We start from the raw sequence: 72,089 nt of genomic DNA, 5'->3' as shown, positions 1-72,089 counted from the left end.
GCTCGCAGTGCCTCAGCCACACTGGGTCTGCCCCCGCTCACGGCGCGTGTAGCCTCCCTGCCCACACTGCTCGGACTCTAGGTTGTTCCTCCGGGAACAATCCGAGGCTGGCCCTGGGTTGCATGTACCTCCCTGGTCCAAGCCGCTCAGGTTCAGGCACTCGGGTAGTCCTCAGAGGCGCAGACTCAGTTGGGCCTGAGTTTTGTGCTCTTCCCAGGTTCAAGCAGCTCAAGTGATGAGGTGTTTGGCGAGCGCCAATGCTGCGACTTATCGCCTCCCGCCACTCGGTTATCTGGGCGTAAAACCAGCGCACCTTCTCAGGCAGATGTTAACCGTCCAGACCCCCAAGAAGTTTTAGTTAGCAAAGAAGCCTGCTTACAGTTTTATAGATAATGTCTCTCTGGGGCTGCGATTGCCCCCTTCCGGCTCTGGCTGCCTGTCACTGGAGGGGGAAGGTCTGCAGCCAGCTATCTCTGTTCAGTTCTTTGTTCCCTGCGCGGGCCTGGCGGTGTCTTAGGTTGGGGCTGGCTTTTCGCGTGGTAGATATCCCACAGTCTGGTTTGCTAGCCCAGATTATTTCGCTCAGATAGTGCTCAGGGTATTCAGGCCAGATTCTTACTCTAAGCGATGCAGCCCGCGCTGCGCCTCCCTGCCCAGCCCCCACTTGCTAATGGCGCGTGCAGGCGTCTGCGCTGCTTCTCTGCTGGGGGAGTTACCGTAGGACTCGCAATCTTCGAGTTTTAATTGTTTATTTGTTTTTTCTTCCTGTTATGTTGCCCTCTGTGCTTCCAAAGCTCGGCACAGATTCGGCAGTGAGAAGGTTTCCTGGTGTTTGGAAACTTCTCTCTTTTTAAGACTCCCTTCCCGGGACGGAACTCCATCCCTCCCTCTTTTGTCTCTTTTTTTGTCTTTTATATTTTTTCCTACCTCCTTTCGAAGAGTTGGGTTGCTTTTCTGGGTGCCTGATGTCCTCTGCCGGCATTCAGAAGTTGTTTTGTGGAATTTACTCGACGTTTAAATGCTCTTTTGATGAATTTGTGGGGGAGAAAGTGTTCTCCCTGTCCTACTCCTCTGCCATCTTGGCTCCTCCTCCCTATCTCAATTTCAAATTCGTTTTAGCTACATATGTGAACATGCTTTCTAGGTCACATGATTTAATCTTATGTATTGCGAATAAGTGAAATTTTTGGAATACCTTGCTCAAAAGAGAGATGTTTTCTTCCAGAAAGTCCGCTTGTGAAGCAGATCTTTGAAAAGTTTGTTGCTTTTTATTAAACCCATAAAGGTTAAGCTGTCAAACTAAACTTTTCATACTGTTGGTTTCAAATATTCTGAAAGGCTCCTTTCTTTTCAAGACCTTTTTAAAAAGTTCTTCACTGATCACTATACATACACCACTCTCATCCTACTTAATAGATTCCAGCTGATAATTTGCAACTATACTCCAAAGTTTTGTGGAAATGTGAAAGAAAATCATTCAGCTCATCTGTTTCAGAGACAGAATTTGTGTAGCATAGCCTTTTTATCACAAGATCCTCAGACAAAGCCTGAAAAGCATATTCTTCAGTCATAGATCTCAAAACTGAGTCCCTAGTAAGTGTATAATCATACAAAGAAGATCTAACGGAGGTTTCTGAACCCGTTGATTCATCCTTAGGAGTCCCATCTTGAATTTCTGAAGAAATATGTGCCATCTCAAAGAAAGTCTTTCTTCAGATATTTTTCTCATTTGTCTGATTTTACACACTGCAACTTCAAATGCTGCTTGGCTGGCCTACAGACCTCTCTAGACCATCACAGAGGTCCTCAAAGTCACCTAGCAATTGAAGGGTAACTGTGACATCACAAAGTCACTGGTCTTCGAGCAATTGAAGGATAATGTTCAACCAGTGCTTACTTCAGCATCAACTTAAAATACACACTGCTTACAGAAATACTAACCAAAGCCATGAAGGCTGCAAAACCTCATTCCTAAAGAATTTTTACACAGAAAAATCATATCAATAAATCTACTTGAAATCTGAACTAAAAGCGATTTATCATCCTTCTAGACACACATTCTTAATATTCATTACTGTTACCCATGCAAACTTGGATCTACTCGCTACTGTGAAGTAAAATCAATCAACTGACTGAGTTACAGTGAAAGCATGTGTTTATTGTAGGACTGAGCAAGGTTTCCTAGCAGTCTTTGGTGCTTCAAAGACCCAAATTCACAAATACTTTCAGGGGAAGGATTTTAATGACTGATCACACACCTGTGATCAGTTTTGGGGCATTGTACTAATGGCCTGTTACTGAGAATATTGGGAGTCAACATCATCGACCGTCTGCTTCCAACTACTCTGTGGTCTATGTACGTACATTTCAGCCTGGTTGGAGCTTTAACATCTCTAAAACTGTTCACAGTGTATTGCTCAGAATGTTATCTATGGCCTTTGAGGAGGAACTAAAGACCTTTCTGCTACGTCTGCTACATCACCTCAGTCGTGTCCGACTCTGTGTGACCCCATAGACGGCAGCCCACCAGGCTCCCCTGTCTCTGGGATTCTCCAGGGAAGAACACTGGAATGGGTTGCCATTTCCTTCTCCAATGCATGAAAGTTAAAAGTGAAAGTATCATTACTATCTTCTGTTGCTTGATTATTTTCCTTAATTTCTGGCTTTTCTAGCTTCTCTGATTAAAATTACTCTTGGAAAATGAGGAGGTCTACAGGCTTCCCAGCTCTTGAACTGTTTGAGTCAGCAACAACTTTGGCTATTTCCTGTTGACCTGGAGCATGGAGTTGGAAATAATTCGGAGATCTAAGGTTGGTATCAACATTTTCTGCAATGGAAACATATCTATTTTATATAGATATTTGTATATCTATATACATAAATATGCATATAAATAGGTATATCTGCTGTCATTTCAGACGCGTCCAACTCTGTGTGACCCCACAGACGGCAGCCCACCAGGCTCCTTTGTCCCAGGATTCTCCAGGCAAGAACATTCGAGTGGGTTGCTATGTCCTTCTCCAATGCATGAAAGTGAAAAGTGAAAGGGAAGTCACTCAGTTGTACTGATCTATTTGTGACACCATGGACTGCAGCCTACCAGGCTCCTCTATCCATGGGATTGGCCAGGCAAGAGTAATGGAGTGGGGTGCCGTCACCTTCTCATATATAAATATATATATATTTTCTATATGAGTATTTTTTCATTAAACCTGGGCAAACTTTTGAAAATTGGTAGGTATTTATTAAAAGGAGAGAGGGGAGTGGTATAAAAGAGTCCTTATATGTTAGATGTAGCCAATAAAACATATTTTGAAGTATTTCCACTTACATATATTCAATAACTGAGTAGAGTCTTGAGTCATTCTGCATTTGGGTTTTAATTTTTCCATGTTGTTATACCTAATGGGAATTAAAAGTCAATGTGATTTTTTTATACCCAAACTCATACACACATGGGTATGTATGTGGATATGTCAAAATAAAATTTTAGGCAACATTATTCAGGTGGCCAAACACTTTGCTTGCTCCCAAGATCTTAAATGAACTGTTTGGGAAGCCCAACATTGCTTAATAAATTACTGGCTGAATGCTTTAGATACTGTTGCTGAAAGGCTCTCCTTTAATCTAGTTCGTCTTCCACTATTGTTTCTGTAATAAGAGATGGCGTTCTTACATATGAGGAAACCTTGAGGCCATACAATTGTTACTCTCATTTGCTTAGAGATATTGTTTGAAGAAAGCTGTTGTTCTCCCCACATTGGATACAATTTTAAACATTCAAGTCTGTAATAACATAGGAACATGTTGGAACCACATGCACAATGGTCAACTAGCTGGATTTAGGATAACAGCTACCCACTTAATGGCTAAAAGAGATGCCAAGGGCATTGTGCATAGATCATAGACAGGCTCTTCTGACTAGCTGAACACTGAAATTATATGAGGTGTACATCAAAATTACTTCTCCATAATTCAGTATGTAAAGTTTTCTTTCATCACTTTCAACTTCTGGTAACAAATATTTCAATAGAAATCACTGATGATCAAAATTTATCTTGCTTCATGCCACAGGGGTTCAGCTTCCTGCCCCCATCCACATCATTTATCTTGTTCCTTGTCCTGCTTTGTATTTTTGAGGTAGCCACATTAGAGAAAATCTAACTAAATAACAAAAATAGTCTCAATATATTATGTTAATGGAAAAATATATTATAGGCTGTGTATTTTGCAATATTTTACCCAGTTGTCACAGAAGTATGGCACAAATGCTCTAACAGGCAACTTAAAACCAGCAGTATAATATATAATAGGTAACTATCATAGAATATTCTCAGAAAACAATTTCTTATTCAAAACATTGAGGGAAAACAAAGGTACGAGAATACAGTAATTCTCAGTGTTCATAGGAAAACATAGAGTAAACAGTACATTTGAATTCTCTGCTGCTGCTGCTAAGTTGCTTCACTTGTGTCTGACTCTGTGTGACCCCAGAGATGGCAACCCACCAGGCTCACCAATCCCTGGGATTATCCAGGCAAGAACACTGGAGTGGGTTGCCATTTCCTTCTCAGTATTACACAAAGTAAGATCATGACATCCGGTCCCACACTTTCATGGGAAATGGAAGTGGAAAAGACAGAAGCAGTGACAGATTAGCTCTTTTGGCTCTAAATTCACTGCAGATGGTGATGGAAGCTATAAAATTAGAAGACAATTTCTTCCTGGAAGAAAAGCTGTCACAAATTTAGAAAGCATGTTAAAAAGTGAAGACATGACTTGATCAATGCAGGCACTTTGAGTCACATCTATGGTCTTTCCAGTAGACATGTACAGATGTGAGAACACCAAACTGCTCTGCTAGGAATGACTTGTGTGTATCCATTGAATTGCAAGGACATAAATCCAGTCAAACATAAAGGAAATCAACTCTGAAGAAGAATTAGAATCACTGATGCTGAAGATGAGTCTTCAAAGCTTTGGCCACCTGAGCAAAGAAATGACTCAGTGGAAAAAAAAACAAAAAACAAAAACCCACTGATTCTTAGGAAACAATGAAATCAGGAGAAGACATGGGTGAGAACGAAGGAGAAGGTTGTATACCTTCACCCATTCAATGGATATGATTTCAGGCAGACCCTGGGTGATGCAGAGGGCAGAAAGCCCTTGTGTGCAGTCCAAGGGTTCACAGAGAGTAAGACATGGCTTTGTGACTGAATAACAACAAGATTTCAGTTAATAAAATGGATCTTCCAGGGTCATGGTGGAGGTCTCATAATGTTAGAGGAATAGGAGGCACAGTCCACTTTCTCCCCCACAAATCCATCAAAGGATCGACTGCACATGGACCACCTTCCAGAAATCAACTTGAACGATGTTGATGGTCCCTAGAAACCAAGAAATGAAAACCCATCTCTTAAAAAGGAGGTAGGACAAAATAAGCGATGGACATGAAGAAAAGGTTTTAGGGAACGAGACTCCCCTTGGAGAGGGAGTCGTAAAGGAGGAAAATTAAAACAAGATAGGAAACCCTCTCTCAAAAGTGTCAGTGGGAGGAAAAAGAAAAAAAAGAAAAAAACAGAACCAGGGGAAAAAGAACAAAAACACAGATTATGCCAATAAATGCAATTACTAGCCAAAAAGTCACTCAGATTCTTCAGTCCACAGTCATACATGAGGTCTGGGAGGAGACCTGTGGTGTATCAAACACAGTATTGTTAGAACCAGCATTTAGTGCCCTGAGGACAATCTGATGGATCTAATGTGACAAAGAACATAAACCATGGGAAAACTAGAGACAGCCATTTTAGAAAGGACTTTTCCTACAAGAAGGCTCTAAGTCCACATAGTGAACCATGGAACACTCACAGACCAGAAAACTAGAAAATACCAAAGAAGACCAAGCCAGCTTCCATTGAAGACCCTTTCTTCCATGGAGGTAGAGAGGAATGTATATGACTGCCAGAGGCAGAAGCAAATAGGTTACTAGTAACTTGGTCCTACAGACATCCCCTACCAAGCTCTAAGCTGGTTGAAATTTGCTAATGATGAATTCCTGAGTTCATGGACAGTTCACATAGGCCGGGATCATGACAGCCTGGGGTCAGCTACCCTGAAGAGACACATGGAACACCTGAGGCTGTGGGCTCTGGCACAGGTAGCAAACTGTGTGGTTGAGACCAGAGAGCTGCATAAGGAATGGGCCACCTAGGACTGTGTCTTGTCCTCCAACCAGCCACCTGAGATTTTTGACTTGTGAAGAGCAAAAAGCACCAAGCCAATCATGGTCATTGCCCTTGCTGAGCACCTAAGTGCCTGACTGGCTGGGAAGTGCATGAAACACACGACCCACTTGGGACCATGCCCTCACGTATCAACAGGGAGGCTGAGCAATGTGGACCCAGGAAGAACATGTCACATTTGTCAGTGGCAAGCCCAATGTGGTCAATCCACCTCAAGCACCCACATATCCCAGAGGTATTTGTTTTCAGTGTCCCACCTCACCACCAAAACACCGAGCAAGTGAGATCAAATAAGAGGCTACCACACCCTCGTTTCATGTTGAAAGCCAGATATGGAGAGGCTTTCAAATAAAAGAAGGAAATATAAACAAAGGAGCATAAACCAACCCAGAAGTGATAGGTTCAACAGCATAAATCTTCAATTAATTCCAATTAATTCAATTAATGTTCAACTGAGGTACAATAGTAGAATTTGACAACAAGTACAAGCTTCAACTAGGGACCATCTGACACTGTACTGACACCAAAAAGCAAATTTTTTTTTTTAATTCTGAGATCTATTTCTATATGATTTCTTTAACTTTTAACAATGCTAGGCCTTTTTAATACCCTAAAATTTTATTTCTGTTAACTATTATTACCTTTCAAATAAAAACAACACGTCTGTGTTTTAAACACTTGTTATATATATAAGAATGAATTCGACCTCCGTTTTCTTTTCTTGTACTATTTAAATGAGTTTAATTTTTATTATTGGTTCTTAACTTTTGCTTTCCAAAAATGGTTATCAATGTTGTAACTTTAGGAATACAATTTTTGGGATCAGATTTCACTTATGAGGGCACCAGATTTCAGACACGCTGAAACCATAATCTCAAAAACCTAGCCAATCTTGTCACATGGACTGCAGCCTTGTCTAACTCAATGAAAGTAAGCCATGCCCTGTGGTGCCACCCAGGATGGGCGAATAATGGTGGAGAGTTCTGACAGAATGTGGTCTATGGAGAAGGGAATGGCAAACTACATCAGTATTCTTGTCTTGAGAACACCATGAACAGTATGAAACACATGATAGGATACTGAAAGAGGAAATCCCCGGGTCGGTTGGTAGGTATCCAATATGCTACTGGAGATCAGTGGAGACATAACTGCAGAAAGAAAGAAGGGATGAAGACAAAGCAAAACTAATATCCAGATATGGGTGTGACTGGTAATAGAGGCAAGGTCTGATGCTGTAAAGAGCAATATTACATAGGAAATTGGAATGTCAGTTCCATGAATCAAGGCAAACTGGAAGTGATCAAACCGGAGATGATAAAAGTGAACGTCAACATTCTAGGTATCAGCGAACTAAAAGGGACTGGAATGGGTGAATTTAACTCAGATGACCATTATATCTACTACTGTGAACGGGAATACCTTAGAAGAAATGGAGGAGCCAGCATGGTCAACAAAAGAGTCTTACATGCAGTACTTAGATGCAATCTCAAAGATGAAAGAATGATCCCTGTTCATTTCCAAGGCAAACCATTCAATATCACGGTAATCCAAGCCTTTGCCCCAATGAGAAATGCTGAAGAAGCTGAAGTTGAATGGTACTGTGAAGACCTGCAAGACCTTTTAGAACTAATATCCAAAAAAGATGTCCTTTTCATTAAAGGGGACTGGAATGTAAAGGTAGGAAGTCAAGAAATACTTGGAGTAACAGGCAAATTTGGCCTTGGAATACTGAATGAAGCAGGGCAAAGGCTAATAGAGTTTTTCCAAGAGAACACACTGGTCATAGCAAACACCCTCTTCCAACAACACAAGAGAAGATGGTCAACACCAAAATCACCAAAATCAGATTAATTCTACCTTTGCAGCCAAAGATGGAGAAACTCTATAAAGTCAGCAAAAACAAGACCGGGAGCTGACTGTAGCTCAGATCATGAACTCCTTTTTTGCCAAATTCAGACTTGAATTAAAGAAAGTAGGGAAAACCACTAGACCATTCAGGTATGACCTAAGTCAAATCCCTTATCATTATACAGTGAAATATAGATTTAAGGGACTAGATCTAATAGACAAAGTTCCTGATGACCAATGGATGGGTATTTATGACACTGTACAGGAGACAGGGACTAAGACCATCCGTGTAGACACGAAATGCAAAAATGCAAAATGGCTGCCTGAGGAGGCCTTAAAAATAGCTGTGAAAAAAAGAGAAGCAAAAAGCAAAGCAAAGAAAAGATATATGTATCTGAAAGCAGAGATCCAAAAGAATAGCAAACAGAGATAAGAAAGCCTTCCTCAGAGATCAATTCAAAGAAATAGAAGAAAACAACATAATGGGAAAGACTAGAGTTCTCTTCAAGAAAATTAGATACAAAGGGAATATTTCATGCAAAGATGGGTTCAATAAAGGGAAGAAATGGTAAGGATCAAACAGAAGCAGAAGATATTATGGAGAGGTGGCAAGAATACACAGGGAAATTGTACAAAAATGACTTTCAAGACCCAGATAATCACAATGGTGTTATCACTCACCTAGAGCCAAACATCCTGGAATGTGAAATCGAGAGGGCCTTAGAAAGCCTCACTATGAACAAAGCTAGTGGAGGTGATAGAATTCCAGTTGAACTATCTCAAATGTTGAAAGATAATGCTGTGAAAGTGCTGCACTCAATATGCCAGCAAATGTGGAAAACTCAGCAGTGGCCACAGGACTGGAAAAGGTCAGTTTTCACTCCAATTCCAAAGAAAGGCAATGACAAAGAATCCTCGAACTTCTTCACAGTTGCACTTATTTCACACGCTAGTAAAGCAATGCTCAAAATTCTCCAAGCCAGGCTTCAGCAATACGTGAACTGTGAACTTCCAGATGTTCAAGCTGGTTTTAGGAAAGGCAGAGGAACCAGAGATCGCATTGCCAATATCCGATGGATCATCAAAAAAGCAAGCGAGTTCCAGATAAACACCTATTTCTGCTTTATTGACTATGCCAAATCCTTTGACTGTGTGAATCACAATAAACCGGGGAAGATTCTGAAAGAGACAGGTATACCAGACCACCTGACCTGCCTTGGAGGAACCTATATACAGGTCAGGAAGCAACAGTTAGACCTAGGCATGGAACAACAGACTGGTTTTGTATATGAAAAGGAGGACATCAGGCTTTGTATTATCACCTGCTTATTTAACTTGTAGGCAGAGTACATCACGAGAAACGCTGGGCTGAAAGAAGCACAAGCTGGAATTCAGATTACCGGGAGAAATATCAATAACCTCAGATTTGCAGATGACACCAACCTTATTGCAGAAAGTGAAGAGGAACTAAAACGTCTCTTGATGAAAGTCAAAGAGAAGACTGGAAAATTTGGCTTAAAGCTCAACATTCTGAAAACGAAGACCATGGCATCTGGTCCCATCACTTCATGGGAAATAGATGGGGAAACAGTGGAAAGATTGTCAGACTTTACTTTTTTGCGGCTCCAAAACCACTGCAGACGGTGATTGCAGCCTTGAAATTTAAACACGCTTACCCCTTGGAAGGAAAGTTATGCCCAACCTAGATAGCATATTAAAAATCAGTGGCATTACATTGCCAACAAAGTTTGTCTAGTCAAGGATCCGGTTTTTCTAGTGATCATGTATGAATGTGAGAGTTGGACTGTGAAGAAAGCTGAGTGCTGAAGAATTGATGCTTTTGAACTGCGGTGATGGATAAAATTTTTGAGAGTCCCTTGTACTGCAAGGAAATCCAGCCTGTCCATCCTAAAGGAGATCAGTCCTGGGTGTTCATTGGAAGGACTGATGCTAAAGCTGAAATTCCAATACTTTGCTCACTCACGCAAAGTGTTGACTCATTGAGAAAGACCCACAGGCTCGGAGGGAATGGGGTCAAGACGAGAATGGGACTACAGAGGATGGAAGGCTGGATGGCATCACCGAATCAATAGACATGAGCGTGAGTGAACTCAGTGAACAGGTAGCCCTGGTGTGCTGCGATTCATGGGGTTGCAAAGAGTCGGTGATGAAGGACCAACTGAACTTAACTGAGAAAGGAGGATATAAATGAAACAGAGTGTGGTGCGGGGAAAAAAAATGAAAGAAAGAAGGAAACCAGGAAAAGGTCTGATGTAGCAATGATAGATGCCCCACAATGAGAAATGTAGGTGTCTAGATGGAGAACACCAAAACTAAAAGGGTTGGGGTACATGGGAAATCTTGAGGAAATAAAAGTTGGAATCACCCTTAAATGAGTCAAGACGCAAGAATTGGATCGGGCATGGACAAATTGACCACTTCAAAAGTGAAAGAAGAGTGACAAATCTCTTTACTGTCACTTGCTTACGTGAATCATATGCAGAATATACTATTTAAATACCAGTTGAGTGAATCAAAAGCTGGCATCAAAGTGGCTGGGAGAAACAGCAAAACACTCACATATATAGATGTTAACGCAAAAACAAAGAGAAAGTGAAGAGGAAATAAAGAGCCTTTTCATGAGGGTGAATGATTAGAGTGAAAAACCGTGCTGAAAACTCTACATTCATAAAAACAAAGATAAGGGCATCTGGTCCAATCACTACTTGCAAAATAGAAGGGGTAAACATGTGGAAACAGTGACAAGCTTAATTTTCTTGAGCTTCAAAATTACTAGGAATGGTGACTGCAGTTATCAAATTAAATGTCACTTGCTTTTGGATGTAAAAGTTATGACAAACCTAAGCATTGCATTATAAAGAAAACACACCACTTTACTAAATTGTCAGTAAATAAAAAATGTCAATTATGGTAAGAGTGGAGACTCTCGGATGTTTTTGAGTAACTTATATGGCTTTTGATTGCTAATTTATTTAGCATCTTTTCATTGTTAATTCAGTAAGTACTTAAAATACATCATTTGGCAGGCACTATGTCTTAGCTGATGTGCAAGATACATAAGGAAACTTGTGTAGACATGAAACACATAGAAGAATTGAATATCTGTGATTAACTTGGTAGGAAGGAAGACAGTTTCTTTCCAATCCCAAACAATGCTTAGGAAAAATTGTGAAAAGTGGCTTATTATGACTGAAAATATTTTGCCTAATGTATCTCTAGAAATTCAATAAAAACATAGATAATGAAGCTACGAAGGGAAACACAACATATGTCTTCCAAGAACTGATTACCATGCTGAGATGCTGCATTCGCCACAAGGATTTAAGTCTGTCTTTGGAGGAGCAGGAAAGCAACATCAAAATATCCACTAAGAAATATAGGTGGTGTCTTGGTGGGAGAAAATAAAGGCATAATATAAAGAGAGTAGAGCAAGAATGACCTTTTATAATACTACTTGTAAAATGCCTAACTTTTGCTGACTTTGGTGTAATCTTTGAATATATCAGTCATGTTATGATAGTGATCGTGATTTCTGAGTAGGCTGCATCTATACTGTCAAGTATGAAACATATATTTATATATATTTTCAATGAATAAAACCTGCTGTTTAAACTCTTAGCTTTCTTCCCAATAATGGACATAAAATAATAAAACTGAAAAAGCACTAAAGTATATACTGTTCATTTGCTTTCTCTAAATGGGATTTGTATTGTTCCTTCTCCCATATCATCCTATCAGCCTTTGGCTGATCTCCACATTTCCTTGCCCCAGCCATTTATGAGATAACTATTCCAAACAACCTCGGAGAAGAACAGGCCCACTTAAGACAGTGGCTTTCCAAATATATGCCTATATATATATTTACTCTTGTCTTGGGTTAGTGCAGCAGCTCACTAATCTGACTGCTGCCCTTTCTCACCTTATTAAAGGTGATCTCTTCCTGTAAAGTGCTGGTCTCATTCTTTTTCTGAACCTTGCCTTCTCTGACTCCCTTATGCTACAGACAAACTGAGTGGTTGACAGGTACATAAGATGCATGACCTACCCTGGAGGTGCCTTTCCTGCCATCCAGATGCCTGAGCAGTTTGGAACAGGGAAGGAAACAATGCACATAGCCAATGGAGTTCAGTGCCCTTGAAGATCACCTAGGAGCCTGAGTGGCTTAGACTTGGGATGTGCATGAAACACAGGGAACACTTTGGGCAGTGCCATCGCAGATTACCCAGGAACCTGAGCTGGGTGGACTGAGGAAGTACATGTCACCTATGACAGTGGCAAGCCCACTGTGCTCCATTCACCTTAAGCACCCTCACCCACATATTCTTCAGGTGTTTTTTGTTTTTGTTTTTGTTTTTTTTTGAGTGTGCTCCTCCTCATCATTGTACCACTGATACAAATAAGGGCCTGCTGTCCCCTTGTGTTATGGTGCAAACTGGTCTTGTGTAAACATGTCACAGAAGAGAATTGCAAAATGAGGAAGTAAAAATAAGCAAAGAAGGGTGAACTAGCCCAGAAGTGACAGAAGCTACAGATTGAAACTCTGAAGCTAATGTAGAAACTGTGCAATTCAAGGACAGCAATAGTATTGGACAACAAGTAGAAGCAGGAAAAAGAGATTGTCTGACACTGATCTGGCACCACTAAACTCACAACAATTTCTCTAGAGAAATTGGTAGATTATTCTTTACTGTTTTCATGTTTTTTAATTAAACACTCTTTTGTTCCTTATCATTCCCTTTAATCTCATTTCTATATACCACAATATAAATGTTTGATAATTATTTTGACTTCTAAATTTTCTCCAGTAATCATAGGAGTTTAAATCCTATTCTAGGTTCTTAATCTTTGATTTTGAAACTTTTTATTAATAAATGTTTATCCTTTAGGAATTCTGTATTTAGAATCTATTTTCACTTATTAATTTAATTCCCAGTTGATCGCACTCTTGCCTTTTTACTCTCCCTTTACTCCTCCTAGAAACCTTTATCTCCCTCCTCAGTTTGCTCTGATCCATATAACTCTGTCAATTCCTTTAACTGTTTTTGATTATGGAAAATTGCTTCACCATCAACCTTGGGTTTTCTCCTCTGTTCTGAGGATGCAGAATTCTTAATGTGACTGTAACTCAGCGCCAAAATGCAGAGGCCATGAAGTTAATCCAGAGCTTTAGATCATTGTTGAACTCCTGACACCAATGAACTTTAAAAAAGAAGCAAAGTCAAAAGGTTCCATGCCTACATGGAAATGAAGCCCCAAGCTGAAACCAGCAATTTCAGTGCAAGACAACTCACACCTATTCTCCAGCAAAGCAGCAACACAAAAATGAACATTATAAAAGGTACTACCTGAAGCCGTACCAAACCCACAGACACCACAATGCACATTACAGGACAATTCATTGCATTTCATAGAGAAGTGATCCAGCACCACCTGACAGACCACAGGCACACAATATCCCAAACATTAAAGCTTGAAAACGTACAGGTTCAGTCCCACCCACAAAGATCAGATTCCACCACAAACTGGATCCAAAATGCTGTGGCCTGCAGAAAGGGGACCAAAACCACTGCGATCTAAACCAAATGAAGCTTTTAAGTTTAATAAGGTCCCATTTGCTTATTTTTGCTTTTATTTCCAATATTCCGGGAGGTGGGTCATAGAGGATCCTGCTGTGATGTATGTCGGAGAATGTTTTGCCTATGTTCTCCTCTAGGAGTTTTATAGTTTCTGGTCTTACGTTTAGATCTTTAATCCATTTTGAGGGGCCTAATTAAACTTAAAATATTCTGCACAACAAAGGAAACTATAAGCAAGGTGAAAAGACAGCCTTCAGAATGGGAGAAAATAATAGCAAATGAAGCAACTGACAAACAACTAATCTCAAAAATATACAAGCAACTCCTACAGCTAATTCCAGAAAAACAAACGGCCCAATCAAAAAATGGGCCAAAGAACTAAATAGACATTTCTCCAAAGAAGACATACAAATGGCTAACAAACACATGAAAAGATGCTCAACATCACTCATTATCCGAAAAATGCAAATCAAAACCATAATGAGGTACCATTTCATGCCAGTCAGAATGGCTGTGATCCAAAAGTCTACAAGCAATAAATGCTGGAGAGGGTGTAGAGAAAAGGGAACCCCCTTACACTGTTGGTGGGAATGCAAACTAGTACAGCCACTGTGGAGAACAGTGTGGAGATTCCTTAAAAAGCTGGAAATAGAACTGCCTTATGATCCAGCAATCCCACTGCTAGGCATACACACCCAGGAAACCAGAATTGAAAGAGACACGTGTACCCCAATGTTCATAGCAACACTGTTTCTAATAGCCAGGACATGGAAGCAACCTAGATGCCCATCAGCAGATGAATGGATAAGCAAGCTGTGGTACATATACACAATGGAGTATTACTCAGCCATTAAAAAGTACATTTTTTTTTCTCAGTTTTCTGAATGTTGAGCTTTATTTATTTTTTTTAAACTTTACAATATTGTATTAGTTTTGCCAAATATCAAAATGAATCCACCACAGGTATACCTGAGTTCCCCATCCTGAACCCTCCTCCCTCCTTCCTCCCCTACCCTCCCTCTGGGTCATCCCAGTGCACCAGCCCCAAGCATCCAGTACCATGCATCGAACCTGGACTGGCGACTCGTTTCATACATGATATTATACAGGTTTCAATGCCATTCTCCCAAATCATCCCACCCACTCCCTCTCCCACAGAGTCCAAAAGACTGTTCTATACATCTGTGTCTCTTTTGCTGTCTCGTACACAGGGTTATTGTTACCATCTTTCTAAATTCCATATATATGTGTTAGTATACTCTATTGGTGTTTTTCTTTCTGGCTTACTTCACTCTGTATAATAGGTTCCAGTTTCATCCATAATCAGTTCTAATGAGATGGAAAATACATGGGGAAACAGTGGAAACAGTGTCAGACTTTATTTTTTGGAGGGCTGCAAAATCAATACAGTTGGTGATTTGCAGCCATGAAATTAAAAGACGCTTACTCCTTGGAAGGAAAATTGTGCACCACCTAGATAACATATTCAAAAGCAGAGACATTACTTTGCCAACAAATATCCGACTAGTCAAGGCTATGGTTTTTAAAGTGGTCATGTATGGATGTGAGAGTTGGGCTGTGAACAAAGCTGAGCACCAAAAAATCGATGTTTTTCAACTGTGGTGTTCAAATGACTCTTGAGACTCCCTTGGACTGCAATGAGGTCCAACCAGTTCATTCTAAAGGAGATCAGTCTTGGGTGCTCATTGAAAGGACTGATGCTAAAGCTGAAATTCCAATACTTTGGCCACCTCGTGCGAAGAGTTGACTCATTGGAAAAGACTCTGATGCTGGGAGGGATTAGGGGCAGGAGGAGTAGGTGATAACAGAGGATGACATGGCTGGATGGCATCACTGACTCGATGGACATGAGTTTGAGTGAACTCCAGGAGTTGGGGATGGATAGGGAGGCCTAAAATGCTGTGATTCATGGGGTCAGACACAACTGACTGAACTGAACCGAACTGAGAAAGGAGGGAATAAAGAAAACACAGTGGCGTGTGTAAATATATATTTTTTTAGAGAAGGAAAACATTAAAAGCTCTGATAATTCTTAGACAGTATTAAATGCCATACTGTGAGGATATCCACATGGAAAAGACCACAAAAAAAAAAAAAAAAAAAAGAAAAAAGAAAGAAAGGAAAGGAAAAAAGAAAAAAAAAAGGTGTTTGTGTGCTTGAGAAAATTCTTCAAGAGATAAAAGTTGAAAACCTCCATTAAATGGGCAAGGAAATAGCTCCTTGAGTCCCAACACAGCATGTCCCAACAAACAGGATGAACCCAAAGTGAAATATCCCACAACAATATTTTAACCAAACACTGAAAATTTAAACACAAAAAAACAAACATTAAGAGCAGCGAGAGTAAAGACATAAATATACTGTCAGATCCCCATAAAGATAGCAGCTGAACTTTCAATAGAAACTCTTCAGGCCAGTAGAGCATGGTAGAACATTCTCAAAATTATGAACAAGCCAAAACCAACACCAACACGGATCTTATTCAGATATGAAGGAGAAATCAAATGGTTTAGGCAAAAGTTTTAAGCAGTCATTAACATGAAACTGCTAGACTCTTAATGATATGGTGAAACTGGGACACTGAGTTCATATGTCATCAGATTTGAAAAACTCATCAGTGGACATGAGTTTGGAAAAGGACAGTTTTCATTCACACCAAAGGTAGGTAAGGCCAAAGAATGTTCAAACAAGCATGCACGGTTGCTCCTTTCACATGTTAGCTGGGTAAAACTCAAAATTCTACAACAGTACATAAACTAAGAACTTTCAAGGGGAAAGCTCGACTTGGAAACAATACATGAACCAGGGAACAATTTGGAAACATTCATTGGATCCTAGAGGGAACCAGGACTTTCAGAAAATCATTTACTTCTGCTTCAGTGACTCCACTAAAGACATTGACTGTGTATATCACAGTAAACTGTGAACAGTTTGAAAGAGACAGGAATCATGGACCTTCTAACCTGTCACATGAGAAATGTGTATGCCATTCAAGATGTAAGAGTTGGAACAAGACATGGAAAAATTGATCAGTATAAACCTGGGAAAGGTGAGTGACAAGACTGCATATTATCAGTCTTCTTATGTGAAATATATGCAGACTATACTATTCAAAAGGCCAGGCTGGGTGGATAATAAACTAGAATCAATGTTTCTGGGATAAACTTCAACAACCTTAGACAGACAGATAGAAACACTGTAAAAAGAGAAAGTGAAGAGGAGCTAAAGAGGGTCTTGCTAAGGATGAATGAGGAGTGTAGAAACCTCGTTGAGAACTCAATAGTCAAATGAACAACACAAGGTGTCTGGTCCCATCACGACTTGGCAAATAGAAGGGGAAAACATGGAATAAGTGATTAACTTAATTTTCTTGGGCTCCAAAATCACTGTGAATGGTGACTGCAGGCATGAAATGAAGAGACACTTTCTTCTTGGAGAAAAAACGATGGAAAAACCTTGACCTTGTATTAAAAAGAAGAAAGACGAGCTTATTAACAAAGGTCTCCTCAGTCACACACCCCTATCGTTTATCCATTAGTCATGTAAAGGTGTGAGAATTGGAATCTAAAGAAGGCTGAGAGCTCGAGAACTGATGCCTTCAAACAGTGATGTTGGAGAAAACTCTTAGGGGTCCCTTGAACTGCAAACAGATCCCGCCAATCAATCCACAAGGAAACCAACCCTGGATATACATCTGAAGCACTCATACTGAAGCTGAAAGTCGAGGATTTTGCTAAACTAATTCAAAGAACCAACTCTGGAAAACACCATGACACTGGGAAAGACTGAGGACAGGAGGAGAAGGTGCTGATAGAGGATGAGATGTTTGGAGGGCATCACCAGTTCAATGGACATGTGTTTGAGCAAACTATGGGAAACACTGAAAGAGAGGGAGGCCTGCTGTGCTACAGTCACAAAGGGTTGGACATGACTCAATGAATGAACAACAGCAATTAAAATATCTAGAACTACTTCTAGGCTAACAGAGTTTGGCCAGGAGAATGCACTGGTCATAGCAAACACCCTCTTTCAACAACACAAGTGAAGACTCTAACATGAACATCACCAGATGGTCAACACCAAAATCAAATTGATTCTATTCTTTCCAGTCAGAGATGGAGAAGCTCTATACAGTCAGCAAAAACAAGATCAGGAGCTGACTGTGGCTCAGATCATGAACTCCTTATTACCTAATTCAGACTTAAATTCAAGAAAGTAGGGAAAACCAAACTCTGATAGCCTTTTCCCTGCTTTATTCTGTATTAAAGGCTAAATTTGCCTGTTATCACAGGTGTTTCTTGACTTCCTACTTTTGCATTCCAGTCCCTTATAATGAAAAGAATTTCTTTTCGGTTGTTAGTTCTAAAAGGTCTTGTGGTTCTTCATAGAACCATTCAACTTCAGCGTCTTCAGCATTTCTGGCTGGTGCATAGGCTTGGGTTACTGTGATTTTGAATGGTTTGCCTTGGACAAACAGAAATCATTCTGTCGTTTTTGAGATTGCATCCAAGTACTGCATTTTGGACTCTTTTGTTGACCATGATGGCTACTCCATTTCTTCTAAGGGATTCCTGCCCACAGTAGTAGATATCATGGTCATCTGAGTTACATTCACCCATTCCAGTCCATTTTAATTTGCTGATTCCTAGAATGTCGATGATCACTCTTGCCATCTCCTGTTTAACAACTTCCAATTTGCCTTCATTCATGGACCCCATATTCCAGGTTTCTATGCAATATTGCTCTTTGATGCATCGGACCTTGCTTCTGTCACCAGTCACATGCACAACTGGGTATTGTTTTTGCATTGGCTCCATGTCTTCATTCTTTCTGGAGTTCTTTCTCCACTCATCTCCAATAGCATATTGGGCACCTACCGACCTGAATAGTACAGGTTTAAAAGAAACTGGTCCTAAGGGCTTATTTACAAACAATGGGATAACCAATTCAACTTCTTCTTCTTTTTTTTTATTAATCTGTTCGTTGTTTTTTTTTTTTTTTTCCCAGTATATAAAATTGGTTTAGTCACTCTGTTATTCTAGCAATTTGACTGCTTCACATAGTTTGAGACATTTATTAACAGATATTCCTGTTGTAAATACCCAAATTCCTCCTTTTTTAGTATGTTTAGTAGCAATGGCATCTTATTCATTCTCATTTCAGTAACTAAATCTGCTCTTTTTGTTTTTTAGTTTACCTAATATTCTTTTTACTATCTTTGTTTCATGTTCAATTTTCTGTATTCTTTTTCTATTAACTTAAAACCATACTAATATTTGTTCATTTCCTCTTTCTTCTTTCTGTGAAATTAGATTTTTTTTCCAGCTTTTAAAGAAGGCATTACCTTCTCCCCAGAATTGAAGAGCTTTCTTTTTATGTAACCTTAAATATATATGGGTTCTTCTTCTGCTGTATCTGATGACTTTCTACATTGGGTTTTCATTTTAAATCACCTTAGAATATGTTCCCATTTCCCCTGTGAGTTATTCTTCGCCTCATCGAGCCCTTCAGAATGTGTTGTTTAATTTTCCATGCATTCAGTTCAGTCGCTCAGTCATGTCCGACTCTTTGTGACCCCATGGATTGCAGCACACCAGGCCTCCCTGTCCATCAAAAACTCCCAGAGTTCACTCAAACTCACATCCATTGAGTCAGTGATGCCATCCAGCCATCTCATCCTCTGTCGTCCCCTTTTCTTTGTGCCCCCAATTTATCTCAGCTTCAGTAGTTTCCAGAGTCAACTCTCGAATGAGATGGCCAAATTACTGGAGTTCCAGCTTTAGCATCATTCCTTCCAAAGAACACCAAGGTCTGATCTCCTTTAGAGTGGACTGATTGGACTCCTTGCAGTCTATGGTACTCTCAGGAGTCTTCTCCAATGCCACAGTTCAAAAGTGTCAATTCTTTGGCGCTAAGCTTTCTTCACAGCACAGCTCTCACATCCATACATAACTACTGGAAAAACCGCAGTTTTGACTAGACGGTCCTTTGTTGGCAAAGTAATGTTTCTGCTTTTGAATATGCTATCGAGGATGGCCATAACTTTCCTTCCAAGGAGTAAGCGTCTTTTAATTTCATGGCTGCAATCACCATCTGCGGTGATTTTGCAGCACCCTCCCCCCCCCCCCCCCAAATGAAGTATGACTCTGTTTCCACTGTTTTCCCATCTATTTCCCATGAAGTGATGAAAACCGATGCCATGATCTTAGTTTTCTGAATGTTGGCTTGTAAGTCAACTTTTTGAGGTATGACCTAAATCCAATCCTTTATGATTATATAGTAGAAGTGAGAAATAAATTTAAGGGACTAGATCGGATAGAGTGCATGATGAACTATGGACAGAGGTTTGTGACATTGTACAGGAGACAGGTATCACGACTATCCTCATGGAAAAGAAATGCAAAACAGCAAAATAGGTGTCTGTGGAGGCCTTAAAAATAGCTGTGAAAAGAAGAGAAGTGAAAAAGAAAGGAGAAAAGGAGTGATATAAGCATCTGAATGCAGTGTTCTCAAGAGTAGCAAGGAGAGATAAGAAAGCCTTCCTCAGCGATCAATGCAAAGAAATAGAGGAAAGCAAAAGAATGGGAAAGACCATCCCCTCAAGAAAATTAGCGATACTGAAGGAACATTTCATGCAAAGATGGGTTCTATAGAGGACAGACATTTTACGGACCTAAAAGACTCAGAAAATATTAAGAAAAGTGGCAGGAATACAGACTAGAACTGTACAAAATAGATCTTCAAGACCCAGATATTAACGATGGTGTGATCGCTCACCTAGAGCCAGACATCCTGGAATGTCAAGTCAAATGGGCCATAGAAAGAATCACTCCGAATAAAGCTAGTGGAGGTTATGGAATTCTAGCTGAGCTATTACACATCCTGAAAGATGATGCTGTGAAAGTGCTGAACTCAATATGCCAGCAAATTGGAAAACATAGCAGTGGCCATGGGACTGAAAAAGATCGGTTTTCATTCCAACCCCAAAGAAACACAGTGCCCAATAATGCTCAGATTACCACACAATTACACTCATCTCACGTTCTAGTGAAGTAATGCTCAAAATTCTCCAAGCCAGGTTTCATTAATACATGAACCGTGAACTTCCAGATGTTCAAACTAGTTTTAGAAAATGCAGAGGAACCAGAGATCCAAATGCCAACAATCTTGGATCATTGAAAAAGCAAGAAGGTTCCAGAAAATTAAAAACAAACAAACCAAAAAACACCTATTTCTGCTTTATTGACTATGCCAAAGCTTGGATTGTGTGGATCACTATAAACTGTGGAAGATTCTGAAAGAGATGGAAATACCAGACCACCTGGCCTGCCTCTGGAGAAACCTATATGCAAGTCAGGAAGCAACAATTAGAAATGGACATGGAACAACAGGTGGGTTCCAAATAGAAAGAGGAGGATGTCAAGGTTGTATATTGCCACCCTGCTTATTTGACATGAATGCAGAGTACATCATGAGAAACTCTAGGCTGGAAGAAGCAGAAGCTGGAGTCCAGATTGCCAGGAGAAATGTCAATAACCTCAGATATGCAGATAATACCACACTTATGGCAGAAAATGAAGAGGAAGTGTCAAGCCTCTTGATGAAAGTGAAAGAGGAAAGTGAAAAACTGGGCTTAAAGCACAACATTCTGCAACGAAGATCATGGCATCTGGTCCCATCACATCATGGGAAATAGATGGGGAAACAGTGGAAACTATGTCAGGCTTTATTTTTGGAGCTCCAGAATCACTGCAGATGGTGATTGTAGCCATGAAATTAAAAGACATTTACTCCTTGGAGGGAAAGTTATGTCCAACTTAGATCTCATTTTAAAAAGCAGAGACATTACTTTGCCAACGAAAATCCATCTAGTCAAGGCTATGTTTTTTCCAGTGGTCATATATTGATATGAGAGTTGGACTGTGAAGAAAGCTGAGTACCAAAAAATTGATGCTTTTGAACTGTGGTGTTGGAGGAGACTCTTGAGAGTCCCTTGGACTGCAAGCAGATCCCACCAGTCCATCCTTAAGGAGACCAGTCTTGGGTGTTCTTTGGAAAGACTGATGCTAAAGCTGAAATTCCAGTATTTTGGCCACCTCACGTGTAGAGTTGACACATAAAAATCTCTGATGATGGGAGGGATTTGGATCAGGAGGAGAAGGGAATGACAGAGGAAGAGATGGCTGGATGGCATCATCGTCTCGATGAACTTATGTTTGCCTGAACTCCAGGAGTTAGTAATGGACAGGGAGGCCTGGTGTGGTGTGATTCATGGGGTGACAAAGATTCGGACACGGGCCTGTGACTGAAATGAAATGAGTAAATTAACTGTTTTGTTGTTGTTGTTGTTGTTGAGCATGTCATTGGTAATATATGAAAGGAACAAGTGTAATACATACATACATACCCGTTCAAGTGATATTTCATGTGTTACGTCACTACATTCCTGTCTGACACTCTGTATCACACAGACTGTCACCATAATGTATCCTCAATGCATGGGATTCTCAAGGTGAAAAAGTAGGAATGGGTTGCCATCCTTAGTTCCAGGAGATCTTCCCAACTCAGATTGAACCTGCCTGTCTTATGACCTCTATGTTAGAAGACAGGTTCCTTAGTACTAATACTACCTGGGCAACCATTAGCTTATATATGGCTACACATATACATGCATATGTATATGTTGAAAGTTTGGGTATATAATTTTGCTGTCTACAGGTAGCAGTATATATTTTGCAGGAGGTATATAACTGCAGGTATGTCCTTTTGCAGGATCTAATGATTTGCTAAAAGTGGTTTCACTTACATTCATGTCAGAGAATTATATAATTTCCCTTGTGACTTACCCTTTGAAATATTGGTTCTTTAGGAATATCTTGTATAATTTTTCATACATTGACAAATTTGCAAACACATATCCCATTTTTAAATTTTAGCTTCACATCTTGGTTTTCAGAGAATATACTTGGTATTATGTAAAATACTAAGACTTGTTTTATGCCTTAATGTGAAGCATATTTTTGAGAATATTTCAAAGAAAGTTCAGGTACAATTGAAAATATGACATACACACACACACACACACACACAGTATGTGTTTATATGCCTATTTGAACATATCAGTGTAGGTACATAATTTTAAATATATATATATATATATATATTTTTTTTTTTAACCCTTCTTTGATCTTGAAGTGTTTTGGGTCATGTTCCTCAGATTTATAGTTTGCTTTCAGTCTCCTGTCTTTTGGGGATTTATACTAAACCTGTATTAGGTATTTTCACATTACTTTAGGTCCTCTGACTCTGATGCTGGGAGGGATTGGAGGCAGGAGGAGAATGGGGTGACAGATGATAAGATGGATGGATGGCATCACCGACTCGATGAACGTGAGAGATGGTGATGGACAGGGAGGCCTGGCGTGCTGCGATTCATGGGGTCGCAAAGAGTTGGACATGACTGAGCGACTGAATTGAACTGAACTGAACTAATGTCCTATTCAGGCAGAAGCCCACAGTCAACTTCTTTGAGAGTGTAAGAATCTTTCTAGAGACAGTATCTTTCTGAGGTTGTAGAGAATAGAGCACACTGTGAACCAAGAAATTTGCCAGCCATATCAGTAAACAAATGATGCTGCAGGCATCAAGTCATAAGCCCTTGAATCTATCCATAAACGTAAAACCTGGGGGAACTCTTGATGAAATCAGTTTGCCCACTATCAAGTCCTTAGTTACTGCACTTGAAGCTGGCGTGGCCTGAAGAACTGACTTGAGACAGAAAGAATAGATACTAGCCCTAGTTAAGGTGATTATCAAAGGAATTATTTCAAGGAGCCCAGATTCTTGCATCTACCATAGGTAGAAAATATTTAAATCCATTCACTTGAGGTGTCCAGTTTTTCTTTCGTTAACCATAATATTCAGACATTCTCCATACCTGATCATTGTACCAAAATTTCTGTAAAACTTGGATCCTCCTATCCTTCGTTAGAGCAGTCTTTTTGCGATACTTGAGAAGTCGCTTCTCATGATTAAATCCTTCTTAGAATGAAAGGCTTGATGAAGAAAACATAATTCTCCACTTTTGAGCTATGCATTTTTCCCATTAGGTAGCACACATTCTAGAACTGCAATATAAGGGATTCTTGTGCAGCACCTCACTGTTAACTTATGTTTACTAATTCCTACTTCCCAAAGTTTTGAAAGTCAAAGGTCAGCTATTACTTGGGGCTGGTGCACTGGGACGACCCAGAGGGATGGTATGGGGAGGGAGGTGGGAGGAGGGTTCAGGATGGGGAATACATGTATACCTGTGGTGGATTCATTTTGATATATGGCAAAGCCAATACAATATTGTAAAGTTAAAAAATAAAATTAAATTTAAAAAATAAAATTAAACTTGAGGGGATTCATGGTTTCATAAACCGGTGACATCAGTTTATGAAAATATATAACCATATATGTTTACTTTACTTTTAGAAAGCCGTTCTTTACTTTTGGAAACAATGGAAAATTAGGGAAGTGAAGGGACACAAGTATAGAGTCTGAATTTATTCTGCCCAACATAGCTCTGCATTTAAGTTTGTCTTTTTTTTTTTTTTTTTTTGCTTTTTCTTTGCCTATACATACTAAAGCCATCCTGGGTACACATTTTAATTGACATGCAGTGATGCTTTACTTGTCACTAGCACAAATTAGACAAAGACTGATTTTCTTTCCTTACAATGTTGTGTTAGTGTCTGCTGCCCAGCAAAATAAATCAGTTATTAGTAAATACAGGTGAGCCTCCCTTTTGAGCAGTCCTCCGATCTCCCACTTGGGCCTCCTCTCCTACTCCAAAACCAATTCCACTAGAGCACTGCATAGCAATAGCTATCTACTACATACTTGGTATGTCCTTCCTGCACTGTGTCCACAAGTCTGTTTTCCATGACTGCATCTCTTCCTACACTCCAAATGGTTTACTCAGCATCTGTTTTCTGGATTCCACTTAAATGCATTAATATGCACACACATATATTTATTACTTCTTTATTTGGTTGCCACAAACCTCAATCGCTCTGTGTGGAATTCAATTCCATGACCAGGGATCAAACCTGGGACCCCTGCATAGGGATCATGGTGTCTTAGCCACTGACCAACAGGGCATTCCCCTGTTGTTGTGTTTTCTTTAAATGATGGCCTTTTGGAATGGTGTGAGGTGATATGTTGTTGTACTTTTGATCTGTGTGCCTTTGTTAAGTTGAGGTCGTTTTTTCTATGTTCAGTTTTTGAAGAGCTTCTATCACAAACACTTGTTGAATTATTTCAAAAACTTTCACCAACTATTGAGGTAATCATATGGTTTTAAACCTTGACTATACATTGATATGCAACTATTGAAGAATGTTTCCATATCTTGAATAAACCCCACACTTAATTATGGTGTCCAATCCTTTTATGGTATTGGTGGAATTTTTTGCTCATATTTTGGTAAGGATGTTTGCCTCTGTTCATCTATGAGATATTAGTCTCTAACTTTCTTTTTCTGTGTTATCTCGGGGTTGATATCAGGGTGATGGTGAACTTGTAAGATGACTTCTGGATTTTCCTTCCACTCTAGAGTTTTGGAAGCGTTTCAGAAGTGCATGTGCCAGCAGTTCTCTGACTTGTTCATAAAATTTCCCTGTGAAGCTTTCTGGAGTTTAAGTTTGCCAACTGGAAATTTTTTCATCACAGTTTCAATCTTAGTGCTTGTAATTGCTCTGTTCATATTTTCTGTTTTTTTTTTTTTTTTCAGCTAAAAAAAATTTAGCTGAATTTCTTAGTATTTGTCCATGGCTCAAATTCTAAATTTTATTGACTTATAGTTGTTTGCTGTAGTCCCTTATGACTCTTTGTTATTTCTGTTATATCAGTCATAATGTCATCCTTTGTCATGTCAAATTGATGGATTTGTTGTCCTCTTTGTCTTGATAAGTCTGTATCATGATTTGTCTATTTTACTTCTCCTCTCCAAGAGACCCTTTTTAGTGATACTGATTTTGGCTATTGTTTTTATCATTTCTTTTTTTTAAATTTCTGCTTTGATTTTTATCATTTTTTCCCCTTCTATTCACTTTGGGGAATTTTGCCTGATTTTTCTTCTTTCTCTAAATGCTTTAGATTGTAGGTTATGTTGATTACTTGAGATGTGTAGAATTTATCAACTTCACTCTTTTACTGCTTTAGCATGCTCCATAACTTTTGGATAATCATGTTTTAAATATTATTTTCTTCTAAGATTTTTCTTTCATTTTCTCTCACATTTCATGAGTGATCTCTTGGCCATGTACAGGTGTATTTATTCATCTACATGGATTCATGTTTCTCACAGTCCTCACCTGCAAATTCTGCTATGTAAATCAAAACATTGTGGTTAAAAAAAAAAAAAGATTAATACCATTACCACTATCTCAAATTTATCAAGGCTTGATTTGAGATCCATTTTGTGATATATCTTGAAGATATTTTATTTTCACTTTAGAAAAAATGTGTATTCTGCTCTGCTTCAGTGAAATGTACTATACGTATCAATTTACTTTGTCTGGTCTTGTGTGCCTTTGAACACTTGTGTTTCATTTTAAACTTTATTTCTAAATTGGAGGATAGTTTCTTTCCAGTGTTGTGTTGGCTTCTGCTGTACAACAGTGTGTATTAGCATATAGGAGGCCAAAGTCTTTTTGTGTGTGTGTGTTGTTGATTGTCTGTTACTTATTCATTTTTCTAGTCCCTATAGAAATGTTTATCGTCTTTTCCCCATTCCGTTTCTAGAATGTTTTATCACCTTTACTACCACAACATCCAAGTTATTTTCAAGGAGCCTGCCTACTTTTTCTTTCATTATGTTTTGAGTTTTTACCACATTCCTTTGCCTACAACATATTTCTCTGGCTTCACATTTCCCTACTGCGTTCCTCATCATTTCTTCCCAAACCTCTGCGTAATAGTTATTGCTCCTCGTCTCCACTCCAAGTTGATAAAATTAGTTGAGTGTCTAGTGTGGGCTTTGCAGTTGGAGAGACTGACAACTATGTTCTTGAATCTGCAGTTGAGTCTTCCGTCTCTAATGGTGATACCATATCTGTTCATGTCATTTGTAGATGTCTATAGAATTAGTCTGACATTAGGCAGTCTATTTGCTGAAGATTGGTTGCGTTTTTCTGTCTTGCTTGTTGTGTAGTGTGAGGCATCAGCCCTGGGTTGTGTAGGCAGTTGGGTGCAGTACATCTGAGATTAAGAAAGAGGCCTTCAACGAGACTGTCACCAGTTAATAATCAGTGTAGACAGGAATTCTCTAGTGTCCCATGATCCTGGTCTCAGTGTGAAAGGTTGTAATGGAATGCAAAGAGCTGGGATTCTTGGCCTCCAGAGGAGAGGAATTCAATCTGGGGCCAGAGATAAGGCTGGATCACTCAGAGCTTTGTATAATAAAATTTTATTAAAATATCAATGAGATAGAGAAAACTTCTCATATAGGCATCAGGATGGGGCAGAAAGAGTACCCTCCTGCTAGTCTTCAGCTGGATATTATATAGTCACTAGTAGTCTGTTAATGAAAGAAAGGAATGTTTTAAAACTCAGAGTGGTACCAGGCCCCCTCACACATAAGATGCATTTTGGGATAATCTTGGCATCAGATGATTCATCCCGGGCCATAAAATGATTGTCTTGAAGAAGGATAGATTACCATACAAATGATTCATTTACATAGATTAGGGAAATACTATCTGAGTATGACATACTGGTTTGTCAAGTAGGTTCTGAGCCATTAGGAGGAACTGACTTAAGAACAGAGTTTGGGGTAAAAGCATAGTACATTAGCATAGTTTAAGACAAACATTTCCATAAGAAAAATGCATTGGTTATCTCAAGGTTTGAGAATAGTTAACTTCAGATGAAACCAGGTGTCATTCTGGCAATATAACATTTTAAGAGAAACCTCCTTTTAAATTTGTATAAAGACAGAAAAAAAAAATATTGCTAGTTTGTTTCCTCCTGCTACTTAAGAGAGATAAAAATGTCTGATACTTTCAGGCCAAATCCTTCATTTGGAGACCCCAGCCTTCCTGCCTGTTACCCTCTCAGATGATGACAGCAGAAAATATCAGGCCCAACTTATGCCCAGAGAACTACAATACCATAGTGATAGATTGAGGAGATTAAAAAAGTAACATAGATAAATGGTAAATAAATAAGTAAAAGGTGCCACAAGCAATAAACACTACAGAGAAGACAACAGATTCATAATGAGAGCCAATCAAGTAAATCTCAAGGCAAAAAACACCACCAGAGTAGAGTGCCAACTGAAAAATAAAGAAAGCAAATCTGACAAGAAGAGCAGGACAGCCCCCACAGAATAACAGGAAACCACAGTTAATATAGAAATGCATACCCATGTTAAAGAATGAAGTGATGCAACAGCAACTAAAGGCACAGAAAATAGGAAACCAAAGTAAAAGTAGAAATAGCTATACAAAAAATAAAAATATAGTTGAAATAATCTTCAAGATCAAATCAATGTGTAGTAACAAAGAAGCATACAACTGAGAAAAATAGTGCACAAACAACACAACAATTCAATGCATCAAAAGAATAATACATATTTCCTTGTGTCTCATCTGTGAGTGTCCTAGTGCTCAACATGGGCCAGAGGACAATTACACCTCTTTGGGAAGTTCTCCAAAGATGGAGAGAACTGGATTCTGGATATCTCTAAGGGCACCTCAGACTCAAAACTGCTATAATTCCTGTGCGTTCTTATAGCTGCCTGAGCCTGGGCATTTTTTTTTTTTTTTACCTCTTCTCAGCTTTGGATGTAATCCGTAGACACAGGGTCTGCATCATTAATCCTGTGTATTTAATCTGCAGCATGCACAACTGGATGGAAGATTCATAATCCTCTTTCTTAATGGCTCTGTCCCTGGGCCTCAGGTGTAAATTTCATCCTTGCTCACATGTGGTCACCAAATGTGTCTGACTTGAGACACTTGTGGTGCACTGGGGTCTGCCATGATGAGCACAGAAGGTTAAGGTACAGCTGCTTGGAATTCTGGAAACATGGTGGTGCTAGTTATGAATAGGAGCCAGCAGCCATAGGCAGAAGAGGTTTTGCCTGAATGGGATCCTTTTCTAGCCTGTGTTTGCAGGAGCATGAGTGGTACTTCTGCTGGTCTTTCTCTATTGCCTTATAGTAGGTGTTAACAGGTGGGAAGGTGAGGCGCTACCAAGGTATCTCTGCCTCCTGAGTGTGACACAGTACAGTCGCTTTGGCAGTTTGGGAATTCTCAAAAGGTATTCCCTGCTACACAACGACTTGTACCTGCTCTGTCAGGCCATTTCCACATAGTCAACAGCAGTCCTCTCCCAGGATCCCTCTAAATCCCTTCTTAATTCCTTTTCACTCAGGTATGTCTGGAACCCACATGGGACACTCTGGTGAGCAGGGCATTCTGCTATTTGATGCTGTGGGAGAACTATTGCCCTTGCAGAAGTATTATTTGTGATCCATTTATTGAGAGAGTTGCATTTCACATCTGCCTACATTTCTGCCTTCTTGGAACTTCTCAGTTTTTCCTGGAAAGCTCAATTATTATTTTTTCCTTGACAGAAAAACATGAAACATTAGTTGCCATGAATCAATCTGTTTGATGGGACATTGCTTACGTACACACGTAACTGGTACTACTTTGACTTTCAATATGCAATCAAGCATATTGTGTTGTCTTTTTTTCTTTCCCCCTTGGAAATTTCTCTTAATGAGGAATTGTCATCAGCATGAAGAAATGCAGAACTTTCCACATAAAATATAATAGCAAAATTGGGCTCAAAAAGGCAGCACTTGAATATCTCTAGCTATTTTTTGAACGTTCCTGACATTTTCCCAGCGTACAAATGTCTAACTTCAGATCTCAAAGCGCAATTCCATTCAGTAGATATCAAAGGTGAGACTTCCATGGGCATAATTTAATTATTGTATAATAAGACGGCAAGTTCATAGGAAATTACCAGTTGGTACTTGACTACTTGAAAAAAGAGAGAAAACGACAGCAATGACCAAAAAATAAAATTGAAAAAAAAAAAAAACAAAACAAAACAGGAATGTGTAGTTAGTTATTTAATTATAAGAGGTACACATGAATTGATGTTTGTATCACAGAATAAGCAAGGAGATAGCATACAATCATCTATATCTGCTTAACTGTCTCTGCTAATGACTTGGACACTGTGGATCACACACAAACCAAAAAAAAGAAATAAAGAAAGAAAGAAACATAATTTTGTAAAATTCTTAGAGATAAGAATACAAGAATACCTTATATGTCTCCTGGGAATCGTGTATGCTAGTAAAGGTGCAGCAGTTAGAATTGGACAGGGGACAATGAACTAATTCAAAATTGGGAAAGGAACAAGTCAAAGCTATATATTGTTGTCCTGATTATTTAACTTCTGTGCAGAGAACACCATGAAAAAATAAAAATCTAGATGAATCTCAAGTTAGAAACCGAATTTATGTGGGAGATATGAATAACCTTAGTTATCCCAGTGACAACACCAAAATGACAGAAGAAATATAATAATTAAGGTGCCTCTTGATGAAAGTATTATCTGTTTCAAATATAGACATCTGAAATGAGATAGTCCTACATAAAAGATGAAATTCTCAGTTTCACATATGAAAACCTAGATAAAGATTTCAGGGTGTGAAACATGAAATTCTCCATTATTCACATATACAAATCTGGAGAAAGATTTTCCAACATAAAGTACGAATTCTCTGTACATCATACATGAATGTACGGACACAAAATATTCTGCAGAAAATGTGGAATTTTTTTACATTAGAGTTATGAAAATATGGATGCAGATTCTTTGACAGGAAATACAAAAATGTCTGTTTCACATATCCACACATGGTCACATGAAACATGAATTTTTTCATATTTGTCATTTGAAAATATTTGTGAGGTCTTTCCTTCATGAAATATTGAATACTGTCTATTTCACATTTGAAAAACCTGTGTTAATTTTCCTACAAGAAATATAGAATTTTCCCACAGATTTTCATGCTTGGGCTCTGAAATTCTCTATCTTTTCATCAAGAATGTTTGGAAGGTATTCTGATATGAGATTCGGAATTCTGTGTATTTCCCATTTGACAATCTGGGGAGAAATGTTCTCATATGAAATATAAATTCTCAATTGTTCACATGTGAAACATTTTCCAGATTTGTACACATGAAAGAGAATTTCCCGTCATTCAGAAATTAAGATCTGAGCTAAACCGCAAACATCAAACAGCTATATTTCATGTATATCCTGAATACCATATAGAGTTTTCTGTATTTCTTTGATAAAAATCTGGGTGAAGATTTCCCTATAAGAAATAGGGAATAATATATTTTACACATGTAAAATCAAAACCCTTATGATTAGACAGTGGAATTGATAAATAGATGCAGGGGATTCTATCTGACAGATGAGTGCCTGAAGACCTATGGATGGAGGTTAGTGATATCGTATAGGAAAAAGTGATCAAGACCATCCACATGAAAAAGAAATGAAAAATGGTAAAGTTACGAGGCCTCACAAAGAGCTGAGAAGAGGAGCGAAGCTAAACAAAAAGGGGAAAAAGAAAACAATAACCCTGTATCAGATCAGATCAGATCAGTCACTCAGTCGTGTCCGACTCTTTGTGACCCCATGAATTGTAGCATGGCAGGCCTCTCTGTCCACCACCAATTCCCGGAGTTCACTGAGAGGAGACAGCAAAAGAGACACAGATGTATATAACTGTCTTTTGGACTCTGTGGGAGAGGGAGAGGGTGGGATGATTTGGGAGAATGGCATTGAAACATGTATAATATCATATATGAAATGAGTCACCAGTCCAGGTTCCATGCACAATACTGGATGCTTGGGGCTGGTGCACTGGGATGACCCAGAGGGATGGTATGGGGATGGAGGAGGGAGGAGGTTTCAGGATGGGGAACACATGTATACCTGTGGAAGATTCATTTTGATATATGGCAAAACTAATATGATATTGTAAAATTAAAAAATAAAATAAAATAAAGCAAACCTTAGAGGGAAAAATGAACATTCACAGTGTTGTGTAACTATTGACACTATTTCTGGAATGTTTTCATCATTCTTCCTGCCAGCCATGTTAAAGGACAATTTTGCAACACCTATAAATGTTTTTATTTTATTTTAAAATTCAAAATATTTTGATTCATTGTTTTAATCAATTTGGAACATGTGTTCAAATAGAAAATAAATGTTAACTGCTTCCTCTCAATCTGTATTTATATAATAATAAATCTGGATAGCACATAAAAAGAAAAGAAAAGAAAATTATACACATTTGGATGAAGATCCCCAAAGAATTGCAAGGAGAGGTAAAACCACCCTCAGTTATCAATGTCAATAAATAAAGCAAATCAATAGAACTGGAAAGTCTACTGATCTCTTCAAGAAAATCACAGATACCAAGGGAAAATGTCATGCAATCATGGGCACAATAAAGGACAGAAATGGTATGGATGTAGCCAAAACAGAAACTATTAAGAAGAGGTGGGAAGAATACATGGATGAAATGTGCACAAAAGATCTTCATGACCCAGTTAAGCACGATGGTGTGATCGTTCACCTGAGGACCCGATGTCCTGGAATGTGAAGTCTAGTGGGACTTAGGAAGCATAACGACAAACAAAGCTTGTGGAGGTGATGGAATTCAGTTGAGATATTTCAAATTCTAAAAGATGATGATATGAATGTGCTGCCCTCCATATGCCAGCAAATTTGGGAGACTCAGCAGTGGCCAGAGGACTGGAAATGGTCAGTTTTCATTCCAACCACAAAGAAAGGCAATCCAAAGAATGTCCAAACTACCACTTAATTGCACATGTCTGACACACTTGTCCAGAACTGCTCAGAATTCCCCAAGCCAGGCTTCAACAGAATGTGAACCATGAGCTCCCAGATGTTCAAGCTGGATTTATAAAGGGCAGAGGAACCCGAGATTCAATTGTCAACACCCGTTGGGTCCTCCAAAAGGCAAGAGAACTCCAGGAAAGCAGCTACTCTTATTTGACTATGCCAAAGACTTTGACTGACACAACAAAACGACACACACACACAAAGTCACATCAAAACGTGGAATATTCTTCCAAACATCGGAATACATGCCTCCTGAGAATTCTTACATCCATGTAAATAAAATAAATATTTATCAACTTGGAAAATTTTCTCAGTCAATAGGAAAGGTGAATTATGATAGTAGTGCAGGTTATAGAATGTTGTTGAGTAATGTGTAGAGCATTTGATTGGTTATTACATTTCTTTATTGATAATTCAGTAAGCACTTAAAATGTGTCATTTTCAGGCTCTATGTTTCAGCTGTTGTGAAAGATACATAAAGAGGGTAGACCCAAAACACATTGAAGATATCTGTACTCTCCTTCGTAGGAGGGCAAACAGTAGTTCCTTCCAACCGCAAGAAATAGTTGAGACAAAGTTGTTAGAAGGGGCTTAGCATAAGGTAAGGTAAGGTTAGGTAAGTCACTTCAGTTGTGTTTGACTCTAGGCGACCCCATAGACGGCAGCCCAACAGGCCCCCACATCCCTGGGATTCTCCAGGCAAGAACACTGGAGTGGGTTGCCATTTTCTTCTCCAATGCATGAAAGTGAAAAGTGAAAGTGAAGTCGCTGAGTCGTGTCCGACTCTTAGCGACCCCATGGACTGCAGCCTACCTGGCTCCTCTGACCATAGGATTTTCCAGGCAAGAGTACTGGAGCGTGGTGTCATTGCCCTCTCCGAGGGCTTAGCATGACTGAAAATAATTTGTGATTGTAGCTTCAGAAGAGAAAGATAATGAAATGACTAAGGAAAACAGATATCATGTCTTCCAAGAACTTTGTAACCATGCTGATGTGCTGCAGTAATGACCAGGAATTTATTCTGTCTCTATGGGGACAGATAAGCAACATCTAAACATGCATTTGAAATTATAGGGTGGAATCTTGGTGTCAGGAAATAGAGACATGGCTTAAGGACAGCAGCGCAAAAATGACCCTATAGAATACCACTTGTAAAGTACATAACTTGTGCTGACCATGGGCCAGTCACTGATTATATCATGCTATCTTTTCTATCACAGTGATGGTATAATTGTGATCATGATTTTGGATGTACTACAATATCTATATTTTCAGGGACAAAATTAATTTCTATAATGAAAACAATCTGCTGTCTAATCTTTAAGACTCTACCAGTAACTAATAGAATATAATATGTGAATGTGCTGAAGATCATACTGTGTATTTTTATTTATCTAATTTTATTTGCATCTCTTTCTTCACCCATACCATCCTAATTTAGACACCCCTTCATTTCAGCAGGGATGATTTCAGAAATCACTTTACATCCATTGCCTCTTTTCCCTTGCTTCTCATTTTCTTGCTTACAAATATTATATCAGGTGTCATTTACCTAGGATGCATAACGAATGCTTTCTTGAACTGAAGAGTTTGGAATACCATGCAGTAAAATAGTAAACCAATGAACTAAAGCCTCATTTTCTCTTCTTTGTTTAAAAATTGAAAATGAAACTATGAAGATGAACATGTAAATTTATTGTTCAAATACAGGAATGGTAGGTATTTGTTGACATCTCCCAAAGTAACGTTCAATCTTCCTTAGGCTCCATAATCTGACACGTATTTGGTAGGTCAGTTTTAATTAGCATGGTTTCCATATAATGGTGATTGTTGATGAGTTGACTTGAAAGAGAGGAAGCAGATGTGTAAGTGCTTGTTGGCACTGAGAACCACGAGTTGCCTGTCTCTTGCAGGTTAGGAAAAGGATTGTCATGGCCTGACATATCGCTATGCCTGACTGGAAATTTAGAAGGCTCCACCATCAGTCCAGAATAAGTGCTCTGTAATGGGGATACAATGTGGTTCTGAGAAGTAGATGTAGTTGTAGTAGCAAAGTCCTCAATGGGGCCATTTACTTGAGTGTAGCTGCTATGTGAATGCCAATTAAAAATGCTCAACTTTTTTAAAACAGCAGGTTGATTTACCAAAATCTGTTCTGTTTGTCTAACCGATATTGGTGATGGGTGGTTAGGTAAGTCACATGGAGATAGGGCATTTGTATTAGTGACAATCTGGATGGTATGAGGCTTTTGTATGAAAGGCACAGGTAAACTTGTGGAGGCTGAAAATGCGCTCTCTCTACTAATTTCTGGAATAAATTCAGAGTTACGATCATCTTCGTTGACACTTGCTTTAACATGCTTCTTGTTATCTTGCACTAATGAAGATATTTGAGACACATTATTAATCCCAACTCTTCTTTCTCTTCTTTGCACTCTTAATAAAAGTTGAGGATGACCTCTTTTGAAATTTGGATTATAGTAGGTCTGTAACTAAAATCAAAGGATTACATTATTTAGTTTCTTTATAAACCAAGGTAAAACTGACAAGCAAAGCTAAGTTATAAAAATGTATTCCTTTAATGAAACCAACTAAATAGCATCAAATAAAACACCTCCATTAGTAGTTTAACAGGTAACATGTTAGAAAGAATATGATCCTCAATGAAAAATATATTTTATATATACAGTAAATACCACTTTAAGTTGCTTCAGGACTTATATCTGGTTTCACAGTGCTAGGAAAGTTTGTCAAACATCCAATATTTTAACATATCCAGCTGTTCTCAACTTCAAAAAATAAAACTTTTTAACGATTTGTTAGCTCAAGTTTAAATTCGGTTTTAGCTACATATGTAAATGCGCTTTCTAGGTCACATGATTTCATCTTACGTATTGCCAATAAGTGAAAATGTTGGAATACCTTACTCAAAAGAGAGATGTTGTTTTCTTCTTCCAGAAAGACAGGTAGTGAAGCAGATCTTTGAAAAGTTTGTCGCTTTTTACTAAATCCATAAAGGTTAAGCTGTCGAATTAAACTCTTCATACTCTTGGTTTCAAATATTCTGAAAGGTGCCTTTCTTTCCAAGACTTCTTTCTTAAAGAGTTCTTCGTGGATCACTATACATGTGCCTCTCTCATCCCACCAAATAGATTCAAACTGATCACTTTCAACTATATTCCAAAGTTTTTGTGGAAAGGTGAGTGAAAGAAAATTAGTCACCTCATCTGTTTCAGATACAGAATATTTGTAGCATGGCCTTTTTATCACAAGATCCTCAGACAAAGCCTGAAAAGCATATTCTTCAATCATAGATCTCAAAACTGAGTCCCTAGTAAGTGTATAATCATACAAAGATCTAATGGAGGTTTCTGAATCAGTTGATTCATCCTTAGGAGGCCCATCTTGAATTTCTGAAGGTATATGTGCCATCTCAGAGAAATCTTTCTTCAGATCCTTTACTCATTTGTCTGATTTTACTGACCACTACTTCAAAAATTGCTTGGCTGGCCAACAGAGAGAAACTCTCTAGACCATCGCAGAGGTCCTCAAAGTCAAAAGGCTGTGACATCACAAAATCACTTGTCTCCTAGCAATCAAAGGGTAGCTGTGACATCACAAAATCACTGGTCTCCTAGCCATTGAAAGGTGATGTTCAGCTAGGCTTTACTTCAGCATCAACTTAAAAATACAGCCTGCTTACAGAAATAGTAACCCAAACCATGAAGCATGCAAAATCTCATTCCTAAAGAATTTTTACACAGAAAAATCACATCAATAAATCTACTTGGTTTCTGAAATACAAGTGATTTATCACCCTTCTATACGCACATTTTTCATATTCAGTACTGTTACCCAAGCAAAATTGGTCTACTGGCCTCTGCAATAAAATCTTTTAACTGTCTGGTTTCAACTACTCTGTGGTCTCTGTACTTAACTTTCAGCCTGGCTGGGGCTTTGGCATCTCTAAAACTGTTCATAGGATAATGCTCAGGATGTTATTGATGGCCCTTGAGGAGGAACTAAAGACCCTTGAATTTGACTAATGGCTAAATCATTATTATTCTCTATCACTTGATTATTATCCTTAGATTCTGTCTTTTCTAGCCTCACTGTTTAAAATTACTTTTTTTTATTGTTTTGTGTGTATTTTATTTTATTATTTTTTATTTGATTTTTTAACTTTACAATATTGTCCTGGTTTTGCCATACATCAACATGAATCCGCCACAGGTATACATGTGTTCCCCATCCTGAAACCTCCTCCCTCCTCCCTCCCCATACCATCCCTCTGGGTCGTCCCAGCACACCAGCCCCAAACATCCAGTATCCTGCATCGAACCTGAACTGGTGACTCGTTCATACATGATATTATACATGCTTCAATGTCATTCTACCAAATCATCTCACCCTCTACCTCTCCCAAGAGTCCAAAAGACTGTTCTATACATCAGTGTCTCTTTTGCTGTCTCATATACAGAGTTATTGTTACCATCTTTTAAATTCCATATATATGTGTTAGTATACTGTATTGGTGTTTTTCTTTCTGGCTTACTTCACTCTGTATAATAGGTTCCGGTTTCATCCACCTCATTAGAACTGATTGAAATTTATTCTTTTTAATGGCTGAGTAACACTCCATTGTATATATGCACCACAGCTTTCTCATTCATTCATCTGCTGATGGACATCTAGGTTGCTTCCATGTCCTGGCTACTAGAAACAGTGCTGCGATGAACATTGGGGTACATGTGTCTCTTTCAATTCTGGTTTTCTCAGTGTGTATGCCCAGCAGTGGGACTGCTGGATTATAAGGCAGTTCTATTTCCAGTTTTTTAAGGAATCTCCACACTGTTCTCCATAGTGGCTGTACTACTTTGCATTCCCAGCAACAGTGTAAGAGGGTTCCCTTTTCTCCACATCCTCTCCAACATTGATTGCTTGTGGACTTTTCGCACCCATTCTGACTGGTGTGAAATTGAACACCAGGAGGTCTACAATCTCCTACCTCTTTCTCTCGGTTTTCATACTTTTCAGTCTTCAGAAGGGACTGCTTAGAACACGAAAGGAAATAAAGTGTTGGACTTAGAACTCAATCATAAATGTGACAGAAAATCTCAGTTGCAGGTTCGATTTCTTTTTCAGGTTTTCCAGCTCTTGGAGTGTTTCAATCAGCAACAACTTTGGCTATTTCCTGCTGAGATGGAGCCTGGAGTTGGAAATAATTCTGAAATCTAAGCTTGGCATCAATATTTTCTCTTATGAAAATATACTTCTATATTTTATATATGATATATATGTATATATAAGTCTATATCTGTCTATTTTTGTCAAAACTGGACAAAAATTTGAAAATTGGTAGATCTTTATTAAAAGCAGAGAGGTGAGTGATATAAAAGAGTCCTCATATTTTACATTCAGCCAAGAAAACATATTTTGAAGTATTTCTGCTTACATATATTCAACAACCGAGTCGACTTTTTAATCATTCTTCATTTGGGTTTTAATTTTTTTCCATTTCTATTAAATCTAACAGGAGTTAAAAGCCATTGCACCTTTTTTATACACACACTCATACACACAGGTGTATATATGTCAAAATATAATTTTATGCAACACTATTTAGGTGGCCAAACTCATTGCTTGCTCCCAAGATCTTAAATAAACTGTTTGGGAAGCCTTACATTACTTAATAATTTTCTGGCTGAACAATTCAGATCCTGTTGCTGAAAAGCTCTCCTTTAATCTCGCTCATCTTCCACAATTCTTTCTGCAATAAGAGGTAGGGCTCATACTTATGGGGACACCTTGAACGCATAAAATCACAACTCTCATTTACTTAGATATATTGTTCAAAGAACGCTGTTGCTCTCCTCACATTGGACACAACTTTATTTTATTTATTTTCAATATAAATATATGTATTTTAATTGGAGTCTAATTGCTTTACAATATTGTACTGGTTTTGCCATACATAAATATGAATCTGCCACAGGTATACATGTGTGCCACCTCCCTCCTCATATCATCCCTCCTGGTTATCCCAGTGCACCAGCCCCAAGCATCCTGTATCATGCATTGAACCTGGACTGCCAGTTTGGTGACCTATGTTATTATACATGTGTCAGTGCCATTCTCCCAAATCATACCACCCTAGCCGTCTCCCAGAGCTCAAAAGACTGTTTTATACATCTGTGTCTTTTTTGCATTCTCGCATACATGGTTATCATTATCATCTTTCTAAATTCCACATATATGTGTTAGTTTATTCTATTGGTGTTTTTCTTTCTGGCTAACTTCATTCTGTATAATAGGCTCCAGTTTCATCCACCCCATTAGAACTGACTGAAATGTATTCCTTTTAATGGCTGAGTAATACTCCATTATGTATATATCCCACAGCTTTCTTATCCATTCATCCACTAATGGACATCTAGGTTGCTTCCATGTCCTGGCTACTAGAAACAGTGCTGCGATGAACATTGGGGTACATGTGTCTCTTTCAATTCTGGTTTTCTCAGTGTGTATGCCCAGCAGTGGGACTGCTGGATTATAAGGCAGTTCTATTTCCAGTTTTTTAAGGAATCTCCACACTGTTCTCCATAGTGGCTGTACTACTTTGCATTCCCAGCAACAGTGTAAGAGGGTTCCCTTTTCTCCACATCCTCTCCAACATTGATTGCTTGTGGACTTTTCGCACCCATTCTGACTGGTGTGAAATTGAACACCAGGAGGTCTACAATCTCCTACCTCTTTCTCTCGGTTTTCATACTTTTCAGTCTTCAGAAGGGACTGCTTAGAACACGAAAGGAAATAAAGTGTTGGACTTAGAACTCAATCATAAATGTGACAGAAAATCTCAGTTGCAGGTTCGATTTCTTTTTCAGGTTTTCCAGCTCTTGGAGTGTTTCAATCAGCAACAACTTTGGCTATTTCCTGCTGAGATGGAGCCTGGAGTTGGAAATAATTCTGAAATCTAAGCTTGGCATCAATATTTTCTCTTATGAAAATATACTTCTATATTTTATATATGATATATATGTATATATAAGTCTATATCTGTCTATTTTTGTCAAAACTGGACAAAAATTTGAAAATTGGTAGATCTTTATTAAAAGCAGAGAGGTGAGTGATATAAAAGAGTCCTCATATTTTACATTCAGCCAAGAAAACATATTTTGAAGTATTTCTGCTTACATATATTCAACAACCGAGTCGACTTTTTAATCATTCTTCATTTGGGTTTTAATTTTTTTCCATTTCTATTAAATCTAACAGGAGTTAAAAGCCATTGCACCTTTTTTATACACACACTCATACACACAGGTGTATATATGTCAAAATATAATTTTATGCAACACTATTTAGGTGGCCAAACTCATTGCTTGCTCCCAAGATCTTAAATAAACTGTTTGGGAAGCCTTACATTACTTAATAATTTTCTGGCTGAACAATTCAGATCCTGTTGCTGAAAAGCTCTCCTTTAATCTCGCTCATCTTCCACAATTCTTTCTGCAATAAGAGGTAGGGCTCATACTTATGGGGACACCTTGAACGCATAAAATCACAACTCTCATTTACTTAGATATATTGTTCAAAGAACGCTGTTGCTCTCCTCACATTGGACACAACTTTATTTTATTTATTTTCAATATAAATATATGTATTTTAATTGGAGTCTAATTGCTTTACAATATTGTACTGGTTTTGCCATACATAAATATGAATCTGCCACAGGTATACATGTGTGCCACCTCCCTCCTCATATCATCCCTCCTGGTTATCCCAGTGCACCAGCCCCAAGCATCCTGTATCATGCATTGAACCTGGACTGCCAGTTTGGTGACCTATGTTATTATACATGTGTCAGTGCCATTCTCCCAAATCATACCACCCTAGCCGTCTCCCAGAGCTCAAAAGACTGTTTTATACATCTGTGTCTTTTTTGCATTCTCGCATACATGGTTATCATTATCATCTTTCTAAATTCCACATATATGTGTTAGTTTATTCTATTGGTGTTTTTCTTTCTGGCTAACTTCATTCTGTATAATAGGCTCCAGTTTCATCCACCCCATTAGAACTGACTGAAATGTATTCCTTTTAATGGCTGAGTAATACTCCATTATGTATATATCCCACAGCTTTCTTATCCATTCATCCACTAATGGACATCTAGGTTGCTTCCATGTCCTGGCTATTAGAAACAGTGCTGTGATGAACATCGGGGTACACATGTCTCTTTCAATTCTGGTTTCCTTGGTGTGTATGCACAGCAGTGGGATTGTTGTGTCTTATGGCAGTTCTATTTGAAGGTTGTTTTTTTTTTTTTTTTAAAGAATCTAAACAGTGTTCTCCATAGTGGCTGTACTAGTTTGCATTCCCACCAACAGTGTAAGAGGGTTCCTTTTTCTCCACACCTTATCCAGCATTTATTGCTTGTAGACTTTTGGAGCACAACCAATCTGACTGGCATGAAAAGGTACCTCATTGTGGTTTTGATTTTCATTTCTCTGATAATGAGTGATGTTGAGCATCTTTTCATGTGTTTGTTAGCTATCTGTATGTCTTCTTTGAAGAAATGTCTGTTTAGTTCTTTGGCCAATTTTTTCATTGAGTCGTTTATTTTCCTGGAATTGAGCTTCAGGAGTTGCTTGTATATTTTTGACATTAATTCTTTGTCAGTTGCTTCAGTTCAGTTCAGTTGTTCAGTCATGTTCGACTCTTTGCGACCCCATGAATTGCAGCACAACAGGCCTCCCTATCCATCTCCAACTCCTGGAGTTCAACAAACTCACGTCCATCGACTCGGTGATGCCAACCACCATCTCATCCTCTCTCGTCCTCTTCTCCTCCTGACCTCAATCCCTCCCAGCATCAGAGTCTTTACCAGTGAGTCAAATCGTCACAGGAGGTGGCCAAAGTACTGGAGTTTCAGCTTTAGCATCATTCCTTCCAAGGAACACCCAGGACTAAACTCCTGTAGGATGGACTGGATGGATCTCTTACATCAAGAGTCTTTTCCAGCACTACAGTTCAAAAGCATCAATTCTTCCATGCTCAGCTTTCTTCACAGTCCTACTCTCACATCCATACATGACTACAGGAAAAACCATAGCCCTGACTAGATGGACCATTGTTGGCAACGTAATGTCTCTGCTTTTGAATATGCTATCAAGGTGGGTCACAACGTTCCTTCCAAGGAGTGTCTTTTAATTTCATGGCTGCAGACACCAACTGCAGTGATTTTGGAGCCCCCCAAAATAAAGTTTGACACTGTTTCCCCATCTATTTCCCATGACATGATGGGACCAGTTGCCATGATTTTCATTTTCTGAATGTTGAGCTTGAAGCCAACTTTTTCACTCTCCTCTTTCACTTTGATCAAGAGTCATTTTAGTTCCTCTTCACTTTCTGCCAGAAGGATGGTATCATCTGCATATCTGAGGTTATTGATATTTCTCTTGGCAATCTTGATTCCACCTTGTGCTTCCTCCAGCCCTGTGTTTCTCATGATGTACTCTGCATATAAGTTCAATAAGCAGGGTGACAATATACAGCCTAGACATACTCCTTTTCCTATTTGAAACCAGTATGTGTTCCATGTACAGTTCTAACTGTTGCTTCCTGACCTGCATATAGGTTTCTCAAGAGTCAGGTCAGGTGGTCTGGTATTCCCATCTCTTTCAGAATTTTCCACAGTTTATTGTGATCCACACACTCAAAGGCTTCCACATAGACAATAAAGCAGAAAGAGATGAATTTCTGGAACTCTCTTGCTTTTTCAATGATCCAGCAGATGTTGGCAACTTGATCTCTGGTTCCTCTGCCTTTTGTAAAACCAGCTTGAACATCTGGAAGTTCACAATTCACATATTGCTGAAGCCTGGCTTGGAGAATTTTGAGCATTTCTTTACTAGCATGTGAGATGAGTGCAATTGCATGGTGATGTGAGAATTCTTTGGCATTGCCTTTCTTTGGGGTTGGAATGAAAACTGACCTTTTCGAGTCCTTTGGCCACTGCTGAGTTTTCCAAATATGCTGCCATATTGAGTGCAGCACTTTCACAGCATCATTAAAAGGGGCCAATAGCTCTAAATAGACATTTCTTTAAAGAAGACATATGGATGTCTAATAAACACATGAAATATGCTTAACATCATTCATCATTAGATAAATGAAAATTAAAATTGTAATGAGCAGTCATCTCACACTGTTCAGAGTGGCCATCACCAGAAATTCTACAATCAAGAAATCCTGGAAAGGCTGTGGAGAAAAGTTAACCCTAATACACTGTTGCCCGTAACACAAACTGGTACAACCTGTATTCAGAACAGTTTGGAGATTCCTTGAGAAACTTGGACTAGACCTGTCATATGACCCAGAAACCCCACTTCTTTGCATATACCCAGAGGGAATTAGGATGGAACATAACACATGTACCCCAATGTTTATTGAAATTGCCTTTACAATAGCTATGGCATGGAAGTAATCTAGATGCACATCAGCAGATGAATATATAAGGAAGTTGTGGTATATATACAAACGAAATATTACTCAGCTACAGAAAGGCATATATTTGTGTCACTTTTAATGAGGCAGTTCAACCTACAGCCTATTATTCAGAGTGAAAAAAGTTAGAGAGAGGCAAATATTGCACATTAATGCATATAAATTGGATTTAGGAAGACAGTAACAATAACCCTACCCACGTGGAGGCTAGTAAAGAAGACCCACATATAAATAACACTTAGACTGGGATGATTTGAGAACATAGCATTGGAACAGGTATATTACCATATATAAAAGAGATGATCAGTGCAAGTTCAGCATATGAAAGATGCACCCAACTCTTGTGCTGTGGAAGAACCCAGAATCATGGGGTAATAAGGAAGGTTTGAGTTGTGTTCAGGATAGGGAGATACATATTTTCATGTGGCTGGTTCATGTTGATCTATATGTCAAAAACCATCACAGTAATACATAGTAATTCTATTCCAATTAAATAAATCATTTTTGTAAAAAGAAATTAGAAGAAATTTTAAAAAATGCATTTAGAAGTAGCATGGACATAATCCAGAATACAACCTCAACAGTTGTTTTATACCTACTCAAGAAAGTGCTGTGATGAACATTGGGGCAGCACTGTTTATAATAGCCAGGACATGGAAGCAACCTAGGTGTCCATCAGCAGATGAATGGATAAGAAAGCTGTGGTACATATACACAATGGAGTATTACTCAGCCATTAGAAAGAATAAATTCCAATCAGTTCTAATGAGGTGGACGAAACTGGAGCCTATTATACAGAGTGAAGTAAGCCAGAAGGAAAAACACCAATACAGTATACTAATGCATATATATGGAATTTAGAAAGATGATAACAATAACCCTGTGTACGAGACAGCAAAAGAGACACTGATGTATAGAGCAGTCTTATGGACTTTGTGGGAGAGGGAGAGGGTGGGAAGATTTGGGAGAATGGCATTGAAACATGTAAAATATCCTGTAAGAAATGAGATGCCAGTCCAGGTTCGATGCACGATACTGGATGCTTGTGGCTAGTGCACTGGGACGACCCAGAGGGATGGTATGGGGAGGGAGGAGGGAGGAGGGTTCAGGATGGGGAACACATGTATACCTGTAGTGGATTCATTTTGATATTTGGCAAAACTAATACAATTATGTAAAGTTTAAAAATAAAATAAAATTAAAAAAAAAAAAAAAAGAAAGTGGACTTAGGGCCCTTCCCCCCAGCCCATGACCCGCCTCCGGCCCCCGCCCTCCAAGTCCAACCTCCTATCTGTTTAATAAGAAGGCGCCTGTGTCTGGCAGAGCTGGTGTGAGACGAAGAGTCAATCCTTCCCAGCCACCGGGATAATCAAGAGTTTGGCGGGACCTTCAAGCACACACCGAAATAGTGAGGAGCCAGATGAAAAGCACAGACTCTGGCGCTGAAATGGATTAATAAGGAACTTAGTGATTTGGCCCGTGACCCTCCAGCACAATGTTCTGCAGGTCCAGTTGGGGATGATATGTTTCATTGGCAAGCCACAATTATGGGACCTAATGACAGCCCTTATCAAGGCGGTGTATTCTTTTTGACAATTCATTTTCCTACAGACTACCCCTTCAAACTACCTAAGGTTGCATTTACAACAAGAATTTATCATCCAAATATTAACAGTAATGGCAGCATTTGTCTCGATATTCTAAGATCACAGTGGTCTCCTGCTTTAATTATTTCTAAAGTTCTTTTATCCATTTGTTCACTGCTGTGTGATCCAATCCCAGATGACCCCCTAGTACCAGAGATTGCACGGATGTATAAAACAGACAGAGATAAGTACAACAGAGTATCTCGGGAATGGACTCAGAAGTATGCCATGTGATGCTTAAAGTCAGACTAACCTGCATTATAGCTGGAATAAAATTTAAATTACTGTTTTTTTTTTTTTTTTTTCTTATCTGGCTGCTCCCCTATCAGACCTCATCTTTTTTAATTTTATTTTTTGTTTACCTCCCTCCATTCATTCACATGCTCATCTGAGAAGACTTAAGTTCTTCCAGCTTTGGACAATAACTGCTTTTAGAAACTGTAAAGTAGTTACAAGAGAACAGTTGCCCAAGATTCAAAATTTAAAAAAAAAAAAAAAAATGGAGCATGTGTATTATGTGGCCAATGTCTTCACTCTAACTTGCTTATGAGACTAAAACCATTCCTCACTGCTCTAACATGCTGAAGAATCATCTGAGAGGGATGGAGATGGATGCTGAGTTGTCACATCAAAGGAAGCAGCATTATTCTAACAGCGTCCATTCTTTTTTAAGCCTTCCACTGTTAGAGATTTGAGGTTACATGATATACTTTATGCTCATAACTGATATGGCTGGAGAATTGGTATTGAATTTATAGCATTAGCAGAACAGAAAATGTGATGTATTTTATGCATGTCAATAAAGGAATGATCTGTTCTTGTTCTACAGAGAATGGAAATTGGAAGTCAAACACCCTTTGTATTCCAAAATAGGGTCTCAAAACATTTTGTAATTTTCCTTTAAATTGTTAGGAGGCTTGGAGCTATTAGTTAATCTATCTTCCAATACACTGTTTAATATAGCACTGAATAAATGATGCAAGTTGTCAATGGATGAATGACCAACTAATAGCTCTGCTAGTAATTGATTTATTTTTCTTCATTAAAGTTGCATAAACCAAAAAACAAAACAATAAAGAAAGAAAGAAAGTGGACATAGGAGGGGCAGACCATGTGTGCTGGTATAGAGGCTGAAAGTCAAAGAAGATAAGCTTGAGATTGCAACTATGTTTTTGCAGCATGACCTCAGTATCATAGTCTAAGTAGTGGAAGATGCATGTGGCAGAATGCAAGCTTAGTAGATCGGCATGCCTACTCTGGAACAGAGGTTCAGTAGGAGTTAAATGCATGCACTTGAGCGTCGTTTCAGGAGTGACGGTATATGTGTTTCAGAGTGAAGATAAATAGGTGCAGCAAAAGTGCTCTAAAATGTTGGGAAATACTTGTAAGAAGGCAGGTTCAGAGTGGAAGCTCAGTATTTGTGTGACTAATGTTATAGACTTAGACTTAAATTGAAGAAAGTAGAGAAGACCACTAGATGATTCAGTTCAGTTCAGTCGCTTAGTTGTGTCCGACTCTTTGTGACCCCATGAATCGCAGTATGCCAGGCCTTCCTGTCCATCACAAACTCCCGGAGTTCACTCAGACTTATGTCTATCGAGTCAGTGATGCCATTCAGCCATCTCATCATCTGTCATCCCCTTCTCCTCCTGCCTCCAATCCCTCCCAGCATCAGAGTCTTTTCCAATGAGTCAGCTCTTCACATGAGGTGGCCAAAGTACTGGAGTTTCAGCTTCAGCATCATTCCCTCCAAAGAAATCCCAGGGCTGATCTCACTCAGAATGGATTGGTTGGATCTCCTTGTAGTCCAAGGGATTTTCAAGAGTCTTCTCCAACACCAGAGTTCAAAAGCATCCATTCTTTGGTGCTCAGCCTTCTTCACAGTCCAAGTCTCACATCCATACATGACTACTGGAAAAAGCATAGCCTTGACTAGATGGACCTTTGTTGGCAAAGTAATATCTCTGCTTTTGAATATGCTATCAAGTTTGGTCATAACTTTCCTTCCAAGGAGTAAGCATCTTTTAATTTCATGGCTGCAATCACCCTCTGCAGTGATTTTGGAGCCCCCCCCCCCCCAAATAAAGTCTGACACTGTTTCCATTGTTTCCCCATCTATTTCCCATGAAGTGATGGGACTGGAGGCCATGATCTTTTTTTTTTTTTTTTTCTTTGAATGTTGAGCTTTAAGCAAACTTTTTCACTCTCTACTTATGATTCAGGTATGACCTAAATCAGATCCCTTATGATTATATAGTGGACATGACAAAAGATTTAAGGGAATAGATTTGATAGAGTGCCTGAAGAACTACAGATGGAGGTTCATGAAATTGTACAGGAGGCAGTGACCAAGAACATCCCCAAGAAAAGTAATGCCAAAAGGCGAAATGGTTGTCTGAGGAGGCCTTACAAATAGTTAAGTAAAGAAGAGAAGCAAAAGGCAAAGGAGAAAAGGGAAGATATACCCATATGACTGCAGATTACCAAAGAATAGCAAGGAGAGATAAAAAAGCCTTCCTCAGTGATCAATGCAAAGAAATAGAGGAAAACAATAGTTGGGAAAGACTAGCGATCTCTTCAAGGAAATTAGCGATACCAAGGGAATATTTCATGCCAAGATGGACACAATAAAGGACAGAAATTGTATGGACCTAAAAGAAGCAGAAGATATTAAGAAGAGGTAGCGAGAATCTATACAGAAAAGATTGAAGAACTATACAGAAAAAATCTTCATGATCCAGATAATCATGATGATGTGATCACTCACCTAGAGCCAGACATCCTGAAACATAAAGTCAAGTCAGCCTTAGGAAGCATCAATACAAACAAAGCTCGTGGAGATATGGAACCCCAGTTGAGCGATTTCAAATCCTAAAAGATAGTTCTGTGAAATTGCTGAATTCAATGTGCCAGCAAATTTGGAAAATTCAGCAGTGGCAACAAGACTGGAAAAGGTCAGTTGTTCCCGTATATGTATTTTAGAGCTTGTTCTCTGTAGTGGTGAAATGTGTCCCACAAAGTGTTAGACAGGACTGAAGCAAACGAGTGCAAAATGTTGCAAGTTTTTTTTGTTTGTTTTGTTTTCACCTGTGGCAGCTTTTCTCCAGTGAGAGTTAATTGTGAAAGTGGAGCAGGTGCTTGGCTTTCAAGGACCCTGGTGGTGCCAAGTGTACAGGGTTCAGGGACACAGAACTGACTAGACCACAGGAGTTATGACCCTATCAGAGTCTTTTTTTGAGCTTCTTGTAGCTGGCGATCAGAAGGCCTCTTTTGCCAGTCTTTCTCCCTAGTTCCACCCATTGAGGCACTTAGAAGGCTTCGTTGCCTGGAATCCTTCCCTGTTGTTCAATGTGTCAGCACATAGAGATACCTCCCTGGCTGGGGTCCTACTCTGTAGATCAGTGCATCAGGCACTTAAAGAAGCATCGTGAGTAGGGTTCGACTCTAGTTTTGTGCATCAGGCACTTAAAGGAGCACCTGGGTGGTGTCCTGCTCTATATTTCAGTGTGTTCAGCATTTGATGGGTCAGCCTCACTATTGTAGTAACTGCTGATGCTATCATGTGGAGAGAGAGAGGCTATGGTGATTGCTCCACCCCCATACATGTGACTCAGTGATATCGCCTTGCTTCCTTGGCTGCCTGGCTTTCCTCCACAGGCGTATCCTAGCACAGTTTCCTCCCTCACAGCCCCTCTCTCCATCTCGCCACAGTAAACAGCAGCCTTCGCCCAGGAATCGCTCCAGAATCCCTCAATTGCAGCTCCCAGCCACTGTGCCTTTCAGGAGACACATATCCTTGGCTGGGGTATGTACAGCTGTAGCAAGGACTCACTGATTCTCATTACATCTAGTTATCCACAGATCAGTTGTCTCACTCTCAGCTTTAAATGTTTATTCTATGATTCAGACAAGCCCCCCAATATGGGATTAGACCCCTCCTTCACCCACTCAGGGCTGATTCAGTCCTAATAAGACTCATGATTTTCCCCCCAGTTCTTTCATCCTACTGAGTTTTGCGTGGTTCTATATATTCTTTTCCACTGGTCAGGCACTCCTGTCTGCTTTCAGCTGATGTTTTGATTACTTGTCTGTGTCTGAAGGTGTATGCCTGATGTATCCACAGAGAGATGTATTCCACATCTACCTACAGCTCCACCATCTTGTTCTCTCATCTCAAGATAGTTTTAGAGCACAGAATCCACAGTGGCAGTAGGTGTGCTATAAAATGTGAGTTCAGACATACACCTGAGGGCAAGCTTAGTGATTTTAGCACAGCTGATCTAAAGCATTGATTTACTATTGGCCAGACACATGGCTCAAATATTATGAAAATTATTTATGGTGTGCCAATTCTAGAGCACAAGATCAGTCGTTGTGTAACATTTGCTGTAGAATGCAAGTTCAGTTGTGGAAAGAGGTATGCTCCACAATGCAACTGAGACGTTTTAGTCATCTTGTGGTAGAGTACATGCTCAGTAATGGTAGGAACTGTGCTCTAGTGTTCATTCAGTAGTGGCTGGAGGCATGTTGCCATTGCCAATGGGATAGCTTCAGACAGCCTGTTCTAAAATGCAAGCACACTAGTGGCAGAATGTATGCTCCAGATTGCAAGCTAAGTAGTTTCAATACTTCTATGCTAGAGCTCAGACACAGTAGTGATGTATGCAGGCTGCAAACTGCCATCCTACTATTTGTGTCATGTCCGCTCTGGAATACAGTCTTAGTACTGGTGGGGAGAATCCTCAAAAGTACAATCTCAGGAGACAAAGAACAAGTTCTCTAAAGCAAAGATTCAGTATTCGAACCATACTTGCTCTAGATCATGGTTCTGTATTACCAGGGGTGTGTCTAAAGTGTGCTTCAATGTTGAGATGCATGCTGAAGAGCTAAGTTCAGCAGATGAAGCATGCCTGCATTACATGTGCTTCAGAGTGTTGTCTCAGGAGTTGCAGTACACTTGCTTAAGAGTGCACACTCAGTAAGTGAGGGACATATTCTCTTGAACGCTGGGTTTTTATTTTTGGATGCATATCCAGAGATCAAACTGAGAAAATGTGATATGCCTGTTCTGCCACACAAGCTCAGTAGTGGGAAGATAAGTCCTCAACAGTGCAAGCACATGGGTTGTGGCATATGTGTGTTGTGACACATGATCAATTGAGGCAGGAAATATGAAGTATACACCAAGTCTCTAGTTGTGGAAGATCATCCATAGATGTAGCTGTGGAACACAGGTACACTACTCACAACTTATACAGTCTAGAGTGCTGGATGGCTAGCAGCATAATGGCTGATATAAAATGCCACTGGAGTGATGGTTGCACACACCTTCTAGAGCAATACTTCAGGGAAGTGACTTTAATGCTTCAGAATTCAAAGTCACTAGTGGTGACACAGTTGATCTAGAATGACGGTTCACTCGTGGGTAGGATATGTGTTTTATAATGCAACCTCCACTTTCCTGGAATAGGTCCTCCAGAGTGCAAATTCAGTAGCTGGGACACATGCTCTAGAGTACAGGAAGAAGAGTTTGGGGAAATATGCAACAGCGGGCAAGCCAAGTCATTGGCAAATTTCAGCTGCAGAGTGTGGGATCACTACTTTAAGCTCACAGGCCATGGGGCAAGATTAGTAGTAGTGGAACTCATGGTCTATAAGGCAGGCTCAGCAGTGATTAAATAGTGTAACAGGGTGCAAAATCAGTAGCTGAACCGCTTACAAGTGGCAAGACACATGCTTCAGAGTGCAAAATTAGTATTGGCCACACACATGCTCTAGGCCACATGCTCACTAGCTGTGCCATGCCTGCTTAGTGTAAGGACTCAGAAGTCACAGGTGTGCTATAGTACTAGGATTGATACTGCCGGGATGCATGATTCAGTGTGCAGGTGTGTAGCTCAGGCATTCTTACTCTACAGCATAGTCTCTGTAGTGTCAGAACATTGGCTCTTGAAGGCACACACAGTCATGATGGGAGATATGTTCCTGAGTAAACCGCAGTAGTGCAAAACCCATGATAAAATGTGTGCACTCTGTAGTCATGAGAGCTGTACTCCCAATTGCAAGTTCAGTTACTGTGGAATGTGTGAAACTAGAGCATGTTCTCTGCAGAGCCCGGATGCCTGCCCTTGAACTCATGCTCAGTAGAGGTGTACCATGTCCTCCAGTGTTCAAACTCACTATGTCCATAGGAGTGCTGGCTCAGGTGTGTCCAGAAGTAAACAAACATCAGAGTGCAAGTTCAGTAATTGTTTAGGCACACCTGAACTACAGCGCAGGTTGAGTAGTGGCCTGACTTACCTATAAAGCAACAAGCTAATTATTGTGATTTTTATTGTTTAGAGTGAATATTCAGCAGGCAATGAACTCTTGTTCTGGAAGGCAATTTCAGTAGTGCAGGGATGCAGAATCCAGAGTGTAATATACCAAAAGTGTATGTGTACTTCCAACAGGCATGTTTTAGGGACAGGCTCAGTAGTGGCAGGCCATATTCTCAATAACCCGGGTTCAGGAGTGATGGGATGTATGCTCTACTGTGCAGTCTCAGTGACAGCAAGGCACTTGTTCTAAATTTTGTCAATAATCTCAATAGTGGCAGAAAGGGTAATCCAGATTAGAAACTAAGTAGTTCTAGCGTGCGTCCTCTGATGGTGGTCTCAGTATTGACAAGCGCATATTCCAGAGTGCAAAAGTCATGTTTGTAGCATGTGTGCTTTGAAATCGGAGAAGGAAATCGCAACCCAGTCCAATATTCTTGCCTGGAGAATTCCATGGACAGAGGAACCTGCTGGGCTGCTCTCCATAGGTTCGCACGGAGTCGGACAAGACTAAAGCGACTTAGCATGCATACATGCATTGGAGAAGGAAGTGGCAACCCCCTCCAGTATTCTCGTCTGGAGAATCCCAGGGATATGGAATCCTGGTGGGCTGCTGTCTATGTGGTCACACAGAGTCGGACACTACTGAAGTGACTTGGCGGCAGCAGCAGCAGTGGTTTGAAATCAGGGGTCAGTAGTTGTGAAAAGCTTCTTGCATTTTCAGTTGTTACGGCATCCCAGGTCCAGAGTGCAGGCACACTTGGTTGTGATACTTATGCTCTAGAGTTGTAATGTATGTTCCAGAGTGCAAGCTAATTAGTATACCTGTTCTAATTCAATTCTCAGTAAAAGCAGAATGCAAAGTCCTGATTTCAACCTCAGTAGTTGCTGCATGCATAATCAGAAGTAGTGCTTCATACACTCATGAGTGCCAGATCATGAGCTGCAGCATAATTGTCACAGAGTGGGGCACAAGTAGTTGCTGGATGCATACTACAGAGGGTGAGCTCAGTAGCTTCGTTACATGCATGTTTCACACTGTGAGCTCAATAGTACTCGATGGTACTACATTGAGAGTATTCCTACTTTAGAGTACTTGCTTAACAGGGGCAGAATGCATACCTTTGAATATAAACTCGGTAGACTCGTCCTAAGGTGGCAGTGACATATGAGAAGGAGTTCAATTTTTCCCCAGTAAATACCTCAACGGATTGTCAGGATATGGAGTAACTTTCACTAAACCGTTTCTATATGCTGGCAGAGGACACCAGAAAGGCCAATAAATTTGCTCATAATGAGGGAGGAGAAGAGATAAACAAGAAAAGAGAGACAAAGGATTTAGGGATAGAGACTGATTCTAGAACCAGATACGCAACAAGGGACTGGTTCTGAATTGTAACCCTGCTTATTTAAATTAGATGAAGAGCACATCGTGTGAAATGCCAGACTGGATGAAGCACAAGCTGGAATCAAAATTGCTGGGAGAAATAGCAGGTAACCTGAGATACATAGATGACAAAACCCATATAGCAGAAAGTGAAGAGGGACTAAAGAGCCTCTTGATGAAAGTGAAACAGGAGAGTGCAAAAGCCAGCTTAAAACTCAACATTCAAAAATTAAGATCATGGCTTCTGGCCCCATGATTGAGAGATTTCACTTTTCACTTTCCTGCATTGGAGACGGAAATGGCAGCCTCCAGTGTTCTTGCCTGGCGAACCCAAGGGGCAGGGGAGCCTGGTGGGCTGACGTCTATGGGGTCACACAGAGTCGGACACGACTGAAGTGACTTAGCAACAGTAGCAGCCGCAGATGGGGAAACAATGGAAAGGCTGAGAGACTTTATTGTCTTGGCTTCAAAATCACTGTAGATGGTGGCTGCAGCATAAAATTAAAAGATACTTGCTTCTTGGAAGAAAAGCTATGACCAACCTAGGCAGGATATTTAAAAACAGAGATATTACTTTGCCAACAAAAGTCTTTCTAGTCCAAGCTATAATTTGTCCAGTAGTCATATATGGATGTGAGAGTTGGACTATACAGAAAGCTGAGCCCTGAAAAATTGATGCTTTTGAAGTGTGGTGTTGGAGAAGACTCTTGAGAGTCCCTTGGACAGCAGGGAATAAAATTAGTCAGTAAGACATTCAGTCCTGAATATTTATTGGAAGCACTGATGCTAAAGCTGAATTTGGCCACCTGATGCAAATAACTGATTCTTGGAAATGACCCCAGTGTTGAGAAAGATTGAAGGCAGGAGGAGAAGCAGAAGACAGGATGAGATTGAGTCCATCACTAACTCAATGGAGATGAGTTTGAGCAAGCTATGGAAATTCGTGATGAACAGAGGAGTCTGGTGTGTCACAGTCCTTGGGGTTACAAATAGTTGGACACGACTGAGAAACTGAACTGAACTTGTGTTGGGGAGAGAGAGTCAATTCCTATGCAGATTGATAAGAAGTCTGGCCTACCCAAAGAAGAGAAAAATATCTGGATTCTTGAGGAGGAGATAGGGTTCTGGAATTCTCAAGGAGGAGAATTGCTTGCTTGTTTGTTTTTCTCTATATTCATTAGTCTTAGTCACATAAAATGTTTTGTTTTGTTTTTTCTTTAAACCTTGAAATGATGATTACACAGCAAACAATTCAGTTTAAACTCTGTAATTAGAATTATATAGCAACAGTGTATCATGCTTGAGGACAGTTTCTCCTCCCTGAAAACCTTCTGACGAATCCTTATATTTTAGAAGCTATATTATGGGAGTGGGTCTGGTAGGATCTTTCTATTGTTAACTTCTAATCCTGTTATCCTAAAATATAAATTGTGGGAGTAGGTCTGGTAAAATTTTCACAAATTTCAGACATGCTTTTGATGTATTATAATAACTAAATTAAAATGTATGTAACTCCCTGGCTAACACTAGCAAGGGGGGCATTCTCTGGCCCCCTTCTGATGTCCATGTCAGAAGCTTTCTCTGTTCCTTTTCTTACTTTAATAAAACTCTGATATACAAGAACTCTTGAGTGATCAAGCCTGGTCCTTAGTCCTGAAGTTAAATCTTCTTCTCAGAGATCATGAATCCAGCACTATCCATCTTAAGCTTTTAGAGAAGGAGAAGTTTCCATACCACAGGAAACCCTCTCAGAGGTTGATTCAGTGGGCCTCTTTGGAATCTCAGAGGGTGGTATAACCACCCCACACCACCATCTCAGAATTCAAGCCAAAAAAGCAATTTTTAGTGGGGAATTGCCTCACAGTCTCATGTCCACCCACAGTGAGTGGGGGCTTTGTACAGGGGCGCCCTCTGCATCTTCAGTCCTTAGAATAAAGATGGGGTTTGAATGCTCTACAGACACTCTGAGAGAACTAATGTGATGTAGCAGGCGGAAGCACATAATGCCAGAGAGAGAAAAATAAACAAAGAAAAGGAATGTTCCCACGGGAAGGCTCTAAGACCACACTGCAACCCCTGACATGCTTACAGAACAGACTATGCCCTAGTATTTACTGAAGGAGAGCACACTAGCTTTCCTTATGGACCTCCCAGGAGGCAAAAATTCAGAATGTTGACAACCAGAGGCAGAAGGCCATAACCTTTTAGGCCCAGGAGACTGCATCTCCTGCCAAGCTGTGAGCAGACTCTATTCATGAGCAGCCACTAACCATGACTTCCTGAGATCTGGGACAGTTTATGGCTGCCAAGAGTGTCATAACCTGAGAGCAACTCCTCTGAGGAGATGCACAGCTCACCATGCATGGACTGTATCCTTGTGGAGTATCTGAGAAACTGACCAGAATGAACCTGAGCAGTGCACGAAAAACATGGTCCACCAGGAACTATGACATCACAGCTATCCTGAAAACCTGAGTGGCTCTCTGGAAGAGTGTACTCTGGAACATTCTGGAACCTGAGCAGCTTGGACCTGGAAAGTGCATTAGACAAAGGGCCCACCCGGGACTATGCTCTGGCAGAACACCAGGCCACTTTGGCCTGGGAATAGCAGGAGATGCATGGCTCAACTGGGACTGGGCATTCATAGAACACCCAGAAGTATGAGCAGCTTGGGCCTTGGAAGTGCAGGAGACAAAGAACCCACCTGGGACTGTGCCCCAAACAGAGAACTGGGGAGTCTGGACTGCTTGGGCCTGGGAAGAGCAAGAGATACATGGTTCAACTGGGGCTGAGCCTTCATACAACACCTGGGAATCTGAGCAGCTTGGACCTGGGAAGTGCAGGAGACACACAGCCAACCTGGGACTTCACGCCTAGCACAGGATGGACCCTAGGTAGCTTGGGCCTGGGAAGTGCGTGAGATCCATGGCCCTTCTGTAACTGTGCCCTCAAGGGACACCCAGGAGCTTGAGTGGCTGGATCTGAGAAGTGTACATCACCTTGGACTTTGGCAGACCCTGTGCTGTCCATTCACAACAAAGGCTACCCACAAATCCCAGTGGTATTTGTTTGCAGTGTTCCTGCCTCTCCACAGCAAAACAGAGCAAATGACCCTGAATAAGGGTCTATTGTCACCTCTTCCTATCAGGGCTCAGATTAGACATTGAAGAGACTTGCAAGCAGAGGAGGCCAGCCTAAGTAAAGATAAGACAGGGGAACCACTCAAGAAGTGGCAGGTGCAACAGATTAAAATTAAGCACTAAAATTGCATTTAAGGACAATCGTGGACTTTGAGAAAAAGTGCAAGCTAGAACAAGGGATAACCTGACACTGAACTGACCCCAGAATATTTTTTCTAATTTTTGTGTTCAATTATGTTTCAGTTTATTTTATATTGTACATTTGGGAGTTCAAATTCTAGTCTAGGTTTTTTAATTTTTGCTTTCTGGAATTTGTTATGCATTTTGTAGTATTAAGAGTCTATTTTTTAATATCCATTTTCACTCAGGGATTTGATTACAGGCTTAATTGCTCTCTTTCCTTTTGACTTTCTTTTCTCCTCCTGATCACCTCTATCTAGCTCTTCCCTCTTCTTTTCTATACATAATGCTGTGGATCTCTTTGACTGTCCAGGATGTGGAGTTATTTCACCACTAACATGGGGTTTTGTCTTCTGTGCAATGTTGAAAGTGTAGTCTTGAGGTTACTGCAAGAGGGGGACCAAAAACCAGAGGCAGGTAGCTCAGCTCCAGAACTTTGGATCATCATAGAACCCCTGGCCCCAGGGAAGAGTGGTAGACAAGATCCCATCCAAAAGGATACATGCCTACACTGAAAGAAGCTCCATCCAAAAGCAGACAGCTCCAGTGCAAGACAACCCATGCTAATCTTCCAGCAAAACAAGAACACACTCAAGAAAATTACAAGGCACTCTTCTAAATTCAGTCACTCAGTTGTGTCTGACTCTTTGCAACCCCATGGACTGCAGCACACCAGGCCTCCCTGTCAATCACCAACTCCCAAAGTTTACTCAACTCATGTCCACTGAATCAGTGATGCCATCCAACCATCTCATCCTCTGTTATACCTTTCTCCTCTGGACCTCAATCTCTCCCAGCATCAGGGTCATTTTAAATGAGTCAGCTCTTTGCATCTGGTGGCCAAATTATTGGAGTTTCAGCGTCAGCATCAGTTCTTCCAATGAATATTCAGGACTGATCTCCTTTAGGATGGACTTGTCGGATCTCCTTGAAGTACAAGGGCCTCTCAAGAGACTTCTCCGACAATACAGTTCAAAAGCATCAATTCTTTGATGCTCAACTTTTTTTTTTTTTTCAAATTTTATTTTATTTTTAAACTTTACGTAATTGTATTAGTTTTGTCAAATATCAAAATGAATCCACCAGTGGTATACATGTGTTCCCCATCCTGAACCCTCCTCCCTCCTCCCTCCCCATTCCATCCCTCTGGGTCGTCCCAGTGCACTAGCTCCAAGCATCCAGTATAGTGCATCGAACCTGGACTGGCATCTCATTTCATAAATGATAGTCCAACTCTCACATCCATACATGACTACTAGAAAATCCATACCTTTGACTAGACAGACCTTTGTCGGCAAGATAATGTCTCTGTTTTTTAGTATGCTGTCTAGGTTGGTCATAACTTTCCTTCCCAGAAGTAAGCATCTTTGAATTTCATGGCTTCAATCACCATCTGCAGTGATTCTGGAGCCCTTCAAAAGAAAGTCAAACATTGATTGCCCTTCAATTTGCCATAAAGTGGTGGGATCAGATGCCATGATCTTAGTTTTCAGCTTTAAGCCAACGTTTCACTCTCCTCTTTTGATTTCATTAAATGACTCTTTAGTTCTTCCCTTTCTGCCATAAGGGTGGTGTCATCTGCATATCTGAGGTTATTTCTCCTGGAAAACTTGATTCCAGCTTGTGCTTCATCCAGCACAGTGTTTCTCATGAGGTATTCTGCATAGAAGTTAAATAAGCAGAGTGACAATATACAACTTTGACATATTCCTTATCCTATGTGAAGCTAGTCATTCCATGTCCCGTTCAAACTGCTGTTTTCCAGCCTGCATAGAGGCTTCTCAAGAGGCAGGTCAGGTGCTCTGGTATTCCCATCTCTTTCAGAATTTCCCAACATTTATTGTAATCCACACAGTCAAAGTCTTTGGAATAGTCAATAAAGCAAAAGTAGATCTTTTTCTGGAACTCCCTTGCTTGATTGATGATCCAGTGGATGTTGGCCATTTGATCTCTGTTTCCTCTGACTTTTCGAAAACCAGCTTGAACAGCTTGAAGTTTACGGTTCATGTATTGCTGAAGCATGGCTTGGAGAATTTTTAGCATTACTTTACTAGCATGTGAGATGAATGCAAATGTGCAGTAGTTTGAGCATTCTTTGGCATTGCCTTACTTTGGGATTGGAATGAAAACTAACCTTTTAAAGTCCCGAGCCACTGCTGAGTTTTTCAAATTTGCTGACATATTGAGTGCAGCACTTCCATAGCATAATCTTTTAGGATTTTAAATAGCTCAACTGCAATTCTATCACTTCCACTAACTTTGTTCATAGTGATGCTTCTTAAGGCCCACTTGACTTCACATTCCAAGATGTCTGGACCTAGGTGAGAGATCAGATCATCATGATTATTTGGATTGTGAAGATCTTTTATGGACAGTTCTTCTGTGTAATCTTTGCCAACTCTTCTTAATATCTGCTGCTTCTGTTGGGTCCATACCATTTCTGTCCTTATTGTGCCTATCTTTGCATGAAATATTCCCTTGGAACCTCAAATTTTCTTGACGTGATCTCTAGTCTTTCCCATGCTATTACTTTCCTCAATTTCTTTGCACTGATCACTAAGGAAGGCTTTCTTATCTCTCCTTGCTATTCTTTGCAACTCTATATTCAAATGGCTATATCTTTCCTTCTCTCCTTTGCCTTTCCCTTCTCTTCATTTCACAGCTATTTGTAAGGCTTCCTCAGGCACCCATTTTGAGTTTTTGCATTTCTGTTTTCTTGGGGATGATCTTGATACCTGTCTCCATCCATGGTTCATCAGGCACTCTATCACACCTAGTCCCTTAAATTTATTTCTCACTTCCACTGTATAATCATAAGGGATTTGATATAGGTAATTCCTGAATGGTCTAATGGTTTTCCTTACTTTTTTCAATTTAAGTCAATATGTGGAAATAAGGATTTCCTGATCTGAGCCACAGTTAGCTCCTGGTCTTGTTTTATGCTCTCTAGGAGGAGTAAGCATCTTTTAATTTCATGGCTGTAGTCACTATCTGCAGTGATTTTGTAGCCCCCCACCTCCCCAAAATAAAGTCTGCCACCATTTCCTCTGTTTGTGCATATATTTTCCATGAAGTGATGGGGCAGGACGCCATGATTTCAGTTTTCCTAATGTAGAGCTTTAAGCTTACTTCTTCGCTTTCCTCTTTTATTTTCATCAAGAGATTGTTCAGTTTCTCTTCACTTTCTGCCATAAGGGTGGTTTCATCTGCATATCTGAAGTTATTGACATTTCTCCTGGCAATCTTGATTCCAGTTTTTGTTTCTTCCAGCCCAGCATTTCTCTGCATAGAAGGTAAATAAGCAGTGTGACAATATGTAGCCTTGAGGTACTCCTTTTCCTATTTGGAACCGGTCTGTTATTCAATGTCCAGTCCTAACTGTTGCTTCCTGACCTGCATACAGGCTCCTCAAGAGGCAGGTCCGGTGGTCTGGTATTCCCATCTCTTTCAGAATTTTCCAGTTCATTTTGATCCACACAGTCAAAGGCTTTTGCAGAAGTAGATGTTTTCCTGGAACTTGCTTGTTTTTTCAAAGATCCAGCAGATGTTGGGAATTTGATCTCTGGTTCCTCTGTATTTTCTAAAACAAGCTTGAACATCTGGAAGTTAACACTTGATGTATTGCTGAAGCGTGGCTTGGAGAATTTTGAGCATGACTTTGCTAGCATGTGAGATGACTGCAACTGTAGGGCAGTTTGAGCATTCTTTGGCATTCCCTTTCTTTGAGATTGGAATGAAAACTGACCTTTTCCAGTCCCGAGCCACTGCTGAGATTTTCAAATTTCCTGGCATATTGAGTGCATCACTTCCACAGCATCATCTTCTAGGATTTGAAATAGCTCAACTGGAATCAAAGCCATAATAGAACCCCCTAATTCTCTCATGAACACTGCATTGCCTCTCAGAAAAAAATGAGATCCACAGCCATCTTCTATAACAACAACAAAATAATTCCTTCAACTAGAAAACCTTCACAGTCCACTGGTCCCAACACATTCACTGGGAGGAGTCTAACCAATTAACAGCAACGATGACCCTCCCGTTTGCAGAAAATAGACCTCAAAGACAGCCATCTAAACAACATGAAAAGACAGAGACATATCCAGCAGGTGAAGGAACACAATAAAAATCAACAAATCAATGAAAGAGGAGGAGATAAGAAGTCTACAGGAAAAACAATTCAGCATAATAATAGTCAAAGTCTTGGAAATAAATGGAGCTACAGATAAATAGACTTTAGACATGTATTGAGAAGATCAAAGGGGTGTTTTAAAAGGACCTAGAAGAAGTAATGAATAGTCAATCAATAATGAACAATGCAATAACTGAGATAGAAATCACTCTGTACAACAAAAACAGTAGAGTAACTGAAGCAGAAGAAGGACTAAGTGAGCTGGAAGATAGAATGTTGGAAATAAATGAAGCAGAACAGGAAAAAAAAATAGAGAAATGAAGACAGCCTCAGAAACTTTGGGGACAATGTTAAATGCCCCACATTTAAATCATAGGTTTCTTGGAGAAAGAAGACAAAAGGAAAGGGCATGAGAAAATATTTGAGGAGAAAATAGCTAAAAACTTCCCTGAAATAGGAAAGGGAATAGACATCTAAGATGAAAAACCCCAGAGTGTTCCACAGGGATAAATCCAAGACAAAACATATCAAAATACACATTAATCAAAATAAAAACAAACAAATAAATATACACAATGAACAAATATTCAAGGAAACAAAGGAATAACAACAAATAACATAGACGGGAATCCCCATAAGCATAACAGCTGATCTTACCCTAGAAACTCTTCAGCTTAGAAAGGAGTGGCAAGATATACTTAAAGTGATGAAAGGCAAAAACCTACAGCCAAGATTACTCTATTCAACAAGGATAGCATTCTAATTCAAAAGAGGAGTCAAAAGCTTAACAGACAAACAAAAGCAATTAGAATTCAGAACCACCAAACCAGCACTTCAGGAAATGCTGAAGGATCTTATCTAGATTGGAAACAGAAAAGCTTTACAAAATAAATCCACAAAAATATATAGTAAATGGTAACAAGATCATACTTAGCAACAACTACCTTAAACATAAATGGGCTAAAAGCTCCAATGAAAATACAAAGACTGGCTGAATGAATATAAGAATATACTGCCTGCAAGAAAACCACCTCATAATTAGGGACACGTACAGAGTGAAAGTGATGACCAGGAAAAAGCTATTTTGTGAAAATGGAGAGCAAAAGAAAGTGGGAGAAGCAATACTCATATCAGATAAATGGGCTTTAATCAAAGACCACTATAGGAGACAAAGAAGGTTGCTAATAGGTATCTAATACCTATATAGGTATTATAAAGGTATAAAGGTATACTATAAAGGTACCTAATAATCAAGGTATCAATCCAAGAAGAAGCTATATGCACCCCATGTAGGAGCACCTCAATACAAGAGACAAATGCCAACAACTATTAGAGCAGAAATAGACACTAACCAATAGTATTGGGTGATTTTAATACTTCACTCATAACATGGACAGATCATCCGGACAGAAAATCAATAAGGAAAACTCATGTTTTAGATGATACATTAGACCAGTTTGACCTAATTGATATCTACAGGGCATCCCACCCCAAAAGAATAGATTTCACTATATTCTCCTTATTCTCAAGTGCAAATGGAACATTATCTTAAGACAGATCACATCCAAGGTCACGTCTAACCTTGGTAAACTTCAAAAAATTATAATATTTTCAAGCATATTTTCTGATCACAATGTTGTTAGATCAGATACCAACTACAGGAGAAAAACATAGAGGAAACACAAATAATTTGGAGGCTAAACAGCTGCTGCTGCTAAGTCACTTCAGTCGTGCCTGATTCCGTGCGACCCCATAGACGGCAGCCCACCAGGCTTCCCCGTCCCTGGGATTCTCCAGGCAAGAACACTGGAGTGGGTTGCCATTTCCTTCTCCAATGCATGAAAGTGAGAAGTGAAAGTGAAGTCGCTCAGTCGTGTCCGACTCTTAGCAATGCCATGGACTGCAGCCTTCCAGGCTCCTCCGTCCATGGGATTTTCCAGGCAAGAGTACTGGAGTGGGGTGTCATTGCCTTCTCCAAAACAGAAGAAAATTCAAATTTGAATTCAATAAAATTCAGAGATTTTTATGAAAAAAAAAAAAAAAAACTCTGCCAAAGTAGTCATAGATGGAACATACCTCAACATAATGAAAGCCTAATATGACAAAACCACTTCAAACATTATTATCAATAATGAAAAACTTGAAACATTTCCTTTAAAATCAGCATTAAGACAAGGGTGCCCATACTCATCACTACTAGTTTTGGAAATTCTAGCCACACTTTTCAAAGAAGAAAAAGATATAAAAAGAATCCTGATTGGAAAAGAAGAGGTAAAACTCTCTATATTTGCACATGATATTATCCTTTACACAGAAAACCCAAGAGATGCCACCAGAAAATTACTGGAGTTAATCAATGAATAGAGTAAATGTGCAGGGTATAAAATTAATACACAGAAACCCTTATATTCCTATACACTAACAATGAAAATTCAGAAAGAGAAATTAAGGAATAATCCTGTTCATCATTGCAATGAAAGGAATAAAATAACTAGAAATAAATTTGCATAAAAAGACAAAGGGCTTCCCTGATAGCTCAATTGATAAAGAAGCTACCTTCAATGTAGGAGACTCCTGTTCAATTCCTGGGTCAGGAAGATCCCCTGAAGAAGGGATAGGCTACCCACTGTAGTATTCTTGGGCTTCCCTTGTGGCCTAGCACGTGAAGAATCCTCCTGCAATGTGTGAGACCTGCACACAATGTGTTTGAGCCTTGGGTTGAGAAGATCCTCTGGAGAAGGGAAAGGCTATCTATTCCAGTATTCTGGCCTGAAGAATTACAAATTCCATACACTGTATGATCCATGGGATTGCAAAAAGTCAGACATGACTAAGCAACTTTCACTTACCCAGAGAGATACAAAATAAGCATTGATGAAAGAAAGCAAAACACATATAGATGGAGAAACACACCATGTTCTTAGATTGGATTAATTGATATAGTTAAAATGAGTATACCACCCAAAACAATCAATAGATTCAATGCAATACCTACAATATTTTTCATAAAACTAGAACAAATTATTTTATGATTTGCATGGAAACACATAAGACTTTGAAGAGACAAAGCAATTTTGAGAAAGAAGAATGGAACTAGAAGAGTCAAACTTTCTGATAAGACTACACCACAAAGATATCAAGAGAGTATGAAACTTGCACAAACATAGAAATACAGACCAATGGAACAAAATATAAAGTCCAAAGATAAATTCATGCACCCATTATCTTTGACAATGGAGGCAAAAATATGCAACCAAAAAATATATTTTCTTCAAAAAGTGTTACTGGGAAAACTGGACAGCTATGTGTAGAAACTAGAACAGTATCTAACATCATGTTCAAAATAAACTCAAAATGGATTACAGATGTAAATGTAAGACCAGAAAATATGAAACCCTTAGAGTAAAACATAGGTATAACCACTCTAAAATAAGACACAGCAAGATCCTCTATGACCCATTGCCTAGAGTAAAGGAAATAAAAACAAAATTTAAAAAAAGGAACCTAATTAAGCTCTATAGCTTGTGTACAACGAGGAAACTATAATTAAGGTGAATATGTAGCCTTCAGTTTTATGTGATTATGGTTTCAGTGTATCTGTCCTCTGATGCCCTCTTGCAACACCTACCATCTTTTTTGGGTTTCTCTTACCTTGGTCATGGGGTATCTCTTCACGGCTGCTCCAGCAAAGCGCAGCCATTGCTCCTTACCTTGGATGAGGGGTATCTCCTCACGGCACCTATCCTGAAATTGAACATGGAATAGCTCCTCTAGGCCCTCCTGAGCCCACGCAGCCACCGCTCCTTGGATCTGGGGTTACTCATCTCAGCTGCTGCCCCAACTTTGGGTGTGGGGTAGCTGCTCTTGGCTGCTCTTGTGCTGTCGCAGCCTTGCACTGTCCGCCACAGCCCCTGACCTCTGACACGGTTTAGCTCCTCCCTGCTGTGCCCCTGACCTTTGACACGGGTAAGCTTCTCTCGGCTACAGCCCCTGACCTCGGACGTGGGGTAGCTCCTCCCAGCCATCGCCCCTGACCTCAGACGTGGGGTAGCTCCTATGGGCTGCTCCAGCGCTGTTGTAGCCTTGCTCTCTCAGCTGTTGGCCCTGACCTCGGACATGGGGTAGCTCCTCTGGGCTGCTCCTGCGCTGTTGCAGCCTTGGAATCTTGGCCACCGTCCCTGACCTTGGACATGGGGTAGCTCCTCCCTGCCACCGCCCCTGACCTCAGACGTGGGGGAGCTCCTCTCAGCTATCCCTGCACCTTCGCAACCTGGCACTCTTGGCTGCTGTCCCTGACCTCGGACGTGGGGTACCCTCTCCGCCATGCTCTGTGCGCCATTGCAACTGCCGGTGCTCTGTGCCATGCCCATGGGGCCACCCAAGATGGACGGGTCATGGTGGAGAGGTTTGACAGAATGTGGTCCACTGGAAAAGGGAAAGGCAAACCACTTCAGTATTCTTTCTTTGAGAAACCCACGAACAGTATGAAAAGGCAAACTGATAGGATATTGAAAGAGAAACTCCCCAGGTCAGTAGGGGCCCAATATGCTACTGGAGAGATCAGTGGATTACTAACTCCAGAAAGAATGAAGGGATGGAGCCAAAGCAAAAAAAAAAAAAAAATACCCAGTTGTGGATGTGACTGGTGATAGAAGCAAGATACAATGCTGTAAAGAGCAATATTGTATAGGAACCTGGAATGTCAGGTCCATGAATCAAGGCAAATTGGAAGCGGTCAAACAAGAGATGGCAAGAGTGAACATCAACATTCTAGGAATCAGCGAACTAAAATGGATTGGAATGGGTGAATTTAACTCAGATGACCACTATATCTACTACTGTGGGCAGGAATCCTTTAGAGGAAATGGAGTAGCTATCATGGTCAACAAAAGAGCCAAAAATGCAGTACTTGGATGCAATCTCAAAAACGACAGACTGTTCTCTGTTCATTTCCAAGACTAACCATTCAATATCACAGTAATCCAAGTCTAGGCCCCAATCAGTAATGCTGAAGAAGCTGAGGTTGAACGGTTCTATGAAGACCTATGAGACCTTTTAGAACTAATAATCAAAAAAGATGTCCTTTTCATTATAGGGGACTGGAATGCAAAAGTTGGAAGTCAAGAAACACCTGGAGGAATAGGCAAATTTGGCCTTGGAATACAGAATGAAGCAGGGCAAAGACTAATAGAGTTTTGCCAAGAAAATGCACTGGTCATAGCAAACACCTTCTTCCGTCAACACAAGAGAAGACTCTACACATGGACACCACCAAATGTTCAACACCGAAATCAGATTGATATTCTTTGTAGCCAAAGATGGAGAAGCTCTATACTGTCAACAAAAACAAGACCAGGAGCTGACTGTGGCTCAGATCATGAACTGCTTATTACCAAATTCAGACTTAAACTGAAGAAAGTAGGGAAAACCACTAGTTCATTCAGGTATGACCTATATCAAAATTACTTATGATTATACAGTGGAAGTGAGAAATAGATTTAATGGAGTAGATCTGATAGATAGAGTGCCTGAAGAACTATGGACAGAGGTTCATGACATTGTACAGAAGACAGGGATCAAGACCATCCCCATAGAAAAGAACTGCAGAAAAGCAAAATGAGTGTCTGAGTAGGCCTTACAAATAGCTGTGAAAAGAAGAGAAGCAAAAAGCAGAGGAGAAAAGGAAAGATAGAAACATCTGAATGCAGAGTTCCAAAGAATAGCAAGAAGAGATAAGAAAGCTTTCCTCAGCGATCAATGCAAATAAATAAGGAAAACAAGAGAATGGGAAAGACTAGAGATCTCTTCAAGAAAATTAGAGATACCAAGGGAACATTTCATGCAAAGATGGGCTCGATAAAGGACAGAAATATTATGGACCTAACAAAAACAGTACATATTAAGAAAAGGTGGCAGGAATACACAGAAGAACTGTAGAAAAAAAAAAAAAGCTTCTGCACAACAAAGGAAACTATAAGCAAGGTGAAAAGACAACCTTCAGAATGGGAAAAATAATAGCAAATGAAGCAACTGAAAAACAACTAATATCAAAAATATAGAAGCAATTCCTATAGCACAATTTCAGAAAAATAAATGACCTAATCAAATAATGGGCCAAAGAACTAAATAGACATTTCTCCAAAGAAGACATACAGATGGCTAGCAAACACATGAAAAGATGCTCAACATCACACATTATCAGAGAAATGCAAATCAAAACGACAGTGAGGTACCGTTTCATGCCAGTCAGAATGGTTGCGATCCAAAAGTCTGCAAGCAATACATACTGGAGACGGTGTGGAGAAAAGAGAACCCTCTTACACTGTTGGTGGGAATGCAAACTAGTATAGCCACTATGAAGAACAGTGTGGAGATTCCTTAAAAAACTGGAAACAGAACTTCCTTATGACCCAGCAATCCCACTGCTGGGCATACACACCAAGGAAACCAGACTTGAAAGAAACATGTGTTCCCAAATGTTCATCACTGCACTGTCTCTAATAGCCAGGGTATGGAAGCAACCTACATGACCATCAGCAGACAAATGGATAAGAAAGCTGTGGTACATATACACAATGGAGTATTACTCAGCCATTGAAAATAATACATTTGAATCAGTTCTAATGAGATGGATGGAACTGGAGCCTATTATACAGACTGAAGTAACCCAGAAACAAAAACACCAGTACAGTATACTAATGCATATATATGGAATTTAGAAAGATGGTAATGATAACCCTGTACGTGAGACAGCAAAAGAGACGCACATGTATAGAACAGTCTTTTGGACTCTGTGGGAGAGGGAGAGGGTTGGATGATTTGGAAGAAATACTATACATTGAAACATGTATAGTATCATATATGAAACAAATCACCAGTTCAAGTTCGATGCAGGATACTGGTTGCTTGGGACTGGTTGCACGATACTGGTACACGGGGACGACCCAGAGGGATGGTACATGGTGGGAGAAGGGAGGGGGGTACGGGATGGGAACACGCGTATACCTGTGGTGGATTCATGTTGGTGTATAGCAAAACCAATACAATATTGTAAAGTAATTTAACTCCAATTAAAATAAATATATTTATACTACAAATTAAAAGATCTTCACGACCAAGATAATGACTATGGTATGATCATTCACCTAGTGCCAGACATCCTGGAATGTGATGTCAAGTGGGCTTTAGAAAGCCCTAGTGCACATCATGCACGTTCTGAGCTTGCAGCCTGGAGCTCTCATTTTGCCCCTTCCAACCCCACGATCCAGGGTAGGCTCGTAGTAACTGCTGAATTTTCACTTTCGGGGAGGCATCACAAACTTATTAAACCCACATTCTAGTGCAAACATGCTGCATCTTGAACCTGAACTCTGGAGCAGGCATCTTGCCACTACTAATACTGTTTATCATCATCTACTCTTTCACTGTCATGACATGCTTCCGTCGCTTCTTCATCTCCTCTGGTCAACACACTGAGTTGTTTATCATCATCCAGTGTTTACTTCAGTCCTGTAACCTGTTTTGAGTGCTTGTTCAACCCACTCCAGGTCAAATATATCTAGTATTCAATGCTGCGACAGGTTATGTGTTTCTTCATCCTCCTCTGTTTAAACATACTGTAATTTACCACCCTTTGCATTTCAGTTCTGTGACATGCTTCTATCCACTCCAGGTCTAACAGAGTCAGTAGATTATCATCACCCAATGATTTAACTGTGGAACATTCCACAAGTCTTCTTCATGCACCCCATGTCAAACATACCCAGTAGCTTATCACCATCCCGTGTTTCAGTGCAGTGACATGATGTAAGTGTTTCTTCATTTTCTCCAGGTAAAGCACACTCAATAGTTTGTCACCAATGTTTCACCTGTGACATGATTCTTCTTAATTTATTTAGTTGGCTGTGTTGGGTCATAGTTGTGGCACGTAAGATAGTCCTTGAGACAAGCCAACTCTCACCATGGCATGCAGTCTCTGGAGTGTGAGAACTTCAGTGTTTGCAGCTGTGCAGGTTTAGTTACTCTGTAGCATATGGGATGTTAGTTTCCCAGTCAGCAATTGAACCTTCATCCCCTACACTTCAAGGTGGATGCTTAACCACTGAACCACCAGGAAAGGCCCTGTGACATGCTTTAAGTGCTTGCTTTTACACCCTATATCAAAAAGACACATTGTTTGATGGGATTATATCACCATCCAGGGTTGCAAAGCATTTGGCATGCTTCAAGAACTTCTTCATCCACATTGGTCAAACACAACCAGGTGTTTATCACCATGCAGCACCATTCCATGCAATGTGCTTCCTCATTGATTACTCGTTGAACACTTCCAATAGATTATCATGATCTACTGTTTCAGTGCAATGACACCTCAAGTTATTCTTCACACACCCTGGGTCAAACACATCCAGTTGTATATCTCCATCCAGGGTTTCTTCATCCAGTGAAAGCTGTGACATGCTTTCAGTGTTTCTTTATCCACCCCAGGTCAAACGTACTCAGTAGCTTATCATTATCCACACTTTAAAGAGGTGATTCAGCCGCATCTTGGTCCACCTGACCTAAAATAGACTCATCAGCTTATCACCTTTTGTTTTTCACTGCTGTCACAAGTTCAAGTGCATCTTTATCAAACACACCAGTAGTTTATCACCATCCAGTATTTCCAAGCTCTGACACAACTGCTTTATCATCCAGACTATAAAAATACATCCAGTAGCTTATCAACGTCAGTGTTTCAGTGCTGTGATGTGATTCAAGTGCCTATTCATCCACACTCTGGAAATACACACTCTGTAGTTTATTACCATACAGTGCTCAGTGCCTTGACATGTGACATGCTCCAAATGTTTCTTTGTCCACCTGGTGTCAAATACTCAATAGTGTATCAACATCTATATTTCAGCATATGCTTCTTTGTCAATCCTGGCCCATCACTTCTAGGAGTTTACCACCTTCAGGGTTTCAGTGCTGTGATATACTTCATGTGCTTCATCCTCTCCTGTAAAACATACTCATTTGTGTATCATCATCCCGTATTCAGTAGAGTGATATGCTTCAAGTGCTTAATAGTCCATATCAGTCGAACGTTCCCAGCATTTTATCATTCGCCAAGGTTTCAGGGCTGTAACTTGTGGCATATATTAGGTGTTTGTTTGACTCCCAGAGGTCAAACTCAACAAGTGTTTTTTCACCATTCAGTCTATCAGTGCTGTGACATACACCAGTGATTCCTTATCTACTCTGGGTTAATACACACATCCATTCTTTCAGTGCTGATTAATTCACAAGGCTTCCTCATCTATCCTATTTCAAATACATACAGTCGTTTATCAACATCCAGTGTTTAAGTGCTGTGACACACTTCAGGTGCTTCCTTATTTACCCAAGACTGATGTTTTTCGGTCACACAGCCATGTCCAGCTCTTTGCAACCCCATGAACTACAGCACACCAGGCTTCCCTGTCCTTCACTATCTCCTGGAATTTGCTCAAATTCATGCCCATTGAGACAGTTATGCCAACATTCAACTATTTTATTCTCTGTCACACCCATCCCCACCTGCTTACAATCTTACCCAGCATTAGTGTCTTTTCTAATGATTTGGCTCTTTGCATCAGGTGGCCAAAGTATTGCAACTTCAACATCCGTCCTTCCAATTAGTAGTCAGTGTTGATTCTCTTTAGAACTGACTGGTTTGAACTCTTTGCAGTTCAAGGGACTCAAGAGTCTTCTCCAGCACCACAGTTCTAAAACATCAATTATTTGGCATTCAACCTTCTTTATGGTTCAGATCTCACATCCATGCATGACTACTGGGTAAAACCATACCTTGATTATATGGACCTTTGCCAGAAAAGCGATGTCTCTGGTTGCATATGCTGTCTAGGTTTGTCATAGCTTTTCGTCCAAGAAGCAAGTGTCTTTTAACTTCATGGCTTCAGTTACCATGCACAGTGATTTTGGAACTACAAAAATAAAAATCTGTCACAGTTTCCTTGTGTCTTAATCTATTTGCTATCAAATACTTTGGCCATCTCACATGAAGAGTTGACTCATTGGAAAAGACTCTAATGCTGAGAGGGATTGGGAGCAGGAGGAGAAAGGTACGACAGAGGATGAGATGGCTGGATGGCATCGCTGACCCGATGGACATGAGTCTGAGTAAACTCCGGGAGCTGGTGATGGACAGAGAGGCCTGGCATGCTGCAATTCATGGGGTCACAAAGAATTGGACATGACTGAGTGACTGAACTGAACTGGACTGATGGGACTGGACGACATGATCTTAGTTTATTGAATGTCGAGGTTTAAGCCAGCTTTTTTAATTCCCACTTTCATCTCAGCAAGGAGCTCTAATTCCTATTCTGCTTTCTGTCATCCGCATGTCTGAGTTTATTGATATTTCTCCCAGAAATTTTGATTCCAGCTTGTGCTTCTTCCAGTCTGACATTTTGCATGGTATACCTTGCAGGTAAGTTCAAGACAGTCTTGATGTACTCCTTTACCAATTCTGAACAAGTCCTTTGTTCCTGCCTGATTCTGTTACTTCTTGACCTGCATACAGGTTTCACAGGAACCAGGTAATGTGGTCAAGTATATACATCTCTTTAAGAATTTTCCACATTTTCAGTGACCCTCATATGCAAAGTCTTTAGCATAGTGAGTGAAGCAGAAGTAGATCATTTTCTGGAATTCCATGCTTTGTCTATGATCCAGTGAATGTTGGCAATTTGATCTCTGATTCCTCTGCGTTTCCTAACCCTATTTGTACATTTGAAAGTCCTCAGTTCACATATTGTTGAAAACTAGATTGAGGAATTTTGAGCATTACATTGCCAGCATATGAAATGAGCACGATTGTGCAGTAGTTTGAGCATTCCATCACAATTCCCCTCTTTGGGATCAGAGTGAAACTGACCTTTTCCTGTCCTGTGGTCATTGATGATTTTTCCAAATTTCCTGGCACATTGAGTGCAGCATTTTAACAGCATTATTGTTATTGTTTTAATTTGAAATAGATCAGATCAGTCGCTTAGTCGTGTCCAACTCTTTGCGACGCCATGAATCGCAGCACGCCAGGCCTCCTTGTCCGTCACCAACTTCCGGAGTTCACTGAGACTCTCGTCCATCAAGTCAGTGATGTCATCCAGCCATCTCATCCTCTGCTGTCCCCTTCTCCTCCTGCCCCCAATCCATCCCAGCATCAGAGTCTTTTCCAGTGAGTCAACTCTTCGCATGAGGTGGCCAAAGTACTGGAGTTTCAGCTTTAGCATCATTCCTTCCAAAGAAATCCCAGGGCTGATCTCCTTCAGAATGGACTGGTTGGATCTCCTTGCAGTCCAAGGGATTCTCAAGAGTCTTCTCCAACACCACAATTCAAAAGGATCAATTCTTCGGTGCTCAGCCTTCTTCACAATCCAACTCTCACATCCATACATGACCACAGGTAAAACCATAGCCTTGACTAGAGGAACCTTTGTTGGCATAGGTAAGCTTCAATTCTATCACCTCGACTAGCATTGTTTGTGGTCATTCTTCCTAAGATCCACTTGACTTCACACTCCAGGTTGTCTGCTCTATGTGAGTGATCACACCATTATGGTTATCTAGATGATTAAGTGGAGAAGGCAATGGCACCCAGCAGCAGGTGATTAAGACCTTTCTTTGACACAGTTCTCTTATACTCTTGCCAACACTTCATCACATTTTCTGCTTCTGCTAGGCTCATACCACTTCTGTCCTTGATTGTGCCCATGTTTGCAAGAAATATTCCCTTTGTGTCTCTAAGTTCCTTGGCAAGATTTCTAGCCTTTCCTATTCTATTGTTTCCTCTATTTTTACTGGCCTTATACACACACAATATCATATCCCCATTCAGTGTTTACGTTCAGATATGCTTCAAGTGTTTTTTAATCCACTCCAGAAGAATGTAGTGTGATAGTTTATCAACATCCTTTTTTTTCTGTATTGTGACATGTTTTGAGCCTCCTTCATTCCCTCCAGGTAAAACACACCCTATAAATTATCATCATTCATGGATGCTGTGCTATTACAGACTTGAAGTGTCCATTTGTCTGATTGAGTCAAACACTCCCTGTAGTTTA

The sequence above is a fragment of the Bos taurus genome, chromosome Y (genome assembly GCF_002263795.3).
Source record: "Bos taurus isolate L1 Dominette 01449 registration number 42190680 breed Hereford chromosome Y, ARS-UCD2.0, whole genome shotgun sequence".
Lineage (NCBI taxonomy): Eukaryota > Metazoa > Chordata > Mammalia > Artiodactyla > Bovidae > Bos > Bos taurus.
This window is presented reverse-complemented; position numbering follows the sequence as displayed.